This window comes from Ictidomys tridecemlineatus, chromosome 16, assembly GCF_052094955.1.
Source record: "Ictidomys tridecemlineatus isolate mIctTri1 chromosome 16, mIctTri1.hap1, whole genome shotgun sequence".
Lineage (NCBI taxonomy): Eukaryota > Metazoa > Chordata > Mammalia > Rodentia > Sciuridae > Ictidomys > Ictidomys tridecemlineatus.
In genome coordinates, this window is record NC_135492.1 from 37,484,589 (window position 1) to 37,547,088 (window position 62,500).

Consider the following 62,500-nt stretch of genomic DNA (forward strand, 5'->3'; position numbering starts at 1 on the left):
GTACTAGAGATTGACCCCAGGGTACTTAACCACCGAGCCCCATCCCCAGCCCCCCCCCTCCCTTTTTTTAAAAAATATATTTTACTTAGAGACAAGGTCTCACTGAGTTGCTTAGGCCCCCTTGCTAAGTGGCTGAGGAGGCTGGCCTCCAACTTGTGATCCTCCTGCCACGGCCTCCGGAGCTGGGGTTACAACAGACCTGCCCACCACCCGCACCAGGCTCCACTCCTTCATTTCAGAGTGGGAGAGACAGACGGTGAAGGAGCAGAGAGAGGGGACCCAGAAAACAACTGCATGATGAGAGGGGTGTCGAAGGAAGGAAAGGGGAGGGGTAGCACAGCCTCCCAGGAGGATCCAAGGAACCGCCACCGAGTCTCTGAGGCAGGGACCAGGTGGACCTGTTGGAAAAACTGGAAAGAAGAGAGTGGGGAGCGGGGCAGTGGGGTTCTGTATTGGTGGGAGTGACGAATGCAGGAGTTGGGTGGGAATCGGAGCCCTGTGTCCAACAGGTGCGGTGGGAGGCAGCCGGGGGAGGGGAGGCTGAAGGCCAGCTAGCTACTCGGTTACTTTTTTGAGTTTGGATTTCAGTGGTGCTCACAGCGAATTTGGATGGAGACGACCGGTAGGAGACGGAGGAGAGGGACAGGGTGGCCAGGGAGGATGAGCAACTTAGATTTTGCAACCTGAGGCTGTGTCGACTTACACAGTTGGCCACCTAAGCAGACTCCCATCAGGGAGGCCCTGCGGGCCAGGAAAGGCTCTCGGGCAGTGCAAGGGGGGTTTGCAGTGAGCTTCAGCGCGCTCCTGAGGACGCTGTCCAGCTGGGTGGACAGCTGTACATTCTGACTGCCGGTTCCTGGCTGTGTGACCTCAGGCAAGACACTCAGTCTCTCTGTGCCTGTTCCTTCGTACGTGCGAGTGTGAAGATGAATCAGCTCATAGTCACAAAGCCCAGTAAACGCTTCCAGACCAAGCGTCCGAATTAATCCCTTGGCCTGCGCTAACCAGACCCAGAACCTCCGCCCTCCAATGGATCAGAGCCCAGCGCGCAAAGGGACGCCCCGGCCGGAGCCCCGCCCACGGTCCAGCGGCGCCCCGCCCACAATGCCACGGTCCCGCCCCTCAAGGCAACGCGCACGGCCCCACGGCCCCGCCCCTCGGCGCCTCACCCACAGCTCCACGGCCAAGGCCCCGCCCCCCGGCGCCGCGCGCACAGCCCCCACGGAACAGGCACTCGGCGCCCCGCCCACAACACCACGGCCCCGCCCATCGGCGCGGCGCGTAAGGCCCCACGGCATCCCCACTCGGCGCCCGGCTCACAGCACCCCACTCCGCCCCCCCGGCGCCACGCGCAAGGCCCCACCACTCGGCGCCCCGCCCTCACCCCCCGGCCCCGCCCCACGACGCCGCGCGCACGTCACGACGGCCCAGCAGCCCCTGCGCGGCACGCCCCCTGCTCGCTGTGGCGCACGCGCGGCTCGGAGCTGGACTCCAGGCCGTGCTCCGCGCCGGGCCTTGGTGGCGACCTCTTCTGGCGACGGCGGCCACTCGGCGTCGCGCGCATGCCCGGGAGGGGCGGACCGCTCTTCCTGCGAGGCGGCGGCACCGACGCCGCTGCTGGGCCCAAGATGGACCTCCCAGCCCTGCTCGCCGCCCCGGCCGCGCGCGGAGGCCAACATGGCGGCGGCGGCGGCGGCGGCCCCAGCCGGCTACGCCGAGGCCCGGGGCCGCCTCTGAGCGCGGGCCCGGGCCGCCGCCGCCTGCTGCTGCTGCGGGGCCCGGAAGATGGCGGGCCCGAGCCGCGGCGTGAGGAGGCCCCGGGGCCCAGCCCGCCGCCCCCCGAGGACGGCGGCGACGCCTTCGTGGTGCTGCTGGAGGTGGCGCGCGGCGCCGCCGCCGAGGCCCCGGGAAGGCGGGAAGCCGAGCCCAGCCCGAGCGCGAGCCCCGCCGGCCGCTCCGAGCCGCCGGGCCCTGGCTCCGGCCCGGCCGCCGCCCCCGGCGCGGCCCTCGCCGGCGCCGTGGCCCTCGACCGCCGGGACCTGCTCGTGCGTCTCGATCGCGGCGTCTTCACGCTGGCGCCGCCGCCCGCGCCGGGGCCGCCCGCGCCGCGCCCGCCCGCGCCCCCGGGCCCCGCCGCCGCCGCCGGCCGCCGCGCGCCCCCGGGCTACCGCTGCCCCGAGCCGCAGTGCGCGCTGGCCTTCGCCAAGAAGCAGCAGCTGCAGGTGCACCTGCTGACGCACGGCGGGCCCCAGGCGCGCCGGCCCTTCAAGTGCCCGCTGGACGGCTGCGGCTGGGCCTTCACCACCTCCTACAAGCTCAAGCGACACCTGCAGTCGCACGACAAGCTGCGCCCGTTCGGCTGCCCCGTGGGCGGCTGCGGCAAGAAGTTCACCACCGTGTACAACCTCAAGGCGCACATGCGCGGCCACGAGCAGGAGAGCCTCTTCAAGTGCGAGGTGTGCGCCGAGCGCTTCCCCACGCACGCCAAGCTCAGCTCGCACCAGCGCAGCCACTTCGAGCCCGAGCGGCCCTACAAGTGCGACTTTCCCGGTAACCGCGGGGACCCGCCGCTGGGGGGGGGGTGGCCTTCGCTGGGGTTGCATTTGAAGGTTTTTTTCTTTGCAAAGCACCAGGGGTGCTGACCACGGACCCACACCCAGCCCTTTAGTGACAGGATCTTGCTCAGTGGTCGAGGCTGGCCTCCAACTCGCGATCCTCCGGCCCCAGCCTCCCCGCTGCTGGGATGACAGGCGTGCGCTCCCCCCCCCCCTGGGCTTGGTTCCATTGGCAATCTTAACCCTGCCCTGCTGCGGGATGGCTGCAGCCAGGTAGCGCCCCCCTGTCATCTCGGCCGTCTGGGGAGGAGGCTTCCTTTAGTGAGAGTGATGACGTGTCTTGGGGTTTCGTTATCAGTCAGAGCTTTATTTGGTTGAGGTGTGTTGTTCAGAAACGTGGACGGGTGCAGTGTTGCTCTGGAGGAACAGGTGAACAAGGCCAGGGAGAGCACTTTATTGCACCCAGGGAGTCACCCGCGGCAGGTGTCTGGCGCGTCCCATTTCTTGTGCCTTTTGGACTTTGACATTCTTTTCCCTGCACTTCAGCACTTGGTGAAGGATAAGAGGTTTCCTCCTCTTGCAGATGAGGATGCAGGTTTCTAGCACCGGGCTGGGTGATGTCCCGTGCAGGTTTTCTCCTCCACCGTGGGGGGACCTGCAGCGCTTGGAAATGCTAAGGCACCCACACGGTGACCTCTGAGCCAGCGGAGGCAGGAGAACACTCTTGGTCCAGAGGACAGGAGTGTGGGAAAGGAGTGGGCTGGAGGGAAGCAGGGTCTACCTGTGTTCAGAGCCTGGGTGGGGGGTGGTGACCGTGGCAGCTGTGGGATCACCAGGTAGTGGCCACAGGACGTTTGCCATCCCGTTCATTCAAACAAGACCTGAGCCAGTGCTTTGCGTGTGAGTCGTGAGCACAGACCCCACGGACCTAGTAACGCAGGTGGTATAAAGTGTGTTAGGACTCGAGTATCTTGAGAGTGCCACTTCGTCCCTAGGTCCTGGGGCGCCCTGTTTTGGAGACTCTTATCCCACCGGCTGGAAATCTTTTTTTATTTTTTAATATTTATTTTTAGCTGTAGCTGGACGCAGCGCCTCCATCTCCTTTATTTTTGTGGGGTGCTGAGGTTCGAACCCAGGGCCTTGCGTGTGCGAGGCGAGCGCTCTACCACTGAGCCACAGTCCAGCCCTTGAATCAGCTCTGCGAAGCTGGAAGCTGGCGGTGGCCGTGACCCTGCTGTGACAAGAGCTTCGTCCTGTGGTTCAGGGATGCAGGTCAAGGCCAGGGTTGCGCTGGCTCCTCACTGGGGCTTGGTAGACGCAGAGAGCAGTCAGCCCAGGGCCATCAGGTGTCCCAGGGCGATGGCGGGGACCCCAGGTAGCAGTGGCGAGGGAATGCGCCCCAGCACACTGGAGGGTGCGATGGAGGGGACACCGAGGCTTGGGAAGGTCCCCGCTGCCCAGGTATAGGAAGCTAGCAGGAGGTCCCCGGGCAGCCTTGCTCAGGGCGCTGCGGTGACACCTGCCCTTGCTCCCACACCTTGCGCGACTCAGGAGGGGCAACAGGTGCCTCCACGGGGCACCTGCCCAGCGTCCAGCAGCCCAGCTTGGTTGTCAGACACGGCTGGGGAGGCCAGCGATGGCCAAGGGCAGCCCCTGGGGCTGGCAAGGCCACCAGGCACTGAGGGTGGAGTGGGGACGAAGAGCACCAAGCAGGAACCTGAGGAACGGGAAGGGACACGGAGACGGGGAGGGGGGACTGTCAGAGGAACCCCAAGTGTGGGGACCAGAGTGGCGCTTGAGCCCGTGGAGGGCAGGACTCTTGCCTGCAGATCAGCGCGACAGACTGGCCTCTGGTGGCTGTGACCATAAGGCCCGTGGTCAGTTAGATGCCCCTATCCAAGTCACAGTGCAGCAAGTGGCCGCCGTCGCCATCCCTTCTGTAGCCGTCACGAGGCCACATGTCCCCGGTCACAGTCAGGACTCTAGAAATGGCTTTTGAGTCACCATCTCCCTGTCTGCTCAGCATGGCCATGTCCTGGGCTGTGGCCAGCATCCGGGCTGTGGGCAATGTCCCGAGTTGAGGCCAGCATCCACGCTGGGGGTAGTGTCCCGGGCTGAGGCCAGCGTCCAGGCTGTGGGCAGCGTCCGTGCGCTGGGTCCTGGGCCAGAGCGGGCTGTTTCTCTGTGCAGGCTGCGAGAAGACCTTCATCACCGTGAGCGCCCTGTTCTCCCACAGCCGTGCGCACTTCAGGGAGCAGGAGCTGTTCCCCTGCTCCTTCCCCGGGTGCAGCAAGCAGTACGACAAGGCCTGCCGCCTCAAGATCCACCTGAGAAGCCACACAGGTAGGAGCAGGCGCCCCACGGGTGCTGGGGCGACAGTCCCCCTCGGAGAGCCTTTGGATGCATCACCTTGCTTTGCAATTTTTTTTTTTTTCTTTGACAAGGTGAAAGACCATTTATATGTGACTCGGACAGTTGCGGCTGGACCTTCACCAGTATGTCCAAACTCCTGAGGCATAAAAGGTAGGCCGGCTGACTGGGGGGCTGGCAGCTCTGAAAGCGGATGAGCTGTTTTAAAAAATTTTAAAAAAAACTATGTAGGAGCCGGGCCCGGTAGCGCATGCGTGCGATTCCAGCGGCTCAGGAGGCTGAGGCAGGAGGATCGTGAGTCGGAGGCCAGCCTCAGCAACAGCAGTGTGCTCAGCAGCTCAGGGAGAGACCCTGTCTCGAAATAGAATACAGAATATGGCTGGGGACTTAGGGGCTCAGTGGCCGAGAGTCCCTGAGTTCAATCCCTGAAACCAAAACCAAACCAAGTTTTTTGAAACTTGGAAAACTGTGAAGAAAATTGTTCAGAGTCTCACCTCCTGGAGACGGGTCTCCTAAGTGTTCTTTATCGTTATCCTTTATATACAATGACTTTTCTTGTGTTTTTGGACACCGAAGGATAAGTTTGACACCCATAGGGCCTGTGTCCCAGGCATGCTCGTCACTTCACACGGGTGTCACATTCCATTTTCATGACAGCGCTGTCCCTGATGTCATGCCTGGGCGTGCACAGCTGGGCCCTGGGATTTGATGGAAGAGCCATCCTTCCTTAGGAAGGGACACGGGACCCTCCAGCTTGCAGCCTGAGCCCCGTGCCCACCTCTGCTGTCTCTCTGGCTTGGTGACAGGGATTTCTAAGCAGTGGGATTCTGCTGCTCCTAGAAGCGACACTAACTGTCCTGTCTGGGACTCGGGGGCAGCCAGGCAGCAAGCCACACGTGGTCAGAGATGACCGAGGTTTTCTGAGCTCTACTGACCCTTTTTTCCAAGTGAAGAGAGCTCATAGTTTGATGTCATTTTGCAGAATTTAAGCAGGGAATTGCCTCTGGGGTCACAGCTGCTGCTTCTCTTTCTGTCCCTGCAGGAAACACGACGATGACCGGAGGTTCACCTGCCCCGTGGAAGGCTGTGGCAAGTCCTTCACCCGCGCAGAGCACCTGAAAGGGCACAGCATCACCCACCTGGGCACCAAGCCCTTCGAGTGCCCCGTGGAAGGTAGCGTGTCACACTCCTCCCCGCTCTAATGAAGCGCCAGGCCACCTCGGGCACTAGATCCCGTGGGTGAGCTGAGCCTCAGGTAGGGGAAGGCCAGGTGAGTGCAGGTGGCAGTCTGGGGTTTCCCTAGCCCGTCTGGGGAGCAGCGTCAGAAGGAGGCCCAGACCAGGGTTCCCGTCTGTTCGCCTCCAGCCCTGCCACCCGCTCACTCGGTGGCTCTGAATGGTAACTCACTATCTTGGAGCAGTTGGAAGGTGGCCAAGCTCAGCTCAGGTTTATTTATTATTTTGGTCCTAGGAATTGAACCCAGGGCCCTGTCCCCAGCCCTATTTATATTTTATTTAGAGGCAGGGTCTCCCTGAGCTGCTTAGGGCCTTGCTTTTGCTGAGGCTGGCCTCCAACTCACGATCCTCCTGCCTCAGCCTCCCAAGTTCCTGGGATGACAGGTGTGCACCACTGTGCCTACCTAAACTCACTTTTTGTTGTTGTTTTTTTTAGGTACCAAAAATTAAACCCAGGGGAGTTTAACCACTGAGCCATGTCCCCAGTGCACTCCCGCACCCCCCCGCCCTTTTATTTTGAGACAGGGTCTTGCTAAGTTGCTGAGGCTGGCCTCCAACTTGCAGTCCTCCTGTCTCGGCCTCCCAAGTTGCTGGGATGACAGGCGTGCACCACTGTGCCTGGCCCAGGCTGACTTTTTTAAAGGGCTGTTAGTAAGCCGAGTGCAGTGACCACACCTGTGATCTCAGTGACTCAGGAGGCTGAGGCAGGAGGATCACAAGTTCAAGGCCAGCCTCTGCAACTTAGCATAGACCCTGTCTCAAAGGCGTGTGGCCACTTGAGCCACATCCCCAGCCCCATGGGTTTCTTTAAGGTGCTGGGGGCAGGGTTCACCTGACAGAAACCTGTCGTGTGGCCCGCCGAGCTGGCCCACTCTGGGGCCGCAGAGGCACTAGGGAGCAGCAGACCAGGGCAGACCTGGAAGTCCCCAAGTGGGTGGCCTCAGCTGCTTGTCTGGGCTTTCCTTCTCAGACTGGAGAAGGGGAAAGAGAGGGCAGAGACCAGCTCTTCGAATGTGGTGGACACAGTACAAGTGGAGTGGCCAGGCTGCGTGGGCTCAAGGGGCCTTGTCATGCTGCTGGGGTGGCAGGGAGCAGGCGAGGGCCTCCGGTCAGCCTGAGGCGGAAGGTGCCAGCCGGGCACGGGGAAGGTGTGCGAGGCGGGAGAAGCAGCGGGTGGACCCCCCCAGTCAGGAAAGGGCAGCAGCCAAGAGCTCACGGTTCAAAGACGAGGCCCACGTTCAAGGTGCAGCCCAGTCGGGTCTGAGGACGAGAGGGGAGGCGAGGGGCTGCAGCCCTCCTGGGCAGGTGCCTGTGCCCGGCAGGGAGCTGGCAGCCAGAGAGAGGGCGGCCCACAGCTGGGCTGGACGGGGGCCGGGGCAGAGGACACAGCTGCATTGTCAGCTGAAGCGGGGCTGGTTGGGGAGAAGGGGAGGCGGTCAAGGGCAGTGATGAGAAATCTGAATTCTGAGCTGGCCGTGGTGTGCGTCTGTCATCCCAGCAGCTCGGGAGGCTGAGGCAGGAGGATCGCAAGTGGGAGGCCAGCCTCAGCCCCTCAGCAAGGCACTAAGCAACTCAGTGAGCCCCTGTCTCTGAATCAAATGCAAAACAGGGCTGGGGACAAGGCTCACAGGTCGAGGGCCCCGAGTTCAACCCCTGGCACCCCCAAAAAATATACAACTTCTGGAGTCCAGTCTGCGTGAATCCAAGTCCCGACTCTGCCCCGTAAGTCGCTGTGCGATCTGGGATAGGCAGCTTTAACTCTGTCAAGTGACACCAAGGTGACCAGACTCCACCTTCTTAGCAACCCTGGGAGGGACGGAAGGGCGCAGGGCCAGCTCGGGCAGGCCAGAGACGCGGCTGGGGCAGGGCTTTGGGGTTCCTGGTCTCTCTGATCTCCTCCGAGCACCTTGCTCCATTGTTTCGGGTTGTTTTGGTCCCAGGGATTGAACCCAGGGACCTTTAACCCCTGAGCCCTGTCCCAGCTGTATCTGGTATTTTATTTAGAGACGGGGTCTCACCGAGTGGCTTAGGGCCTCCCTGAGTAGTTGAGGCTGGCCTCCAACTTGGGATCCTCCCGTCTCAGCCTCCCGAGCTGCTGGGGTGACGGGTGTGGGGTGACGGGCGTGGGCCACTGTGCCTGGCAAGCAGCTTGTGGTGGATCTTCCTTCCTGTGGTGCTGTCCCTGGGGATACTCCGCGTGCGTCCCTTCGAGGCACCGGTGCTTAAAAGCTGGGCCTCGTGGCCCTGCCCTGACGGGTGTGCTGGTTCCTCATCATCTTCAGGTGTCACTCTTCCCCTCCTCTGTTCCAGGGTGCTGTGCCAGGTTCTCCGCCCGCAGCAGTCTCTACATTCACTCCAAGAAGCACCTCCAGGACGTGGGTGCTCCCAAAAGCCGCTGCCCGGTGTCCAGCTGCAACAGACTCTTCACCTCCAAGCACAGCATGAAGGCGCACGTGGTGCGGCAGCACAGCCAGCGCCCAGGTCTGCACCTCCCCGTCCCTCAGGGCGCCACCGAGATGTGTGCCTGACCCCAGGGGACAGAGCCAGGCTGCTCGTGGCTAGGTCGTGAAGTCAGAAGCCGTGGACCCCAGGGATTGACCCCAGGGGCCCTCGACCCCTGAGCCCCGTCCCCAGCCCTATTTTGCAGTTTATTGAAAGACGGGGTCTCCCTGAGTTGCTCAAGCCTCACTAAGTGGCTGAGGCTGGCCTCCAACTTGCGATCCTCCTGCCTCAGCCTCCTGAGCTGCTAGGATGACAGGTGTGGGCCACTACGCAGAGGGGACCTTGACAGCGCCTGGTGGGGAGGTCCTGACTCGCCACAGTTTGCCTCTGCTCCTGGCCCGTGGAGGCTGGGCCGTGTGTTACTAGCCAGTGCCCCAGCACCACTGTCCTGGGTGGCAGGCAGCACCCTCCCGGACACAGCTCCCGCTGTGGGCAGAGCCTCTTGGGAACTGCTGCGGAGGGGCCCTTTGCCACCTGCGTCTGTCACTTACTCAAGGACGAAGTCTGCGTAGCTCTCGTGGTGATGTGTTGTCAGAGTCTAGTGCAGGATTTGCCTGCAGCTGGGCTGAGGAAGTGTCCGTCTGTCCTCTGGCTCTGTCAGCCTGTGTTCAGGTGGCTGTGTGTCCCCGCCCCAGACACCTCCACCTTTGGTGGTCATCCCCGTGGCCTTTCCAGGCCCTTGCGTAAAGAGGTGTCCTTTCTGGTTCTGGGGTGTCTTCAGGACGGGGTTGCTGGCTCCCCGCGGGATTAGGCCATGTCCCAGCCACTCAGGAGGCCGAGGCAGGAGGCCTGCAGGTTCGAGGCCGGCCTCAGCAGCGGGGCGCCACTGTGCATCAGAGTAGAACAGAGACGGGCTGGGCTGGGGCTCGGTGGCAGGGACCCGAAGTGGAGGCCTTAGGCAGGAGGGTCCACGAGTGTCATTTCTGTGTGAGTGTTAGGTGACAGGGACCAGGGAGCTGGGTGCTGGGTGCTGGGTGCAGGAGATAGGAGCAGAGTCGCGCCCCAGGTTAGGGTTGGAAGTGGGACGGGCAGGCAGGGAGGGAGATGGGGCCAGCCGAGTCCCAGACAGAGGGACAGGTCTCAGGGGTGGGGCTGCCACTTGGATCCTGGAGCCAGGCCTGGCCCCACCTTTACTCCCCACGTTGACCTCCAGGTGGCCCCCGCTGACTTGGGGGTGACGTGGTAGAAGGCGACACACTTGGACAAGACATGAGCTGACGTAACCTGACTCCAAAAGTGTCCCCAGAGCCAGAGCCTCTCTCCTGACTGACTTCTGAAGACTCTGCCAGGGGGAGGCTCACGGTCCACTCAGGGCCCCCCCCCCCCCCCGGGGTACAGGAGAAAGGGCGGTTTTCTGGAACCTTCCCTTGGCCTTGTTATTTCAGGACTGGGGGAAATCATACATACAACGTCCTGTCATGTTCTAGAGAAATCCTTTTTAAGCGCCAGGCAACAGGGTGCATACCTGGAGGCTGAGGCAGGAGGATCGAAAGTTGGAGGCCAGCCTCAGCAACAGTGAGGCCCTAAGCAACTCAGGGAGACGCTGTGTCTAAATAGAAGACCAAATAGGGCCGGGGACGGGGCCAGTGGTCAAGGGACCCTGGGTTCAGTCCCTGATTTGTGTGTGTGTGAGAAGGGCCCGACATGTCCAAGCCACCCCCTCCCTTGGTGTCCCCTCTGTGTCCTGGCGACAGTGGGCCCTTGTTGGCCATCACCAGGCCGCAGCTCCAGAGGGTAGCAGATGTGGCCGTCAGTTTCAGCCTGACCAAGATCCTGTCTCCCGAGATCCCACGTAACAGGGGTGTCCGTCCCCTGGCCCTGCGTGACGGCTGTCCCTTCCTCTTGCAGACCTGGTCCCTCCCCTGGAGGCGCCAAGTTCGCTCACCCCCAGCAGTGAGCTGAGTGGCCCCGGGCAGAGCGAGCTCAGCAGCTTGGACCTGGCCGCCCTGTTCTCAGAGCCACCCGCCAGCGGAGGTGCCGCAGCCGCGGGGTCAGAGGAGGCGCTGAGTTCTGGGATCCTCACCATCGACGTCACTTCCGTGAGCTCGTCCCTGGGAGGGACCCTGCCAGCCAACAGCAGCTCCTTGGGGCCCATGGATCCCCTGGTCCTGGTGGCCCACAGTGACCTTCCTCCAAGTCTGGAGAGCCCCCTCATCCTGGGGACAGCGGCCACAGTGCTCCCGCCGGGCAGCTTCAGCGTGGAGGACGTGCACGCGGTGACCACGGGACCCGTGGGCTGCCTGGTGGCCCTGCCCGTGGGCCAGGACCCAGGGGCTTTGACGTCCAGTGGCAACTTAGCAGCACACGCCACCACCCCGGCCTGCAGCAGCGTCCCCGAGCTGCCAGCCCCCGTCAAGGTGGAGAGGGACCCGCCTGTGGCCTCACAGCAGGCAAGCCACGCGCCACCCCCGCCCGCGTCCTGCAGCCCCCCAGAGCAGCACAGTGCCCGGGGCACAGAGCCCGCTGCCGGCCCCGGTGGCCTCTACCTGGTATGAAGCACACGTGGCTGTCCCTCACCTGGGTGGCGAGGACATCCTGGACCGGTCCCTTCTATGCAGACGTCTCTTACTGGTTGGCAGAAGGACACAGCCCTTGGGGACAGACTGAATGTCAGCCCCTTGACTTGAGTCTGGAACTGCGAGCCCTGGCAGCCCTGTGCCGATCCCTTGCCCTCTCTGAGCCTTAAGTCTTGGTGGTTCCTCAATCCGGGGATGCGGCTGGCTGTCCCTAGGCCTCTGACTGCGGGGATCCTGTCACCTGTGTTTGTGTTTCTTGAAAAAACCCGGGGGCTGCTCCCTGCGTTGGGATGTGTGGCCTTTGTGCTTTTCACGTAGTGACAGATGGGCAGGGGCACAGCGGGGTGTGGGGTGAAAGGTCGTGGGAGTTTTAAAAGAGGCCCAGATATTTTTTCCTAAGTGGATTGAAGAAGTGCGGGGGGACAGCGTGCGGGGCCAGGTTCCAGTGGCCCAGGCGGAGGCTGGACGGTCGAGTCTGATTATATTTATATCCCTGTCCACTTCATCTAACTTAAAGTAACTTAATTAAAGGTTCTTGGGAGAATCTGCTTTCCTCAGTGTCCACTGTGGCCACCGCAGATTTTTCTGGAAGGCACAGGTGGAATTGCACGGTGACATTCCTGCTATTCCAAATGTCCACTTGACCCCAATTTAAAACGCCGCCCCCTCTGAAGAAGGCGCAGGGCCCCAGACGTCCCCCTGGAGCCCACTTTGTCTCTGGTGTCCTGCTCTTGGGTGGCCCAGGCACTGCCACAGCGGTCGCAGAGCAACTGGTGACAGTGGGCTGGGGGAGGTGGCTCCACAGCAGAGCCACGGTGGGGTGAGGCGGAGGAGCGCCAGACCCGGTCCTAACCCTTGTTCATTCTCTCGCTAGCTGTGTGACGTTGGGCTCCCTCGTGTCCCTGAGTACAAATGGTGTGTGGTGACTGGGCCCCAGGTATGATCTTTGCGGCAGAGGGCCCGCCTTCCCCTCTGTCGTCGCGAGAGTGGGGGTCCCAGGTGACAGCCGTCTTGTGTCGGGACAGAGCAGGGTCCAGAGTGAGGAGGGGACAGCGCTGCCCCAGGCCCGCTGTGCCCCCTTGGGACCCACCAAGGCACAGGGAAGACAGGCCACCTCAGAGCCACCTGGAAACCATCTCCAGTGTGTTCTCCGCTCCAAGGCCACCCTGTTGGCTTCCCTGGGTGACAGGCTTGTGTCTCCGCCTCAGCTGGACATTGGAAGTGACTGCTGGGCTCTAGGGAGTCCCAGAGTCAGCCTCAGGGTGTTTCTGGTCCCTTGCCCACCCTCCTGCGCTGCGGAGAGCCAGTGACTGATACCCTTTTCTTTGGTCCCAGGAAAGTGGGGGCTCAGCGAGAACTGATTCCCGGGCCGTGCAGCTAGCCCAGAAAAAAAAGGAAGGAGCGGCCCGCCGTGCAGGTGAGGCCAGGGCGCTGGCGCTGGGCGGGCGGGTCCCCGTCGCAGCCCAGGGCACGCAGAACCGCGCTCTGTGCAGAACACCCTTGGCCGACTCCTCGCCTTTACGCGTGCAGACTCCAGGGGACAGGGCAGCAGCAGCAGCCTCGGGCCCCAGCAGGTGGACGCGCCCTGTACTCACCTGGTTACAACGTAGGGGTCCCCACCGTGTCCGTTCCCCGGGCAGCTGCAGAGTGGCCAGGTGTCACAAGAGCACCAAGCCGCCTCACGTCCCCAATCTGGGCAGGGTGACAACCCTAGGGCTGGGCTGCAGTGGTGCAGTGTCCTCTCGTCCTATTTATAGTCACATTGTAGCTTAGTAAGAGTAACTTGTGGGTGCGCTGGTGCCGTCTGTCAGCCCAGCAGCTCGGGAGGCTGAGGCGGGAGGATGGCAAGGTGGAGGCCAGCCTCAGCAACAGCAAAGCTCTAAACAACTCAGGGAGACCTTGTCTCTAAATAAAATGCAAAACAGGGCTGGGGACGGGGCTCAGGGGTCGAAGGCCCCTGGGTTCAATCCCTGGTCCCCAAACGAACAAACGAATGCTAGTTTTTGTTCAAGGGCTTTTTAAAGCAGATGTCCCGTGTCGTGAGTGTCACACAGTCACCGCTCACCGGGCTTTGGGAAGGGAAACCATCACGGGTCATGGAGTGCCGTGGACAGCGCATGGAGAACAGGCAAGGAAGGGGGGGTCTGTAGAAGGGACCCCCAGGCGCCAGGCAGAGCTCATGTCGGAAACCAGCGCCTTCGTGGACCCGGTCAGTGACCGTGAACTTGAGGGAAAGAGACTGCAGACAGGCGGGTGGATGGTGGCCAGTCCCTTAGGTGACCTTAGAATGGTGCTCATGAACGTTCCCGTCATCCTTAAGAAATAAGGACATGGGCAGAATCACAGTCACACGTTGTCACACAGTAGGTCTTCAGTGTCGAGTCCCGCAAGGATCCAGACTAGACTTGTCACTGATGTCGTGGTTCTGAGACGGGTCACGTCAGAACCCACATGACGCCCTGGGCTCCTTTGGGGGGTCGCGACTGTCCCAGCTGCAGGTTCTGCATCTCCCTCCTCCCGAGCAGGTGGCCTGGGGACTGTCCCTGAGCTGCTGTGGCTTCTGCTGAGGGCGTCACCCAGGTGCCGCTGGGCGGGTTTCCTGTTACCTGGGGACCTCTTCGGTGGGTTCTGTGTGTGGACAGCGTTGGGGAAACTTCACGGGGTGGCCCTCATGGCCCTGCTGGGTCGGGAGCAGCCCATGTGACATCAGGCGGCCCCCTGCACTCTGGGGATGCCGAGATGTGCTGTCAGCTCTTCACTGACAGCTGGGCGATGTCTGTGAAGAGCAGCGTCCCTGTCCCCACCCTTGAGGTGCGCTCACAGGAACGGGACATGTGGGTCGTGTTTGGTTTTCCTATAAGACCCGCCTCCTGGTGTGTCCTGTTTGGGTTTTGTTTTGTGGTGCTGGGCACCGATCCCGGGGACTCTACCACCCGGACCCCTTTGATCGTCTGTTTGGAGACAGGGTCTCCCTAAGCTGCTGAGGGGCCTCACTAAGTGGCTGAGGCTGGCCTCGAACGTGCGATCCTCCTGCCTCAGGCTCCCGGTCACTGGGATGACAGGCGTGTCCCACCACATCTTACCATTTGCTATAATTTCAAGAAAACTTGATGCCTTGGTGGCACTCCTCTGTGTCCCCACGTCGTGCACTGTGTCCTCAGTCCTAGTGCGTCTGTCAGGGTGCTCTCTTGCCACAGTCCCGAGAGTTGACAACAGACATTACCGCCCATCCCCCTACCCCAGTATCCTTGCTCTCCCAAGCATACTGTGCTGGTGGGGACAATTGCAGGCTTTCCCACCCATGACCACACAGACGCTCTGCCGGCCAGGGGCAGCTGGGCCTGCGGATTCTGCTGGGTCTCATCGTGTGGACGGGCTGACCTTCATGTCCAGTCACTCCAAAGGCTGATCTGGTGCTGCGTGACCTGAGGCTTCCGCTGTTTGTCACACTGTCAGCCTAAGCCACCCGCCTGGGTACAGAGGTGCTCTCACCAGGCCGACACCCCCAAGGACACGCACGTCACCTCCCAGGACCGACTCGCTCCTTTAGTGAGTTTCTTCTGTTCCTTCCACCGCGGTCAGTGTTGGGTTAGGGTCACCCTTAGCATCGTGGTGTGCCTGGGCGTCCCATCCCTGGGTGGACGTACCCACCTGGCCTTTGTCCCCAGTGCTTCCTCACCGTCCGGCACCCTCAGGTCATGGCGTTACCTAGCCCCAGCCAGTGCTTTGATCCTCTTGAGCACAGCAGTCACCTAAGTAGGATCACAGCCCAGGGGACACAGCCCTGTGTGAGTGGAGGCCAGGTCTGGCCTCCCCATTGGGCATTGGCACAAGGTGGGGAGCTGGGGTTGGAACCCTTGGCTTTGGGGATCGTGGGGGCGGCTCGGGAATCCGGAGGAAGCCCAGGAACAGGGCAGTCGCCACGTCATGGGACTGTAAAGCTGGTCACACGTAGTCACTCCTGAGCAGGTGACTTCTCTCTAAGATAAAGCACCTGCTGAGGTTCCAGTTGAGATTAAATGAGATAATACCCGCAAAGTCCACATAAAGCACTCAGAATGTGAGCTGCCCGTCGCGGGGCGTGTGTTCCTGCGCGTGAAAGAGGACGTGGCAGGAGCTGGGCTCACGCCTGTGCCACAGGTAACTTCCTGTGAAGTCACAAACTTCAGTGGAGTCGGCCTCTATTTCAAGAGGAAATAAGGGACCGTCCTAAGAGGAGTCAGATCCCGATTTTGATGCTTTTCTGTGACTCACCAAATTCCGATTTGAAAGAACTTTCATTTGGGGCCAGAACAAATCTAGTGGATGCACCTCCAGTCTGAGCAGATTGAGCAAGGATAACAGGAAGCCCGAGGAAATGGCCCAGTCAGTAGGGAACAGAAATCAACGTCTCTCGTAAGCTAAATGGTGGTCACTGAGAATACTTACCACAAAGAGATCATTGGCCAGGAAAACAGCAGTCACCATCATTCAGAAATGAGAATGAGCCTGGCCAGGTGGCCCACGCCTGGCATCCCAGCCAGGGAGGCTGAGGCAGGAGGATCTCAAGGTGGAGGCCGGCCTCAGTAAGAGCAAGGCCCTGAGCCACTCAGGGAGACCCTGTCTCTAAATAAAATGCCAAATAGGGCTGGGGACGGGGCTCAGGGGTTGCAGGTCCTTGGGTTCAAGAATGTCAACAGGAAGCTAGTGTATGAGCCACACACTGCCACACAGCAGGATCCGCCCCTGTATGTGGCATGTGCAGCGCGAGCTGTCCCCGAGCTCTGAGATGGATGCTTCCCAGGACAAGCCGGACGAGATGGCCCTCCAAAAGAGCCGCAGACTGGTGGCCTATGGGATGGGCTCAGAAACACCCGAGACCCAGGAACACAGGTGACCTGTCTCACCCCCGGGGGCGAAGGGGACGTTAGGCAGTGCTAGCCAGCCCTGCGGTCAGGGGTCTGGGGACTTGGTGATTTTCCTAACAGATCTGTGTTTGATTTTAAAAATGGACAGCATCAGCGGTGGCAGTGACAATGCATAATGAAGATAGCCCAAGCCCACAGCCTGCCTCGTGCTTCACGGTGACAGCAACGCCCTCGCTCCACGCACAGGAATCCTCGGGTGGCCATTGTCCCCTGGCATTGCGCGGCCTCCCGGGGCTGCTGACCACTGAAGGAAACCAGGACCAGTCACCAAAGGCCAGGCGAACCTAATGGTTCCTGTGACAAGATCGATGGCGAAGGAGGGGACAGGAAAGGCCATACCTGCAGGCGTGGAGGAGGGGCAGCGCCCTTGGCCAGGGAACAAGCAGTCCAGGAAGGACCTGAGGCTGGGACATTGTCGTAGAGTGGAGGAGGCTGGGTTGCTCGGGCCTCGTAGGCCATTGTCACGACTCTGGCTTTCCAGTGGGAATTGGAGGAGAAAACATCAGAGGGTGTAAGTAGAAAAAGGGCCTCAGCCAGGGACGGTGGCCCACGCCTGTCATCCCCGCAGCTCGGGAGGCTGAGGCAGGAGGATCGCCAGTTCAAACCCAGCCTCAGCCACAGCGAGGCTCTAAGCAACTCAGGGAGACCCTGTCCCTAAATAAAATACAGAATAGGGCTGGGGACAGGGCTCAGGGGTCGAGGGCCCCTGGGTTCAATCCCCAGTAACCCCCTGCCCCCCCCATAAAAGTACATCCTGCCTTTTAAAGGTCGTTGTAGCAACACGTGGAGATTCACAGATGGGACAGGAGGGCATCCAGCCAAAACAGGAGTGGCCGAGATCCCAGGGGTGACTGAACACGGGGATTCTGACCCATGTGGGGTGTGGGGGACTCATCACAATGCTGGCAGCCCTCCATGGCATTGTACCAGAGTCCCGCTGGAAAACTCAGGACTTCAGGACCACGTGAGCAAGGATGGCCAGGGAGTGGCACTGTGGTCCTCTAGACTGTCACAAGGCCACAGCAGCTCCAAATGGGAAGCGAGAAACACCCAGGACCAGGGCCATGACAGATACAGCCCAGCCTTGGGGGAAAACAAGTGAGTCCCCTACAGATAGAAGATGAGGCCGGGTGGGGTGCCCACCTGTCATCCCAGCGGCTCGGGAGGCTGAGGCAGGAGGATCGCAAGTTGGAGGCCAGCCTCAGCAACAGTGAGGCCCTGAGCAACTCAGTGGGACCCTGTCTCTAAATAAAATAAAGTCTGGGGACAGGGCTCAGGGGTTAGCACCCCAGGTTCAATCCCCAGTACCCAAGGGGGGAAAGAAAGGAATAAATGGGAATGAGACAGAAGCCCAGGGCCAGCCCAGGACAGGAAGCTTCCTCGCAGACTCGGCTGGACATTTCTGGAGCGTCCTTCTATGTCTCCACAAGCAAAAGATAAAACGAGTCACGCTGACGTTGCCTCCTCCAGTTGCACCTTTGCATCCCGTGGTGGAACCTTCCAGGGCTCTGTGTGGAGGTACCTGAGCCCATGGCCACTCTGCGGAGCTGCTGGTGAAGGGACATTGCCAAGTCAGATGGGCAGGAAGCCATGCACCTGCTCCTGTTCGGGGTGAACCCACGTTCCACGCACACGCTGGGTGTGTCCCAGGGATTAAACCCAGGGGCCCTCCACCCCTGAGCCCCGTCCCCAGCCCTAGTTTGTACTTTATTCAGAGACAGGGTCTCCCTGAGTGGCTCAGGGCCTCGATCAGTTGCTGAGGCTGGCCTCCACCTTGCGATCCTCCTGCCTCAGCCTCCCCAACCGCTGGGATTCTAGGCATGGCCCCTGCACCCGGCAGCGATGTGAGTTTTATGATTATTGTTTTCACTTTCACACAAAATCCTCTGGGCATCGTGGTGACAAGGTTTCTGCCTCCTCTTCCATTGCTGCTACCGAGAAGGCAGAAGGGCCACTGGGAGGGGTGGTGGGAGGGCAGGGCCTGAGCTGGTGTCACTCCTCCTAGAAGAGTCCCTGGTCCCTGCGTAGCTGTCTCCACGTGGGGATGGAGTCGGGGCGAAGCGTCTTGGTGGTCAGGGGTCCGTTAGCCCTGGGTGGGCCCCACGCACACCCCCCCAAGGGCAGGCTGGGCCTTGGGCCCTGTCTGTCTCAGCCACAGGGCGCCTCTGCTCCAGCCGTCCAGAGAGGCTGGACAGTCCCCGCAGAGCAGGACGCAGTCAGCCCAGCTCCTCCTTGTCCCCCTCTGACTCCAGCCTCCCAGGGTCCCAGGCGCCAGGCCCCATGGGTGGCAAGAGCGTTGGCAGGAGGTGAGGCGCAGGTGGCCGCAGCCTTGCTGGGTTCTGTTTGGCGACAGTGATGATGACAACGTCTCTTGCAGTAGTTTTCTACACCCTGTCCCTCTTCTGGACCTTGGTGACATCCAGCCCTCCCTCCTCTTTAGCCCTGGCCTGGGAGCTGGCTTTCTGCTCTGCTGAGTGTTTGCTGCCCGAGAATGCGGTCACCTCTCTGCCCAGTGGTCACCTCTCTGGGACGCCCAGAGAGATCCTGAGGGAGTCCCCAGCTAGAATCGGCCACTTCAGGGTAGTGACTGTGACATTCAGTGCCTCAGGGTTACCAGTACTACTTCATGGTCCCCTCGTCACTGAGTGGATGGCACATTTGTGTGTTGTCGGAGCACGAGCCAGCCCCCGAGCGCCACGCGGTGAGGGCCACCGTCACAGCAGGTCGGCCCCAGGACTTGTTGAGCGAGTGACAGAACATGCTCAGACCACTTGAAGGTTCTAAGTAGGAACTGCTAAAGTCAAGCGCAAAGCCAGACCTTCCAGGGAGATGGCAAATAGCCAAGGCGGTGACTCTGAGCCCTTTGTGTCAGTCACCCCCTAGCCGGGCACCGTGGCCCACGCCTGTCATCCCAGCAGCTCAGGAGGCTGAGGCAGGAGGATCGCCAGGTGGAGGCCAGCCTCAGCAACAGCGAGGCCCTGAGCAACTCAGTGAGACCCTGTGTCTAAATAAAATGCAAAAAGCGGCTGAAGACGGGGCTCAGGGGTTAAGCACCCCTGGGTTCAATCCCCAGCCCCCTAAAAATGTTCGTTTATGACAGATGATGGACTATTTCTGGCCATCGTCCATCGTCTTTCCTATGACAATTTTTAACGCCTTTACTTCCTGTTACCAAATCAGGACCCCGGTCTGGCAGGATTAACGGGGTGATCTCTGGTTCTGTGCACGCGGGTCTGGATTCTCCAGTAGATTGACCCCCTGGGTGACAGGCACACATTTAGCCAGGAAGACGCCACTTCTGTGAGACGACATAGAGTGTGGCCCCCATGTTGGGCATAATGTAAAAGGCACTTTGTAGTTTCACGAAGCCTTCCTCGATTCCACAGTGGTCTCTCTAATACGCCTTGAACCACGGTTCAGTCTATTTATTTGAATTAAAAAATCATCAGAAGATGAACCTGCCTTGCTCTTCGGAGGCTGGCTGGCTACTTGAGATTCCTGGCACACATTGTCCCTAAACTGAGACGCTCCATCTGCAGAGGTGTCATGACGTTATTATTAAACCACTTGAGAATTTGACTTACAAAATATTTTAATGGACACCAACATACGCAGACCAGGTCTTGTTGGAGCAATATTAAAACACAGAAAGGTACATGGACTCACAGGGGATCCAAGTCCTTCCCACTATTGATGTGTTGATCTTTTTTTTTTTCCTAACCAGGGATTGAACCCAAGGGTGCTGAACCACTGAGCCTCATCCCCAGCTCTTTATTTTATTTTTTTTTTCCATTTCGAGTCAGCTTCTCGCTAAATGACCCAGGGCCTCACTAAGTTTAGCTGAGGCTGGCCTCTAAATTGTGATCCTCCGACCTCAGCCTCCTGAGCCATGGGGATTCTACGCGTGGGCCACCGTACTTGCTGTCTCATGTTTTCAGTACAGCTTTGCTTTTGGTATTCTAACTGTTGGTGTTTCTAATATATTTTGTTTGGCATTATTAGTAATGACACTGTTAACTTTAACTTCTAGACTAGAAATTCTCATAAACGTTCTACTGTGTCCCTTACCGTTCTTACAAGAAAACATGCTTGGGTGATCGAGAGATTTTAAAGCCTAAAGTGTGGCCCTGAAGAGTTCTAAAAGCCAGATGGAATAGTATAGAGACTCAAAGTCCCAGGAGCTGAGGTGACAGTTCTTGCTAATAAAGAGGCCCTGCGTAGCCATCTTGCCGTGGCTCGGCCCTGTTCTGCCGTCTGAAAGTGGAAAAAGCAATTAGAAAAGAGAAGCTAGACGCAGAGCAGTGGTTAGAAACCACACCCCTGTCATCTCAGCCACTCGGGAGGCTGAGGCAGGAGGATCGCCAGGTGGAGGCCAGCCTCAGCCAAAGCGAGCCCTGAGCCACTCAGGGAGACCCTGCCTCTAAATAAAACACAAAATAGGGCTGGGGACGGGGCTCAGGGGTCGAGGGCCCCTGGTTCAATCCCTGGTACCCCACGCTCCCCCCCAAACACCCCAGCAGATGTAATGGGCTGACATCTCCCTGCGAAGGGCCCTGCCCATCGTCGCCCTGGTACTCTTTGCCCTTCAAAGAGACGGGCCTCAGAGGCTGAGGAGGAAAGCGGTGGCCAGTGCCTGGGTAAGACAGTGGCATGTGGCACTGCACCTGTGACCCGAGTCCTTGGCCCTGGCCGGCCTACCTGGGGCTAATCCTGTTGGGGATTTCAGGTCCCTCGGGCACTGCAGACTGTCCATGGAAAGACTGTCCCCAGTGCCACCTCCGTGGGGCCAAGAGCCACCGATGGATGGCCGGTTGGATCTGCTGGGTCCCATCTCTCATTTCAGAAGCCCCCGAATCCACTCAGAGGAAACTCAGAGATGGCCAACATGGGCCTCCCTGCCTCCAGGGAGGCCAAAGCAGCTGTCCACGTGGGAGCCTCCCCGGGCCCCTCGGAGGTCCACCAGGGTCCGCTCTGACAGCCGGGCTCCAGTGCGTCCAGGTTCCGGTCCTGCAGGTAGGACAGGCGCCACTAAGCCCCGTGGAACGTGCTGGTCTGGGGACAGGCTGGGCGGGGGGCCGGCACCGCGTCTGCACCCTGACCACTGTGGCCACCACCGCCCGCCCCTGATAGTCGGCCCAGGCCCGTCTCACATCCCAGTCCCCGGTAACCCCCCTTCTCTCTCCCCAGCCCGTCTCCCTGCACCTCTGCAAGCTCTTACCTTGGTCAGGACTGGCGCACCAGGTTTGTGGCCCTGCGTCCCCTGCGTCCAGTTGCCCTGACGGTCTGTGCCCAGTTGGGTGGCCGTCTCCCTGCCCTGCTGAGGGGGGCAGTGTTGGAGGCTTCCCCGGGCTGGCCATGGGGTGCCTGTGGCTGCCGGCCCTCCCCCCATGTGCCATTGTACCTGCAGGGCTGAGGGGTCCTTGGACCACACCAGCCCCCACCCTAGGACGCCTCCTCACTCCAGCAGGTGACGCCTTTTGTCTTCCCCCTTTGTGGGGAGACGGGGCTGGGGACTGAACCAGGAGCCCTCGACCTCTGAGCCCCGTCCCCAACCCTTTTTTATTTTATTGAGAGACAGGGTCTCGCTGAGCTGCTTAGGGCCTCGCTAAGTGGCTGAGGCTGGCCTCCACCTGGCGATCCTCCTGCCTCAGCCTCCTGAGCTGCTGGGATGACAGGCGTGGGCTGTGTTTCCCATTTTTTTTTTTTCCTACCCTACTTGAACCCCTGCAGGACAGGCCCAGCCACCCCTCGGGAGCCTAGCAGGGACTTCCAAATGACACCCACCCCTGTGCACCCACGTCACTTCAGCAGGTCTTTGAACACCTGCCCTTCCCGACTCATGTCTGAGGGCTGGGAAAGGAGGAAGAGAGGCTGCGGAGCTGCGGCCCCTGGCTGTGGCCTGGCCTGTCCCATGCAGAGGAGCTGGGGGCGGCAGCCAGGGTGGGACCTGAGGAGCAGGCCCTGAGCAGGGCTCCCTGTGGGCAGGAGGGCAGAGCAACCTAGAGCCCGTGAGATGACGACTCCCCAAGACAGGGCCGGTGAAGGGACAGAGAGCCGTCCAAGAGGACACAGCCACAGCCACCAGGTTGAAAATGAAGAAGGTGGCCCGGCGCAGGGCACACACCTGCCATCCCAGCTGCTCAGGAGGCTGAGGCAGGAGGATCGCCAGGTGGAGGCCAGCCTCAGCCACTTAGCAAGGCCCTCAGCAACTGAGCGAGACCCTGTCTCTAAATAATACAGAACTGGGCTGGGGACGGGGCTCAGGGGTTTAGGCCCCCTGGGTTCAGTCTCCAGGGAAAGATCAGGTGGCAAAGGCAGAGGCCGGGCCTCTAAAATCGGGAGGGCCCTGCTGTGGGCTACGAGGGGGGAAGCTGGGAGGACCTTTTTGCTTTGTTTCCTTAGTTTTTAAAGGATGCTCCATCAAAGCCCTGAGCCTTGAGGCCAGAAAGACCTGGTTCTGGACCTTCCCTGTCTTTTGTCACCTAGTATAGTCCCAGACCAGTCCCCGAAGCACATAGGCCCCGTTTTGTTGCCTGTACACTGTGAATCAGCGCTCGGTGACACGCGGGAGGTCCCCGAGGCAGTGGGACATGGGGGTGGAGCAGGACAGAAGGCCAGTGTGGGGACCGTGGCCGGCCACAGGCTGGGTATGCACACAAGACAGGTGAAGGGCACAGTGTCCCCTTCCTGAATGGGACCAGAGTGACCAGGCAGGAGATTCCAGGGTCAGCTTCCTCTGCTGCGCCTTGAGCTAGGACCCGGCTGGGACAGTGAGGGCCAGGAGTCACCGCTGGGTCCCTGGGTCTCCTTGGGGCGGGCGGGCAGGCTCTCCTGGGCCTCACAGTGAGGGCCTGTGGGAGCTGCCAGACAGACAGCTGACAGGCCTTGCTGGCCGTTGCCTCCCCAGGGTGATCCCTCGGGTGAAGGAGTCCTGCCTCTGGCCCTCAGTCCCCAGCCCTCAGCCTTCCACCCCTGCTTCACCCTGGATTTGCCTGTCTACGTCCTCCAGGTTGGAGTCCTTATTTATTATTTATTATTAATTATTATTATTATTATTATTATTATTATTGGGGGGTGGGGGTACCGGGAACTGACCCCCAATTCAACCCCTGAGCCCCATCCCCAGCCCTTTTTATATTTTATTTAGAGACAGGGTCTCCCTGAGTTGCTTAGGGCCTCGCTTTGGCTGAGGCTGGCCTCCAACTTGCGATCCTCCTGCCTCAGCCTCCTGCGCCTGGCTATTATTATTCTCTTATTAATTAACACTGTCCCCCAGCTTTGAACCCGCAGGAGCGGGCTCATGGCACGCAGGAGCTGCTGAGCTGGGCCTGCCATTGAGACTGCCGGTGAGGCAGTGACAGGGCGACCCGGAAGCCCAGAGCTGCTGCTCCTTGTCACTCTCCTTACAGACAAGGTGACATTTAATGTACCTGGGAACTATTTTATATTAAACTCCAGTTACTTGCTCCTGAGAGAAGCAAGCCGGCCACTGTTTAACCCCGACCCATTCACTAGTCATTTGGGCGAGTGGCTGGGCTCAGGAGCTATGGGCGACTCGGATCTGGATGGGACACAGTGGAAGACTGTAGCTGGTCAAGTTCCCGACAATCTGGGTTCAATCACTAAAGTACTTGCAGGAGCCTACAAAGACAGGTGGAGGGGCCACTTCAGGGCACAGCTTGGCAGCATGTCAGAAAACCTCAAAAGTGTCTATCCTAGCTGGGCACAGTGGCCCACACCTGTCATCCCAGTGGCTGGGGAGGCTGAGGCAGGAGGATCACAAGTTGGAGGCCAGCCTCAGCAACTTAGTGAAGCCCTAAGCAACTCAGTGAGACCCTGTCTCTAAATAAAATGCAAATTAGGTCGGGGGACAGGGCTCAGGGGTTAAGAGCCCCAGGGTTCAATTCCTGGTACCAAAAAATAATTCAAATAATGTCTCTCCTGTTCACGAAGCCTATTAGACCAATCTTGAGGAAGTTAGGTAGCAAGCTGATGATGAGCCCCAGGTATTCCCCGCACCCCCTGTTGGTGACACAGTCAAGACGTTTCCTATACAGAGGAGGTGACTTGGATGGGGGCTGGTGCAGCGGGGCCTGCTGTCCTGTTCAGCCACTGCTGACTTGGACATCTTATACCTTGGGAGGACGTGTCCCACGGGCGAAGTGGGAAGCGGGTTCCACCGCTAACCCAAGGTGATCTGGTCTTTGTAAGAAGGAGCACAGAGCTCAGATATTAAAGAAGCGGGTTAGTTGGGCAGAGGGGCGCGCACCAGTAATCCCAGCAGCTTGGGAGGCTCAGGCTAGAGGACTGTGAGTTGGAGGCCAGCCTCAGCAACTTAGTGAGAACCTCTCAAGATAAAAGGGGCTGGTCTCGGGCAGAGCCCCGGGTGTGTTTGTGAAGCCTGGGTTTGGAGCAAGGAGAGAGCATGTTGTCCTTGAAGGAGGGTTGGGTGCCTTACTGCCTCTGGCTCTCTGGGGGCCTGTACCTTGCTGTGACAGGTGGCTGGGATCTCCCTTCCCTTGCCTTGGCAGGAGGCCCCTACAGACCCCGGAGGCACTGCCCGGCCAGTGGCTGCACAGGCCCCAGGAAGCACCATCAACCTCAGGGACCTGCAGTGACACCCGCCCTGTGGAGCAAGTGCAGGCTGCGCTTCCCCAGGTGACACCGATGACGTGGGAACGGGGGCTCAGAGGCCCCGCTTGGTGTCCACCCAGAAGCCTCGCCTGGTTCTTCAGAGACTTTGAGTCCATTTATCAAAAACTTTTATTTCCATTAGGAACCATCTGGGCCGAACTTTTTGACACTGTCCTGACGGGGAGGCGCCTGGTGTGTGTGGCGGCCTGTCCCAGGTCCCAGTGGATCTCAGTTTGTAATCGTCGCATCAAAAGGAAAAAAAAAAAAAAAAAAAGACCTGTATAGGAAGTAGGGCAGAGTCAGGCCCTGTCCCCAGAGCTGTCCCACCCCCAGCGTTTTATTTAACATCGTGTGCGCCCAGGAAAGATCTAGAAAGCCATCTTCTGTGACAGGCCACTTCTCAGTGCTTGGGATGGCGGTCACAGTGGGCCCGTCTTGCCAACCTTAGCCCCAGGGTGAAGCCAGACCCCAGTCTGTGTTCCAGCAAGACAGACAGACAGCGAGTTTGGGAGGAAGGTGACCAGGGACGCCCTGGGACCTGGGTCCAGCCAACAGGGAGCTGCGCATTTGGATGCCAAGAGTTAAAAAAGGAAAAAATCCTTTTCAGATGCGTCTCTAAGCTCCACGTTTGGCTATTGTTAAATACTAAGTGACCACGGTGCCCAACGCCATCTCCTGAGTGCTGGGACTAATGGGAGGGACCATGACAGTGGCACACAGATGGCTCTTACAGTGGAGGTGGCCGGTGTACCCACACTGCGCCCACTGCTGTCCCCTGGGAGCAGACGCCCATCACCTGGCACATACCAGCTGGTCAGTGCCTGGACACAGGTTCCCCAGAATGCGTCCCTTTCCCCTGGTGCCTTTGAAGTTGACCCCGATGGGGCTGCGGGTCCCACCTAGGCGCCCCGCCACTCTGCGCTCCCTCTGTTCCTGTGTTTCTCTAATTTGGGGACTTTGGCCTCGGGACTGAGGCCATTTGGGAGCTGCTCCTCTCCTCAGGTCCCTGTGCTGCCCACAGGTAGCATTCCGGGGTCATCTGTGCCCACCTGTCCTCCAGGGGCCTCCCGTAATGGGGAGCCCCTCTCGGGTGAGCCCTTGCGTCTCCCACGGGGTGTCACCACCCGAGGGTTAAAACTGGCTGGCGGAGCGCTGGGCACTGAGGCTGCCTGCCTGGCCACGGCCACCTCGGAGCGCAAGTGAATAAAGGTTTTGTATTGTCGTGCACCCAAGGTCTGTCCCCGGCTGGATTCGGGTCCCCCTTCACCCTCTGGGGGCCTCGTCCCCCTGCGCCACCCGGTGGCAGGGCTCCAAGGAGTTGCCAGACTGAGAACCGGGCGGAGTCCCCGATGGCGCGCGCTGGGGTCAGGGACAGGGACAGGCCATCAACACCCACAGAAAAACAATACGTGGCTTTATTGGTGCGACCAGGAAGCCGCAGAGTCCGGCCCGCGGACCCCGCGCCCGGCCCCCAAGTGGCCGCGACCTCCCGCTCCACTAGGTGAAGAAGAAGAGCAGCTCCTCCTTCTCCTTGTCCACCACCGGGTGCTCGGGCTCCTCCTCCACCCTGGGGACCGGGGGCCGCGACCGGCACACCAGCTTGCGGCCCCGCTGCAAGGGGGAGCTCCGTGAGCGCGCCTCTGCCCGGCCGGTCCCGGGGCGCCCCTGACCCGCCTACCGGCCCTGGGCACCTGAGGCCCCCTGCTCCAGCCCGCCCCGCCCTGAGCAGGGAGGCCCCGCCCACCCACATCGGTCCCGCCCACCCCGTCCCATCGCATTGGGCATCGGAGGCCCCGCCCACCCACATCTGCCCCGCCTTGGGCACGGGAGGCCCCGCCTACTCCCGTCCGCTCTGCCCACCCGTTGGTCCCGCCCACCCCGTCCTCACCCTGGGCACCAGAGGCCCCGCCCACCCATGTGCGCCCCGCCCACCCACGTCTGCCCCGCCTTGGGCACGGGAGGCCCCGCCCCTGCCCACTGCTGGGCCAGGCGGGTGGCTGCCCTGGGAGCTCTGTGGGGTGCGCTTGCGCGGGACGGGAGGCAGGGGCTGCGGGCCAGTCTGCACCCAGGAGTGTGTGTGCAAGAAGCAGCCCCCACAGGGACCTCAGAAGGGCAGCCCGGGGAGGGGGCAGCCCCGGAGGTGACGCCTGGCTGCAGAGGCTCCGTCCCGCCTGCCTGGCGGCCACCAGCACCAACCCGCCCTCCGAGGCCCCAGCGGCCGGCACGGCCCTGGCGGGCGAGGCGCAGGCTCCCTGGGCTCGCCCCGGCCCGCCCGCCCGCCTACCTTCCTCTTGACCGCCGCCTGGGCCCGGGCCCGAGCCCGCTGCAGACGCTCCTCCTGCAGCATCCTCTGCATCATGGCCTTCTCCTCCCGGAGCCTGCGAACGGGCGACGGCAGGGCCAGCGGTGGCCGGAGGCCCCAGCTCCGCAGCGCCCCTCCGCCCGGCCTCGGGCCAGGCCACGCCCACCCAGATCGCCCCGCGCCGGGTGGGCGTGGCCGGGGCGGTCAGAGCTGCACAGCGGACACCTGCCTGTGGCCCTGGAGCCACATCCGCGGGCCCGTGGGGCAGTGCTGGTTGCTGTCACCAAACCTTTGCCCGCCACCCCCTCTAAGCTGGGCGCTGGGGACCGGGAGGGGAAGTCCCCTGGCTTGTGAGAGGCAGGTGGGCGCTGAAGGAGGACCGTCTTGGGGGGGCCGGCATGAGGTGGACCATGACCCGGGCAGTGCACGGGCCAGATGGCTCTGGTGGCTTCTCATCTCAGCTGGTCCCCAGGGCGCGTGTCACGCGCTCTGACCCGTCTGGCCCCGCCCACCCTGCAGCCCGGCCTGAACTGGGTCCCCAGGTGCCCAGAATCTGCGCACCCACCTGCCGCCCCCTCCAGCACCCCCCTCCCCGAAAGAGTCCAGCCAAATCCTGCCTTCCGCGTCTGTCCCTGCCTGACACCCTTCCCTGACCCCCTGTGTCCCCGAGGGCCACACCCTCCACCTTCCCCTGTTCTCGGCCAGTCCTTCCCGCAGGCAGTCCCCTGAGCCCTGGCGCTCCTCCCCGCCCGCCCTCCGGATGGCCGCAGTCCCCTGACCCCTGTCGCTCCTCTCACCTCCGGTGGCGCTCCTTCTCCTGGGCCTTCTCGATCTGCTCCACCCAGGAGGCGGGCACGCGCTCCAGGCTCTCCAGCAGCTCCTCCAGCTGGTGCTCGATGGTGGTGAGCATCTGCACGGTGCCCAGGTTCGCCTCCTGCGGGCCGCCCACGCAGCGCCTGTACACGTCCAGCACCTTGTGGTCCAGGCTCTCCAGCAGCTTGTCCTGCGGGAGGGGACGCTGCCAGGGCCTGCGGCCGCCGGGCTCCCAGTGGCCTCGCCGGGGGACCAGCGGCCACCGTGGGTGTCCAAGAAACAGGTGGCACAATTTGGAAGACTGGCCTTTCACAGCCACAGCAGCCCAATCCCCCCTGGTCCCCTTTAGGGCAGCCACGGGGGCCCACCCTGCATCTCAGCCCTTCCCCCAGCTGCCTAGGCCAGGCCCCAAAGCCTGGTGGCCCGTCAAGGGACCCCTGCGCTAAGCCCAGCTCGTCCCAGAAACAGGAACAGGAAGGCTCAGGCCAGTTCCCAGTGACACCTGCTGGGGCAGGGGGCTGCCATCCTGCTCACAGCGGCTTCCTGTGCGCCTGGCCCTGGGCCCGGTGCCCCTGGGCAGCCTTTCTAGCAACTTTGGTCCCTGGTGTCGCATCACTCTGGGAATGAGCTGAGCCCTGCGGACCCCAGTTCCTGCGGCTCAGAGCATCAGTGGCCTCTTGTCAGATTTCTCCCCTCACAGCCCAGCTGGAGGACACGCCCCTGGCCACGCCCCGGCCACAACCCACCCACGCCCCGGCCACGCCCTCATCCACGCCCCCGGCCACGCCCCCGTCCACCGGTGGATCCACTTAAGCAGACAGATGCGTGTGATGCGATAGGAGGGCCCTTGGGGACATAGGGAACCTAGCCTGGGGGCCTGGGGACCTGGCCAGGGGACCTGGGGGGCCTGGACCTGGGGACCTGGGGGGCCTGGACCTGGGGACCTGGGGGGTCTGGACCCTGGGGCGGCCATCTGCAGGATCATTCCCGGGTGAGGCCCAGGAGCCAGAAGGCTGAGTCTGGACCTTGCTCTGGGGACCGAGGCCACCGAGCTGCCCACCTGCTGGTCGCCCATGTATTCCCCGAAGTGGAAGACGCGGGCTTTGAGCTCCAGCTCAGAAGCCATCTCTTCTTCCTTGGCAATGGACATGGTCATGGTGGTCACCCACTGCTTCAGCTGCTGGACCTCCCTGTCCCTGCATGGGGGAGGGGACACGGCCTCTAAGCCAATCGACCCTCTGCTTCAGGACAGGGAGTCCCAAAGGCTAGAGGGAGGGATGCAGAAGGTGAGGCTCCAAAAAACCAAAAAAAAATCTTTTTTTGGGGGGGGGGTGTGCACCAGGGGTTGATCCAGAGGCGGTTACCCACTGACCCCTGTCCCCAGCCCTTTTACTTTTTTTATTTAGAGACAGGGTCTGGCTGAGTGGCTTAGGGCCTTGCTTATTGCTAAGGCCGGCCTCCAACTGGTGATCCTCCTGCCTCAGCCTCCCCAGCTGCTGAGATGACAGGCCTGGACCACTGTGCCCGGCTCCCTCAAGGTCTTTCGGGGCCTCCTGGTCGTGACCGATGAGCCCACTACCTCACTCCTCCAAGAAGCCCTTGCTGGCCCCCAGCCATCCTGCCTGGCCCCGGCCTGGGGGACACTGCAGTAGCTCATGGCTGCGTCTGCTCCTGCCCCTGCTGAGCAGCTGGCTCTCGGCAACAGCAGGAGGACACCCTGCACAGGGACCCAAGGGTGAGCTGTGGGCAGCCGGGCCTCCCTCTGCGGCCCCCAGCCCCGGGGCCCCGCCCACCGTCCCTGCAGCCAAGAGGGGAGGGGGAGGGGGACGCACATGCGCACATGCGTGCTCTTCAGGGTGAGGTTCAGCTCCTCCAGCGTCTCCTCCATCTCCTGGGTGTTCTGGATCAGAGACAGGTTCTGCTCCTCCAGGTCCGTGAAGATGTCCAGCAGCTGCTGCGGCTCCGTGAAGAACAGCACCTGTTCCTGCAAGGATGACGTCCCGGCAGGGGCCGCAGGGGACCCTGGGCCCACGGGGGGAGGGGGAGGGGGGTGCAGGGCTGAGGGAGGGGAAGGCAGAGCCAGGCCACCGACCTCCTCATCGCTGTCCGAGTCCTCCGGCATGGGGTCAGAGCTGGGCCTGCCAAGAGGTGCTGGGGTCGGTCAGGGCTCAGAGGGGGACCAGCCTGGGTGGCCCCGTGGGTGGAGCATCCTGCCCACTTTATGGCCCTGCAGCCGGGGGGACACTTTCAAAATCCCATCAGCAACTCACTCTCCAGGTAGCATGAACCTCTCTCCAAGTTCACGGCTGCTTCACTGCCCTGTCCACGCCTACCTCAGGGCCTTTGCACCTGCGTCTCCCCTTTGCCATTCATTTCCTGAGGACCCCTCCCCCCAGCTCACTCTGCACCCAGGACATAGAAAGCACTAACGGAGCCCCGTAAGAAAAAGGGTATATCAAGGGACAGAAGTCGGCCGGCCAGCGGTGGCGCACGCCGGTCATCCCAGCGACTCGGGAGGCTGAGGCAGGAGGATCACAGGCAAGCTGGAGGCCAGCCTCAGCAGTAGCGAGACCCTGTCTCTCTCGAATGAGAGAAAGCGTTTCTCAGCGGCTCCTGTCCTCTGGGCCCTGCCACAGCTGCAGGGGAGTGCGCAGGTCCCCTGCAAGGCCCCCTCGTCCCCCGTCCTGACCCCCTCACCTCCCAGGGTCCGGCTGATTGGGCGGCAAGGGCTGGAGGCTGCTGCTGCTACTAGACAGGGCCTGTCCACCCCGTGGGGCCTGCAGAAGCTTCAGGGGCTTCTTCACAATGTGAGGCTCTGGGGGACAGAGGGTCACCTGAGTGCCCTGGTCTCAGGACCCGGAGCCCCTCCCGCTCGGGGTGACCGCGGACGTACCTCTGCCCAACAAAGAGGCCATCTTGCTCTTGACCCCGGGTCCTTAGGGAACAAAGAAAGAGAGCCCAGATGGCAGGGGCCGAGCCAAGCTTCCGGTGAGTGGGCAGCTGTGAGTGTCCAGGACCCACTGGGTCACCCACCCCCGCCCCACCCCCCTGCCAGCCTGTGACCGGAGGTCCCTGGTGGAGGACAGCCCCTGTTGGTTGGTTGGTTCCTTTATTTCGGTGCCGGGGACTGACCCCAGGAGAGAGCTCGCCCGTGGGACCACACCCCTGCCCCCTCTAATATTTTATTCAGAGGCAGGGTCTCACTGAGTGGCTGAGGCCGGCGGCCTCCAACTCACGGTCCTCCTGCCTCAGCCTCCCCAGCTGCCGGGAGTACAGATGTGCACGGCTGAAGGCCCCTGTTTTCCGAGTGGAGAGTCGCGACCCTCGGGTGCAGGTGTGGGGCTGGGCCACACGCGGGGGGCTCAGGGGGTGTGAGCCCAGCTGGGGACGTGAAGGTCGCGAGGAGCCAGCAGCCTGAGGCCTGAGGGCTGACAAGGGCCTGTCCCCTGGGCATAGGGCCCGGGCCGCCAGCAGAGCTCCCCCTGGGACCCACATTCTCTGTTCCACTACCTTTGTCCCCTGGTGCGGGGATCCCAGCGCCCTTGGTGGGGGCCTGGGCCATGTCCTTGGCCTTCCTGAGGGCCAGCCGCCGTCTCTCCTGTCCCTCCAGCCACTCCTTGGGTGACACCTTGTACAGGAAGTCCTTGTACATCTTGTACTGCTGCAGGGTGTCCTCGAACTTGGCGATCTCGCTAGGCGGGGGAAGGGAGGTCAGTCCCCCCGGCCCTGTCCCGGTCCCTGTCCCTTCGGAGACCCTCCGGTGGGGACGCGCTGGCCCCTGTCCACCCTGGGAGCTGTTGCTCTCTACAGCGGGGACCCGAGGCGCCTGCGGGCATAGAGGGCCGGTGCGCAAGGAAAGGCCGGGCCTCCACCTCAGCCTCCCGCGGGGCTCCGAGTCACTCCCTGAAGCTGGGCCCAGGTGACCAAGGGGGACGGGCCGTCCACGGGCCAGCGCAGCCTCTGGCCTCACCTCTTGACGTGCATGATCTGGATGGTGAGCTCCCGGATCTCCGCGATCTTATCCATCTTGGCTTTGGTCTCCTTCTCAGCCCTGGGAGAGGCAGGGAGGCCAGGAGGCCGGTCACAGATTGAGGCTAAAGGAGGAGTCAGCACCCTGAGCTTAGAGTCCAGGGCCAGGGTGGCCCTAGGGACTGGCCAGGGGCCAGGGGGAGGACTCAGGGTGGTCAGGGTCCTAGCTTGGCAAGAGGGGAGGCTGGGGGTGTCCAGCTGAGGTTGGACTGGGCCTGGGTGGAGGCCCTGGGTGGAGACGTAGGAGGGAGGACGTGGGGACGGGACTCACAGTCTCATGGCCTGGACGGAGTTGGCGTCATTGTCCCTCAGAAACTCGTCAAAGAGGATCGAGTCCATCTCCAGGGACTTCTGGGCCTCCTTCAGCCGGGCCTCCTCCTTGGAGGCCAGGGCCTCCAGCCTCCTGATCTCACCCCGCTTCATCTCCACGGCGTACTGGGGACCGGCAGGGCAAGGTCACGGCGCCCACCTGGGCCCTGGCCCCAAGTTGGTCGTGGCCTCCCGGGCAAGGTGCGGGAGGGGACCCACCTGGATCAGGAACATCTTCCGCTTCTGGTCGATGTAGCTGCTCAGGGTGTCGGGCTCCATTTTCTTCTCTGGAACGACAAGGCCCCAGCCAGCGCTGGGGACAGGCGCTCAGGACCTTAGGGGCCGTGACCGCCCGCGGTGACTATTCAGACATCCAAATGTCAGGAAAAAAAAAAAAAAACCAGAAAAATCACTGCAAACGCAAATTGGCCACCTCCAGGTGACTTAAGCAGGAAGAGGTGCACAGGTGACGTGCCACCTTGTGGAAGGGACTCGAGCACCAGTAGGTTTAGGTATCTGTTGTGACTGGGATGAGAGGTGTCCCCCAGAGGCTCCATCATCACCCTGAGCCACACACAGGGACGCCCGCCTGTCATCCCCGCGGCTCCGGAGGCTGAGGCAGGAGGATCGCAAGTGGGAGGCCAGCCTCAGCCACTTGGCCCTAAGTAAATTAGTGAGACCCTGTCTGTCGTGCTGTGGCTGTGAGTGTCCCCAGAGCCCCCTCTGGGAGGTGACACAGGAAGGTCCAGAGGAGGAGTGAGGGGTGTGAGGCCTGAACCCCAGCAGGGAATGGCTCCCTGGGGGTCCCCTGGTGGCCCCTGGTGGCAGGTGGGGTGTGGGGAGGAGGTGGCCCTGGGGTCTCTATTGGTCCCTGGAGAGTGGAGTCCCTGCTCCCTGGTCCCCATGGGAGCTGCTCCCTCCCCACACTCTTCCTCCATGATGTCCTGCCTCCCCTCGGCCCAGGAGTGGGGCCGTATCTGTGGACTTTGACCTCTGACCCTGAACCCCCAAAGCTGACTACAAGTAGGTTGTTTGGTTATCCAAGGGGGCCCGGAACCCCCCCCCACCTCAAAGCAGACACAAAGGGAGGCCTGGGTTCCATTCTCCAGGGTTGGGGTGGGCCAGGCGGAAGTCATGCCTGTGTCTAACTTGGGTCTCTCTTGCTGTGGTGCTAGGAAAGGACCCTCCCCCAAACCGTCCCCTCAGGCCTTGTCCCTCAGACCCTGTCCCTTCCACAGGGGTGTGACTGATACAGCAGGCAGGGCACAGGACCCAGGGGCGCTTAACCACCGAGCCACATCCCAGCCCCCGTTTTAATATGTGATTTTGAGACGGAGGCTGAGGCAGGAGGATCGCCAGTGGGAGGCCAGCCTCCGCCATTTAGAGAAGAGGCCCTGAGCAACTCAGGGAGACCCTGTTCTCAAAATAAAATATTTTTAAAAAAGGGGACGTGGCTCAGTGGTAAATCACCCCCAGGTTCCATCCCTGGTGCCAATAAATATAAATAATTTTTTTTTTAGACTGGGAGGGCGGAGACGGAGTCTCAGACAAAGCGGCCTCTCAAAGCCCTGGAAAGCGCACCCACGGTGCCTGGGGACCAGCCTGGGGAGCGGGCCCTACAGAGAATGGGGCTTCCCCAGGGGGCAGGTGGCACCTCTGGTCATGGCCAGTTTCCAGGCCGTTTCTTGCTGGAAGGCCTGCATCTGCTCCTCCTCCGCCTGTAGCTCCCTGTCCTCCGCCTCCTCCTCCAGCTGCAGCTCGCGACGCAGGTGGCTGTGCTTGGTGGACACCTTGGAGGACACGGTCGTCTTCTGGTGGAGCTGCATGGCCTTCCTCTGCTCCCGCTCCTGGGGAACGCGGGTGGTGTCAGTCACATTTAACTGAGGGCCTCGTGTTTGGAGGTGCTGAGTATCGCAGTCGCATTTAACGGAGGGCCTCGTGTTTGGAGGTGCTGAGTATCACAGTTACATTTAACTGAGGGCCTCGTGTTTGGAGGTGCTGAGTATCACAGTCGCATTTAACTGAGGGCCTCGTGTTTGGAGGTGCTGAGTATCACAGTTACATTTAACGGAGGGCCTCGTGTTTGGAGGTGCTGAGTATCACAGTCACATTTAACTGAGGGCCTCGTGTTTGGAGGTGCTGAGTATCACAGTCGCATTTAACGAAGGGCCTCGTGTTTGGAGGTGCTGAGTATCACAGTCGCATTTAACTGAGGGCCTCATGTTTGGAGGTGCTGAGTATCACGGTCTCACTTAACTGAGGGCCTCATGTTTGGAGGTGCTCAATATGACCGACAGGCCCGGGGAATTTAGAACCTTCTGGGTTTCCAAAAGAACCTCGGAACCCAGAGTGGGATGGGCAGGGTATTGTTGGTTGGCTGGAAGGTCACTGGGTGGTCTGTTGTCCCTACACCCTCGGTGTCCCCCACCCACCCACAGGATGCCACCCCGACCCAACCCTCCCTCCAGGGAGACTCCAGGACGGGAGGCAGGGAAAGCAGCCCATCTCTGGCCAAGGTCACCGCTGACTCTTGCTGTCCTTGTCCTGCGGGTCTCCTGCACAGACCCTGCCAGGTCCTCACCCACCCGCCTGCACCTTCCACCGAAGTCATTTGGACACTCTGTGTGTGTGGGGGGGTGGCTTGACGTCCTGCGGGGACCTGGCAGCTGCCACTGTCTAAGAATCCTGCATGGGCTCAGGCCCCAAGGAAGCCGTGAGCCATCGACTGTTCTAGAGCACCTGAGCTGAGGAGGAAAGGGGCGCCCGCTGCTCATCTGAGACAAGGAAGCCCCTTGGGGTGGGGTGGGGGGGGAGGGAGGTCACCAAGGGGCTGTCCCCTGGCCAGGGTACTCACCAGAATAGCCTTATTGAGCTCCTGGTCCCTGAACAGGAAGAAGTCCACGTCCCCAGACATGTGGAAAGGATTGGCCGAGAGATGGGGACCTTTGCCAGGCTCTGGGAAGGGGGGGGACGCCTTGTTGGACAGAGGAGCCAGCTCTGTCTGGCAGTGGCTGGGGTCCCCGGGGTGGGTGGGTGTGTCCCCGCAGCCCGGCAGGCAAGAGAAAACAGGAGTGAGCGGATGTCACCACCTTTGTCCTTCTTGGTCGGCTTCTCGGGATGGTCCTCGATGATGGAAGTCAGACTCTTGTTCATGGTCTGCAGGCTCTTCCCTGGGGACACACAAGAGTGACAGCCACGGCACTGAGTGACTCTCAGCCCTGAGCGAGGAGGGGAAAGACACCGTCTGTGCAGGGGGCCTCTCTGAGCCTTGGTTTCTTTTTCTTTCCTTTTTGGAGACCGGGGACTGAACTCAGGGGTTCTCCACCCCTGAGCCCCGTCCCCAGCCTTTTTTTGTATTTTATTTAGGGACAGGGTTCTCTCTGAGTTGCTTAAGGCCTCACTAAATTGTCGAGGCTGGCCTCCAACTTGGGATCCTCCTGCCTCAGCCTCCCAAGCCACGGGGATCATAGGCGTGGGCCACCCCAGCTGCCCAGCTGCTGCTGTCCAGATGTGCCGCACACACCCTTCGCCGTCCACACCTCGGGCTCTTGCGCCTCCAACCCTCCAGAACCGGGTCAGCTGTGGTCCCCAGTCACAGGCCCAGTAAGAAACGGGTCCACGAGGTTCGCGGTCAGGGACTTGGCGAGTCTGGGATTCCTGCCCCGTGGCTGGGTGTAGAGTCCCCTCCTCCACCCTGGACCCCAGGCTCCCAGGGGGCACCCGGCCCAGCCCAGGACTTACTATTGTGGGCCAGGTTGTTGAAGACCAGGGAAGACAGCATCTTCGACATCCCAGGCGCGGACTAACCGGACAATGCGCAGGCTGACCTTGGCCGACAACGATTCTCACCTGGGGAAGGGAAACAGCGCATGCGTCAGGTGCCCCGGTGGTGCCAAAGCCCCCCTACCCCCGCTTCTGGGACGGGGGGCTGGCGCAACAACGGCTTGTCCTTCACCAGGGTCATAGAGAGACTCCCTGTGTGGATTTAGTGGCCTTGATCTTTCTGTTCTTTGACCAGATTAACTCTGTCTGCCCCAGGACCTTTGCACAGGAAAAAAAAAAAAAAGAAATCCATCCTCGCTGGGACTAGGGAGGGCTCCTCTCCCTTCAAAACCAGCTCAAGCGCCACCCTTCAGAGACATCTTCCCTGAAGGACATCCTCTTAGATCCGAATTTTGTTTTCTTCTCTGCAATTCCCACTACAAGGTGATTGTTGGGGAAAAAAAAAAAAAAGTTGACTGCTAGCTGGTGGCACCCACATGTCATCGCAGCAGCTTGGGAGGCTGAGGCAGGAGGATCGCCAGGTGGAGGCCAGCCTCAGCCACTTGGTGAGGCCCTGAGCCACTCAGGGAGACCCTGTCTCTAAATAAAAAATAAAAAGGGCTGGGGACGGGGGCTCAGGGGTCAAGCGCCCTTGGGTTCAATCCCCAGTGAGAAAGAGAGAGAGAGAGAGAGAGAGAGGGGGGGGGGGTTTATTAGCAGGTACAGCAATGCACACCTGTAATCCCAAGCAGTTTGGGAGGCTGAGGCAGGAGGATTGCAAGGTGAGGCCAGCCTGGGCAACTTGGCAAGACCCCCATCCCCAACTTTGCAGGAGGACTTTGCAGGGGGACCTTGCAAGGGGGGGACCTCGCAGGAGGACCTTACAGGAGACCTTGCAGGGGGACCTCGCAGGGGGACCTTGCAGAGGAACCTCACCCCCACCGGCGCGCGCTGGCTCCGAAGCCCGAAGCCGCCGTTCTCCTTCGCCCGGTTGCAGCCGGCGCTCGGCGTTCCCCGTCGCCATGGCGACCATTCTCCCCGCCCACTGTGACGTCACAGAGGGCGGAGCGGGTGGGCGGGGGGAGCGCCGAGTCTGCAGCCTGAGCTCCCAGGCTCCCTGCGCTGAGGCTGAGGCTGAGGCCGGGCTGGGACCGGGCGAGGGTGACGCGAGCGTCCTCCTTGTCACCCCTCCCTTTTTTTTCTTTCTCCTGGAGCAAAAATAGACCTGGTCCCCTCCCGCCGGAGGCGGCTGCCCTTTCTAGAAGGGCCTTTGGCAAACGGCAACTGGTGGGCAGCGTCCGATGGAGCGCGCCTGCCCTCCCAGTGGCTCTGGAGGCTGAGGCAGGAGGATGGCAGGGTGGAGGCCAGCCTCGGCAACTGAACGAGGCCCTAAGCAACTCAGCGAGACCCTGTCTCTAAATGAAATGCAAAACAGGGCTGGGGACCGGGCTCCGTGGCTGAGTGCCCCTGGTTTGTGTGCCCTGGTGCCCAGAGGAAAGAAAGAAAACTGTCTAGAAAATGTGGCCTCGTTTGGAAATTCCATTCTGAGCCTCAGATCACTTACGGATTGAAGCCTTATTTTTATTGGCACCAGGAATTGAACCCAGGGCCCTGAACCACTGAGTCCCAGCCCTTTTCATATTTTATTTAGAGACAAGAGTTTTGCTAAATTGCTGAGGCTGGCCTCTAACTTGGGATCCTCCTGCCTCAGCCTCCAGAATCACTGAGATAACAGGTGTGAACCACTGTACCTGGCTAAAAGCCTGGTTTTTAAAAAAAAAAAAAAATAAGATGGATTGATGGAGACATGCAGGGACAGATGTCGGAGAAGGCAGGAATGAGATGGGGCAAGAACACCAGCCGGGTGACCACAGAGCGCATGCCCAAGGCATGTGGGTTCCCTACAAAATTCTTTGCTCTCTTTGGACGCTTGAAGTTCGAAAATTTTTCATAATAAAATGCTTTGGGAAAAATTTAACAATTATTCTAAAGGGTGTGCTGGTCTGTGTAGGGGTTCTGTTTGGGATTGGGGTCATCAGAGACAGGTCTGGCTGTGAGTGTCCCCAGAGCCCCTCTGGGAGGTGACACAGGAAGGTCCAGAGGAGGAGTGAGGGGTGTGAGGCCTGAACCCCAGCAGGGAATGGCTCCCTGGGGGTCCCCTGGTGGCCCCTGGAGGCAGGTGGGGTGTGGAGGAGGAGGTGGCCCTGGGGCTGTGGCTTGGGGTCTCTATTTGACCCTGGAGAGTGGAGTCCCTGCTCCCTGGTCCCCATGGGAGCTGCTCCCTCCCCCACACTCTTCCTCCATGATGTCCTGCCTCCCCTCGGCCCAGGAGTGGAGCCGCCGTCTGTGGACACCCTGAGCCCCAACGTCCACTGTCAGCAGCAAAAACTAGCCCCAGCCCATTTTTATTTTATTTTTTGGCACCAGGATTGTGGTGGATGGATGGATGGTTGGTGCTGTGGACAGGTGCTGCAGCGTGTCCAGTATGGTGTAGGAGTAGGTAAAAGGCTGGTGCTGCGGGTGGTGGCCCACGGCTGTCCTCCCAGAGGCTCGGGAGGCTGAGGCAGGAGGATCACCAGTTAGAGGCCAGCCTCAACCACTTAGCAAGGCTCTAAGCCACTCAGCAAGACCCTGTCTTTAAATAAAATATAAAAAGGGCTGGGGCTGGGGCTCCGTGGTGAAGCACCCCTGGGTTCCATCCCTGGTACCCCAACACCCCCCCCAAAAAAAACCCAGGACACTCAGCGGAGTGGGTACCCGGGGTGTGCAATACCTAAACTGGCCACGGGGCGGCGCCCTGCACCAGCTCCTCGCGGGGCCCTGGTGGCGCCGCCGGTTCTCCCAGGACTTGCAAAAGAGGAACCTTTTGTCCCCTCCGCGGTGAAAGGTTCCCGGTGACGCAGATTGTAAACAAGTTGAAAGACGCTCCGCGCGGATCCACGCAAGCAGCGCCGTGGCGACCTTGGCTTTGCCTGCCCGGGGCCGCTGTCCCCGCAGTCCCCAGCTCTGGGGTCCCTGGGGCGGGTGCGCAGAGCAAGTGGCGGCTGCCTTCCTGAGGTCCCTGTCTGAAGGGCTGCTCTGGGGACAGCAGCGACCCCCAGAGTGCCTTCCCGGATGCTGAAGGCATTTGCAGAGAGAGATGCGGGAGGGTCCCACAGCTGGGGGGGTCCCTCAGCCCAAATTCCGACACTCTCGTCCTTGCACCCCGGCACCCGATGGCAAACCTCCCCCGACCTTAAGCCAGCTCAGGACATCAACAGTTAGGAGGCCGAGGCCGGAGGATCGCAAGTTGGAGGCCAGCCTCAGCAAAAACTGAACCCTAAGCAACTCAGTGACCCTGTCTTTTAAGTAAAATAAATAAAATATAAACTAGGGCTGGGGACGGAGCTCAGGGGTCAAATGCCCCTGAGTTCAAACCCCCCCCCATCCGTATTTATTTTCCATGAAAGGGAAATAAAAACTTTCCAAGATAAACAGAAATTTCAAAAAATTACTAAGCTGGCGCTTCATAACTTATTAAAGAAATGCTGCACCCAGAAGAAATGTTTTAAAATCCCACAGCTCCCAAATGCACACATCTCATCTGAAGAGTAGCTTAAGCAAATGAGAGTCAGGATCCAAGTAAGCATTAGAAATAAATTAAAATGTCAGGAATTAATAATCATCGCACTCTGGTAACATTGAACATAAATGATCTCAACCCTCCAACGAAAAGACATGAGTTAGCGGAACTAAAACTCAAGACCCAGATCCACATGGTGGGCAAGACACCGCCACAGGCAAAGGACACGGAATGACGGACATTGATACACCATGGGAACGGAGCCCCCAAACAAGCCGGGGCAGCTGATCTCCTGTGCCTCGAAGCTGACCTCAGGGCAGAATTCATCAGAAGAGACGGAACCGCCATCCAACAAGAAGATACCGCAATATTCATGGCACCAATGTGAGAGCGACTGATTCCATAAAACAGACACTACTCAAAGCCTTGGAGAGACTTTGAATGAAGAGCAGGAGATTGAAAAAAATCAGGAGAGAAATAATTTTTTAAAAATCCTTAGAATCCCAATGAGAATAGTGATACAACTTCTCAGAACCTCTGGGAGTGGGACACTGAAGGCTGTTCTAAGAGGAAGGTTCATAGCTATGAGTGGTTGTCTGAGAAAATCAGAAAGACCCCCAAAAATACCTAATAATGAGAAAAATGAGACATCACCACAGACATTACAGAGAGAAAAACGAGACATCACCACAGACATTACAGAGAGAAAAACGAGACATCACCACAGACATTACAGCAACACAGAGGACCATCGGGGAGTGGTTTTTTTAAAACGTCTCCAATAAATTAGAAAATCTACAAGAAAATGGATATATTTCTAGACACACATGACCTGCCAACATTGGACCAAGAAGATATAGAAAAACCTAAACAAACCAATTACAGCAATTGAGACAGAGAGAGTGATTAAAAAGCCACTTAACAGCCAGATGCAGGGCACAGGCCTATCATCCCGGCGGCACAGGAGGCTGAGGCAGGAGGATGGCAAGTGGGAGGCCAGCCTCAGCAATTTGGTGAGGCTCTAAGCAACTCAGCGAGACTCTGTCTCTAAATAAAATATAAAAAGGGCTGGGGACGGAGCTCAGGGTTCAATCCTGAGCCCAATAGGGTTCAATAGGGTTAGGGTTAGGGTTTGGATTATTGCTAGGGTTCAATCCCTGGTACCAACCAACCAACAAACAACAAACCAAAGTTATTAAACAAAGAAAAGCCTAGGACCAGGCAGATTCTCAGCTGAATTGTACCAAACCTTTAAAGAAAGATCTAATGCTAATGCTCCTCAAATTTATTCCATAAAATACAAAGGGATGAAACCCATCCAAATCCATTGTCTGAGGTCAACGTCACACTCATACCAAAACCAGAGAAGGACACATCTTGAGGCAAGAAAACTACAGACCAATATCCCTGGTGAACCGAGATGCAAAAATACTTAATAAAATATCCGCCAATCCCATTTAACAACCGACTCAGGAGACTGACCGTCATGGCCGCATTGGCTTTATACCAGGAATGCAAGGACGGTTTGACTTCCCCGAGTCGATTGCTGTAACCCATCACAGAAGTAGAATTAATGACAAATGTCACGCGGGCATCTCGGTGGATGTGGTGAAGGCCGTTGACCGAACCTGGTGCCCCACTTGGGATAAAACACTGAGGAAACCCTCCTTGAGATATTGTAGCCAGGGCTATTGGGAAAGAGACGGAAATAAAGTGGGAAATAAAAATAGGAAAGAAAGAACTCAAATCCTCGCGCCATTTGCCGGTGGAAGAGGGAGACCAGACCCTTCTCTCTCACCCTGCACAAAAGCCAACTTGAAATGGATCCAAGCCCTCGGGATTAGGCCAGGAACCAGACCTAGAAGGAAATATGGAGTCAACACTCCAGCACCGAGCCACAGACAATGACATTCTCAACAGGACTCCCTAAGTCCCAGGAAATGACTGCCAAGGTTATTAGTAAATGGAGTGGCATCAAATCGAAACGCTTCTGCGCAGCAAAGGGAACGATGTGAAGAGAAAGCCTGCAGGATGGGAGGAAATCCTTGCTACCTGGCCTCATCCACAGAATACACAAAGGGTTCACAAAACTGTTCCCCAAAACTCAAATACCCCCAGTTCCCAAATGGGCCAAACCATTAGACTGACACTTATGAAAAGAAGAACTACAAATGGCCAATATGGAAATCTGTGAAAAATGTTCCATGTCATTAGCCATTAGGGAAATGCAAATCAAAACCACAGTGAGGCTCCCGGCACAGTGGTGCACACGCCTGTCATCCCAGCAGCTCGGGAGGCTGAGGCAGGAGGATCGCAAGGTGGAGGCCAGCCTCAGCCACTTAGTGAGGCCCTGAGCCACTCAGCGAGACCCTGTCTCTAAATAAAATACAAAAAGGGCTGGGGACGGGGCTCAGGGGTGAAGCACCCCTGGGGTCAATCCCTGGTTCTTCCCCTCCAAAAAAGTAAGTATCCATTGGCCTCGTCCTCCCTGTCCCCCACCCTGAACTGCCTGTCAAAGGAGGGTTGCTATCTACACCAGAGCCAGCAAGTGCCCACCACAGGGTCCGGGGGCGCCCATTGCCCCCGCAGAAATGACAGCCAGCAGGGGGCGCTGGTGAGCCGAGCATGCGCAGTGTGGACCTGCTCCTGTGCCCACATCTCCATGCAGTGGTCCCCCTGGGTGGCCGGAGGGAGGGACACAGGGCCCCGGGACGGTGTGGGTCAATTGCTCTGCAGCTGGAACTTAGTGGACTTCTTTGGAGTGGACACCCATCAGTGTCCTGTTTTTTTTTCTCAGTGTGACATCCCGTTAGTGGGACCAGAGCTGAGCATCTCTGTCGTCCCTAGATGCAGATCCAGGGCTGGGGAGCTCAGCCTGCAGGCGAGGTCACCTGCTGGACACGAATCAGCTGGACTTCCTTCCAGCCACCGAAAACCTTCAGACATCTTTGGAAATTGCATTTAAAAAAAAAAAAGGAGTGGGGTGTCTTGTTCCCATGCTGTTCCTGTGGTCAGTGCAAGACCTGGTCACTTGTGTGTCATCTCTACCCAGCCAGGGACCGCTATGTGCCCTGCTGTGTTTTTCAAATGACCCCGAATTCCTCCCTTAATCTGGCTGTGGCCAGCATCCGGCTGGGGGTGGTGGCATTTCTCGGACCTCCGAGTCCCCCTGAACAGTGGCCACCCCCAGCCCACCCTCTGTTCCTGGATTGCTGCTTAGAGTCGAGTGACAGCCGGTGACCCCCGGGGTCTGCTGGCCTTACCGGACAGGGACGGCCACCCTGGGGGAAGGGGAATGGGAACTTGTGTCCCGAGGTCGTCCCCAAAACATGTGTTCAACCTGGAGGACTTTAGCCGGGCACTGGTGACTCATTAACTCCCTGTCCCCCCCCCCCCCGGTCCCCCCCGGGGGACGTGAGCTGAACCCGTCCTTACTTCTTCTGGCTATAAATTCAGTTCCCTCCCAGAGGACATTGAAACCTTGACTGGAATTTTTCTCCCATAATTTCCATCTGTTGTGGTTATTTTATTTTATTTTATTTTATTTTTTTGGTTCCGAGGCATGACCGTTGTGCTATTTGATATTTTGGTGGAATTTGCACAAATTCCATCAAGAATTACACAGCTGGGGGGTAGAGGGGGGGGCGTGGTGGCACACGCCTGTGATCCCAGCGACTCAGGAGGCTGGGGCAGGAGGATCATAAGTTGGAGGCCAGCCTCAGCAGTTTAGCAAGACCTCAAGCAACTCAGTGAGACCCTGTCTCTAAATAAAACACAAAACAGGGCTGGGGATGGGGCTCTGTGGCTAAGTGAACCTGGGTTCAATCCCTGGTACCAAAAGGAATGACATTGCTCAGAGTTCTGCCGGGGGTAGTGGTGACCGTAGCCTTACGGAGCCATCACGGCCTTGGCAATGGGAATAGTTCCTACCTCTCAGGAAGGTGAAGGCTTAGGTGAGATGGAATTTGTGAAGCACTCGTCAGAGTATACAGCAGTCACTCATAAGTGTTAACTCTGAGTTCCGAGAAAGGGGGACTGGATACCTGACAACTTGGGATGGGGAGAGACATCTGCAAATACATGAATAATGACCAGTGTTTGGAAATCCGCTCCCACAGAGGCGGACTGGCTGTAAAGGAGGTTTGGGAGTGAAATTTGAGATCCGAGTCAAAGAAGGAGCTGTGTTGACCGGAGTGAGTGTTCCCAATAGAGGGAGCAGTGAGTGCAAAGACCCTGTGGTCAGCTGGTGCAAAGGCCCTGTGGTCAGAGGAAGCCACGTCCTTTCAGGACACTTAAGGCATTCTGGTCCCTGCGAGGATTGGAAGACATCTTCCACGCACAGGGTGGATGACAGGTGGATGTTCCTGCTGTGGGCTGGGAACTGGCAGCCTCCCTCCCTCCGGGGTGTCTGAAAGGAGTGAGTTCATGTGACAGAGGGACAGTGCTCCGTGGCCCTTGTTCAGCAGGTGGCTCTGGGTGAGGAGCTCTGGGGTACTGTGGACCTGAGATCGCTGGCCACGCATCATGGACTTCATGGTGACACGGTCACACACAAGGGTGGGGGGAGACCCCAGGGGGACACAGGGGTCATACCATCTGGAGGTAAAGAGAGAGGCCTTGGGGGAGTTAACCCAAGACCCCTTGATAGTGGACTCCTGGCTTCCGGAACAGTAAGTTGTGCGAATCCCACTCTGGTATCTGTTACGCGGCTGTAGCTGACTCATACACCCCCACAGCACAGAGGGCCGCTGCACGGGGCCAGCTCTGCACACCACTGCAACATCTGTGAGGGGAGGCATCTGGAAGATTCCAGGGCAGAGCTTGACATGCTGTGCGAGCTGGGGATGTGCATCCAACCCGTCATTCCGGTTTAAGTCTTTCTGAAAATTTATTCATTCAACTATTGGGTGCCTACGGTATGCTTCATGCTGGAGATACGAAGGGCTCGAAATCGCCGCCGGCCGGGATGGAGCTTCCATTCTGTTTTGGAGGAGACAAAGGATAAATAATAGAAAATGGAAAATACATAATAAAGAAGGCAAAGCCAGGCACAGCGTCTCATGACTATCATCCCAGCGACTCAGGAGGCTGGGGCTAGAGGATTGCAAGTTGGAGGCCAGCCTCAAAAAAATTACTGAAACCCTGTCTCAAAACAAAAAAATAAAAAGGGCTGAGGGTTCAATCCCCAAAATTGTGGTGGGGGTGGGGGGGTGGGGAATGTTAAAAAGGTAATAATTGCCAAGAAAAAGAAAAAAAAAAGCTAAAATGGGATAGGAAAATTAAAACAGCCGAGAAGGACATGATGTGACTCAGATTTCAACAGAGTCATCCTGACTGTTTTGGGGTTTGCGGACCCTCAGGGCCCCTAGCGCTAATGCTGCTGAGGACGCACCTTGGTTTCCAGCATCTTCTGACCCTTTGCTGCAATTGTCCAATACACACCCTACGCGGGACCTCGACCCCACTCACTGGCTCCAGAGCATGCTCCCCCGCCTCCAGGGAGAAGGAGTCAGCTTCCTAGAAGGAGCGCTGTCCACGTGCCCGAGGGGTGGCCGTGCATTAGATGCCCCGTGGTGCAGCCGGACCAGCTCGCCTGGCCCCTCTCCTTCCTGCGGCGCCCTCTTGAGTGGGTTCTTGGTCTGGGAAACGCTTGGCTGGGGATCCGGCTGGAATGTGGGTCAAAGGGCGCCGCAGGGGACTGGCACTCGTGGCTCACGTGCCTCTCTCGCGCTGACCGCTGACTGCCCAGAGCTCTCTCTCTCTCTCTCTCTCTCGCAGCAGCTGGGCGCCAATGCATCCGGAGGAAATCGCTTCGGACTGGAGCAGCCCCGAGATCCGCGCTCCATAGACCAGCAGCACTGAAGGTGTCCCCGGAGAGCCGCTGTCATCGGCCTCCAGGGGAGGTCAGCAAACCCCCTGGGCAATCGGAGGCCAGCCAGGCTGGCAGCGCTGGTGGCTTGCCCAGAGGGACGACCAGACACCGTATTTCTCCAACAACAGTCCCCAGGCAAGTCCCCTAATTCACCCGGCAGCACCGGGAGAGCGGATCGCGCGGGGTGGACACGGGGTGGCGCAACTGACCCCGCCAGCCATACCCCCGGTGGGTGGACAGCTCGGGGGCACCCTTTCAGCGCCCTTCGTAGGCAGGCCCCAGGGCTCGCCTCACGTCCTCACCTGGGGAAGCGGACCCTCGTGGACGCGGAGGCAGCGGGTGGACGGCTGGAGGCCGGATCGGGCGCCAGATCTAGCTGCGCGCAGCTCCAGCAGCTCCAGCAGCTCCCGGGCTCTGAGCCCAGCGCTGCGCTGGGGCCTGGAGTGTCGGGGGCGTGTCTGGGGGCGTGGTCGGGGCGTGGCCTGGGCGGGGCGGGGCGCGTGACGCGCGGCGCTGGCCAATGGGAAGCGCGCCCGGGGCCGAGCCTCCTGCGAGCCTTCGCGGCGCCCGCGGCGTCACGTGAGCGGCCGGGAGGGAGCGCAGAGCGCGGCCGGCGGGCGAGACTCCGCCGCAGCGGGCAGCGGGCGAGCGAGCGCAGGGACCCGCGGCCCGGCCCGCGGCCGCCCAGACCCCGACCGGGCGGCCGCCCCCAGCTCAGCCCGGGCGGACAGCAGGACGCCGGGGCCTGGCCGCTGGCCAGGCGCGCGCCAAGTTCAGGTGGGAGAGGCGCCGAGGGGACGGGGCCGCGTGGACACGGCCGCGGTGACCGGGGCTGCCGGGCGCGGGCTGCCCTTGGAGAGCTCGCGGCCCGGGGCTCCGCGGGCGCCCGGGGGAGCCCCGCGCTGCGGGAGGCGGGAGGTCGCCAGGCCCCCGGGGGACGGTGACCCCGCGCGCCCACCAGCGTCCACACGCTGCAGGCCCCAGCGGCCGCCCCGGCGCCGGTTCCGAGGGCCCGCGGTCGCCTTCCGGGACAGCCCTCCCATATGGTGGGGCGCGGCGGGGCCTGGCCCCGGGGAGGGAGCGGGCAGGGGCGCTGGCCGCCCGCGGTTGGGGGTGGGGAGGGGGGGCGGAGGGGCCAGTGGCCGAGGGGTTACTATCGGTCACCGGCAGCGGGGCAGCGCGGGGAGGGGGTGGCACAGGCCGAGGGCATGGTGCCCAGCGGGCAGCGCTCCCGGGCTCCGCGGAGGGGTCCCGGCCGACTCCCTGCGCCTCGCGTCCCCACGCGCCGTCCCCCGCGCGAGTGGACACCCACGCTGACCCCATGCGCGCGCGCCCGCGCGGACACCCGCGCCGCCACCTCGGCTGCCGCGCACAGCGCTGCCCCGCACACGCAGTCACACGACACACACCCACACCCCCTTTGCGCAAGGCCACGCGGCTTAGTCCCCCACCTGCACCCCCACCACGGAGTCCCCTGGGGTGGGGGTGGGGGGCCTTCCAACATTACCAGAGAGGTGGCTGAGGTGGCAGCCGAGGGGACAGAGGAAATGCCATCCCTACCCAACACAGCCGTCCCGTTCCCTCTTCCCTCCCCACTGTGGTGTGACCCAGGGACTCCACCCCCCCCCCACCTCCACCTCCAAGAAGTGTTTTCTTTCCTGGTTGGTCCCAAGAAATGTCCCCAAAGTCTTCCCTCCCCAAGAACCCGGTGGCCCTCACCATCTACAGGTGCTTAAAACAGCGGGACAAGGCGACTTGAGGGCCTGTGGGCAGCGCAGGGAGCAGAGACTCTTATTTTGAAAGGCGGCCCCCACCCGCCACCCCCGTGATTTGCTCGCTGACCCAATGGCGAGCCCTTGGCGGGCGCTGGGCTTGTTATCAATTACATGTTGTTCCTGCAGCCGCTGTGTCCCCGGGAGGATAAACAGCAGGCCTGGCCGGCGAGGGAGGGGGCGGAGTCCAGCGGCCAGCCAGGGACTGTGCCCGGAACAGCGCGTCCCCTCCCCCTGCATGCAGCCTGCGCCACGTGCTGGTGTTTTTTAGGGACCAGAGCGGGCCCCAGCCCGAATACTCCCTTTTTTTTTAAATGCCTGCACCTCAGGAAGCCCCAGAGCCCCTTCTGGGCTCCCCAGATCCTGCCCTGTCCTGCCGCAGGGACACTCAGCCTGGTCTTCAGACCCTGCCATCTACCTGGCTTCCCCACTCAGCCTCATCCAGCCAACCCTGGGGCATGGCCCTGCCTGGCCGTCCAAAGAGCTTATATTCTGGTGGGGAGGTCCACAGGAAAGGACTCCACATACACACCACCAAGACCATTCACCACTGTGGCACCTGCTAGGGACAGTATAAAACGGGGTGATGTGACCCAGTGGCTTCTGAGCTCAGGGCGCTTAACCCCAGCCCTATTTGGTATTTTATGGAGAGACGGGGTCTCCCTGAGTTGCTCAGGGCCTCCCTTTGGCTGAGGCTGGCTTTGAACTTGCAATCCTCCTGCCTCAGCCTCCGGAGCCGCTGGGATGACAGGTGTGGGCCACCGCGCCCAGCAGCAGCAGTCATTGTTTAATATCATGGAACCTCTGGTTGGTGGTCACATTTCAGGGGAGGTTTGAAGCAGCCTGTTCTGGGTCCCAGGGAGGCTGGAGTCCCCAGATTCCTTAGCATCCCAGCAGAGGGCGGGTGTGTGGGGGGGGGACTCCCAGGTGCTCATTCCTTTGAGGGCCACCTTCATGGCTGCTTGTGGCCCTGATTGTGCCCCTGCCCCTAAGTGTTGGGTTCCTGGACTGCTCAAGCATTGCTGGCCCAGGTCAAGAGACAGACTCAGAGAAGTCGTGCTACCTGCCTGAGGTAGCCCAGCGGAGACTAGCTGATCCAAGGAGTGTGGATCCTGCCTGGAGGGTGGTGACACAGGCGGGGACTCTCGGGTGGCACGTGGGCTCTTCCCACAGCCTCGCATTGCTCTTGGAATCATCCGGCCCCTTCATTCCTCCCGGCACCTGATTTGGTGACTCGAGTGTATTCAACACAGCCCTGGGTGTGTTTTCTAAAACACTCCCAATAAAAAAAACCTGTGTCCGAGGACTGAAACCCTAAATGCCACCCATCCTCCTGGTCCACGTGCTCAGGGCTCAGAGCAGGCTGTTGCTTCCTTGGAGCTACGTGGCGCGCGCCTGCCATCCCAGGGGCTCGGGAGGCCGAGGCAGGAGGATCGCGAGTCCAAAGCCAGCCTCAGCCAAAGCGAGGCCCTGAGCAACTCAGGGAGGCCCTGACTCTCCATAAAATACCAAATAGGGCTGGGGACGGGGCTCAGGGGTCGAGGGCACCCACCCCCCCCCAAAAAAAAAGAAGAAGGAGGGGTGGGCACAGAGGTGACACCAGGTTCCAGAGACGCCCTGGCTCCCAATGCCAAACACTGTCCCTTTCCCCAACCTGGATAAATACCCAGCCCGCTGTGGTCACTGGGCGGGGACAAAGGTCCAGAAAGGTGGCCCTATTGCAGGCAGACCCACTGTTGACTCTCCTGGAACACGGGACTGACATGGCCTTTGGCTTCAGAGAACACACTGTCCTCCCCTCCTCTCCACGAACATCTTCTGAGCCCCTCCTGGGCGCCGGGTGTCACACTGGGGACTGGGGACACATGGAGCGCCCTGTCTAGTGGGAAGACAGGGGGCATTAGCCGAGCGTCGCCAAGGTGGTGAGTGCCCCAGGTGGGGACTGAAGGGGCCGTGGGGGGTGTACGGCAGGAGAGCGCGTCCCAATTGGCCAACGGGGTCCCGACGTGTGACCCTCGGGATGGTTGGGGGATTGAGGCGGCCACACGCATTGGGTGCTGTGGGATCTTGGGTGAGCTCGTCCCTGCCCAAGAGGTGGGACCTCGTCCACCATGGTGGCTGAGTCTCAGGAGTCCTGGGGAGGGTCTTGTTCAAGCTTGTCCCCAGGGTGTGTGTGTGGGGGAAAGGTGACAATCAGATGGGGAAACTGAGTCCTCTGAGGACAGGTACTTACTGTCCTTGAACTTTTCTGCCTCCAAACCACAGTTTTCCCAGTTAAAAATAGACCCCACCCGGGGGGGACGGTGGCCCACGCCTGTCATCCCAGCAGCTGGGGAGGCTGGGGCAGGAGGATCGCAAGTGGGAGGCCAGCCTCAGCCACTCAGCGAGGCCCTGAGCCACTCAGGGAGACCCTGTCTCTAAATAAAATAGAAAAAAAGAGCTGGGGACAGTCCCTGGTACCAAAAAATAAAATAAACTAAATATCAGCTCGAGTCATATTTAAAAACAACTTATATAAAGTAGATGATTTAAAAAAAAAAATCTGAAGTGGACGCCTGATGGGCACCTTGCGTTTTTATTCGCTGGATCTGGCAATCCACGGAAGGCCAGAGAAGGCTTGGGGTCAGAGAGCAAGTGGCCCCCGTCCCATCCCCCCTCCTGTGACCCAACAGAGGTGACACTGAGGTTCAGGTCCTACGATGGGCAGTGGCCCTCCGAGTCCTGGCCAGTTCTGGGGACCCAGAGCCCCTGATGGCGTCCCCTCCAACGTGGTTCCTCCCGCACCGATGCACACGTGGACTCTTTTCCAGGATCTTTCTGGAAAATTCCGTCTGGAACCAGAGCGGCCCGGGTTGTGCAACGGGGCTCCGAGGGCTCTTTTGCAAACTTGGTGGCAGCGTTTCAGAGGACGCTCTTGCAGGCCCCTGTCCCTGGGGGTGAGGCAGGAGCCTGGCATTTGGCAGCTGGGAGCCGGGCAGGCGACCCAGGGTGGGGACAAGCCCCACCAGGGGCCGCCAGCCACCGTCCTGACTCTCTTTCCTCCTTCACAGCGGCCACCAGCGCGGCCCGGCCAGCATGGTGGACCACCTGCTGCCGGTGGACGAGACCTTCTCGTCGCCCAAGTGCCCCGTGGGGTACCTGGGGGACAGGCTGGCCAGCCGGCGGCCCTACCACATGCTGCCGTCGCCCCTTTCCGAGGACGACAGTGACGTGTCCAGCCCCTGCTCCTGCGCCAGCCCCGACTCCCAGTCCCTCTGCTCCTGCTACGGCGGTGGCCCCGGTGCCGAGGGACAGGACAGCATCTTGGATTTCTTGCTCTCCCAGGCCACCCTGGGCGGCGGCGGCGGTGGTGGTGGCGGCGGTGGCAGCGCGAGCCTGGGGGACAGCAGTGGCCCTGTGACCTGGGGGACGTGGCGGAGGGCCCCGGTGCCCGTGAAGGGGGAGCACGTTTGCTTCCCAGAGTTCGCGCTGGGCGACCCCGAGGAGGTGGCCAGGCCCTTCCAACCCACCCTGGAGGAGATCCAGGAGTTTCTGGAGGAGAACATGGAGCCAGAGGCCAAGGGGGCCCCCCAGGGCAGCGGCCAGGACTCGGAGGCCTGTGGCCAGCTCCCCACGGGGCCCCTCAGGAGCCATGCGCACGCGGGCCCTGGCGGGAGAGAGCGCGGTGCCCCTGCGCCCGGGAGCGCAAGCGCGCAAGGCGCCGCTGAGGGCGCAGTGCCGGTCCTGCTGCAGATCCAGCCGGTGCCCGTGAAGCAGGAGCCGGGCGCGGGGCCGGCCTCCCCTGGCCAAGCCCCCGACAACGTCAAGGTGGCTCAGCTGCTGGTCAACATCCAGGGCCAGACCTTCGCCCTGGTGCCCCAGGTGCTGCCCTCCTCCAGCCTGAGCCTGCCCTCCAAGTTCGTGCGCATCGCCCCCGTGCCCATCGCCGCCAAGCCCGCGGGGTCGGGGGCGCTGGGGCCCGGGCCCGGCCTGCTGGGGGGACAGAAGTTCCCCAAGAGCCCGGCGGCCGACCTCCTCAAGATGCACAAGTGCACCTTCCCCGGGTGTCACAAGATGTACACCAAGAGCAGCCACCTCAAGGCCCACCTGCGCCGGCACACCGGGGAGAAGCCCTTCGCCTGCACCTGGCCCGGCTGCGGCTGGAGGTCAGTATGCAGGGGACAGGCCACGGGGCTCACAGGCCCATTAGGAAGGGGACGAGGGGCGGGAAGGGGCGGGGCCAGAACGACACAGCCACCCGGAGACTCGCTGGTCCCACGACTAAAGCCGAGAGTGTCCCGTTCATAATGACCAGGTAAGGCAGGCAGGGACCCCCGCTGGGTCCCCGATCTGGTGGTAAGAGGGTGACGTGGCAGGGGCTAGGACACAGCAGAAGGGCACTTGGGCTAATCAGGACCCTTGAATGGGTTGGATGGAGGCTGGGGCTTGGCGTAAGGACCACCTTGACCCCTGGCTGACATCTGAGCGGGGGGTTGGGCGAGTCAGGGACCCCGGCCTGCGCGATCGGAACCCAGGGGACTGATTGAGGGAAGCCGCATCTCAGCCAGGTGCCAGGGTGCCCAGCAGCTCGGGAGGCTGAGGCAGGAGGATCGCGTGTTGGAGGCCAGCCTCAGCCACGGAGTGAGTCCCTAAGCCACTCAGGGAGCCCCTGTCTCTAAATAAAATATGAAAAGGGCTGAGGACGGGGCTCAGGGGTCAAGGGACCTGAGGTTCAATCCCTGGGACCAAAAGAGAGAGAGGGGGGGGGGAGAGGGGACAGAGAGGGAGAGGAGTCCCACTCAGTGCTCCCACTCAGCCTGGGGACCAGCTTCCTCACAGCATAGTTGAGAAGCCACCCAGGGTGGGGGACAGGCCTGGCCAATGCTGGGCTCCAGGTGGCCAGTCCCCCCAGGCTCTGCCCTGCGTGGCGTCGGGGGAAACCAGCCCCCCAAGGTCGGGCCGTGCTCAGGAGGCTGCGGTGCCAGAGGCAGAGGGGACCCCGCGGGTCCCCCTCCCCCTTTTGGGGAGGTCCACCTGGAGCTTGGTCCCCAGGGGTGCCGGGCAGGGTCCTCCACAGTGTAGGACACTCCTCACCCGGGGACAGCGCATGAGCCTCCGACACCCCCGTCACCCGCACGTGCGCGGAGTGCCCCAGAGCCAGACCTGGCAGATGGCCGCGTGGCTGTGCGTGGGCGGGTCCCGCGATAGGTGTCTCTGTGTCCCTCTGCCATGTGACCTGCTGTGTGGTGCCTGGTGGCTCTGTGGCTTTGGTCCTCTTGGCCGGATACCGGTCCTGAGAGCTGGTGGGGCCTTAGCCACCGCGAGTGTCCCCGGAGGCTGATGGTCACCCTTGCAAGTGAGGAGGTCCTCAGTCCCCAAGGCAGCAGGTGGGCAAGGGTGGAGGTTGAGCCGGGCCTCGGGAGGCTGAGGCAGGAGGATGCCAGGTAGAGGCCAGCCTCAGCCACTTAGGCCAGCCCGGGTGGACTGGGGGGATTATCTCCAATACCTTGTGACCCCGGAGCTGACCCCTAGCCCAGGACCCCTCCACAGGGAAGGACACTGGCCTGGGGACACCAGCAGGGACAGACTGCCAGGACCCCCTCCTGGGCCTCTGTGACTTCTCCACGGAGCAGGTCCGTCCTCTGTGGTGTCCCAACGTGGCAAAGGCTGTCCCACGGGAAGCTGAGGGTCCCCAGCCCTGGGGAGGGACACTTCTGTGACCCTCCGGGAGACCCAGGCTGACTGCAGGGGTCCTGGCCTCCTGGGCCGACCCCAAGAGGCTTGAGTCTCTTCAGTGTGGTGACCGTCTCCAAAAGGGAGGCCTATAGCTCTCAGATGGGAACGGACCCAGCTTTGGGGACAGCCCAGCGTGGACAGGACCTGTCATATTTATGGACCAGGGGCTGCTGCTGAGAATCAGGGTCCCCTCCACCCTGTCCCTCGCCAGCCCCACCCCTCCACAGGGGACCCGTCACCTCCTGTAGAGCGTGGTGCCAACCCATTTGCCACAGAGGGTGGCGCTGAGCACGGGCACTGTGTCACACGGCCCCAGGGTGTGGCTCACGGGGCACACGCCAGGCGGGCACACCTCGGCCCACGCTGGTTCTCGGGGGACCCCGCTTGGCATCACGGGGATGCGTCTGCGCCCCTACCCAGGGTGCTGCTTCCCGGGGGAAAATAGCTCATTGGTTGTCAAAATGAGCAGACGGGCACGGAGGCTGAGACAGGAGGATCTCAAGTTAGAGGCCAGCCTCAGCCACTGAGCAGACCCTGACCCGCTCAGGGAGACCCTGTCTCTAAATAAGGCGCAAAACAGGGCTGGGGACGGGACTCAGGGGTCGAGGGACCCTGGATTCAATCCCTGGTCTCCCCCACACACACACACACACAAAAAAAAGGTTGGGGTCAGTGATCCCATTTGTCAGAGGAAATGGAGGCACAGAGTGGTCAGTTCACTTCTCCACCGTCCCCCAGCTAACAAGGGGCTGACCCAGAGCTCCACCAGAGCTGGCTGTCCCCTGCCCACCTTAGACTTGGGGCCGCTCTCCAGCCCTCTGCTCACCTCCTCCCGGGGCGCTGCTTGGCTTCCGGGTCCCCTGGCGAGGGGACAGATTTCCTCTTCCTGGCTGGCTCCTGCTCCGGCCCCTCTGCTGCCCCACACCGTAACTGTCTGTCCCCACCAAGTGGCCGTCTTGCCCAGGTGCTCAGCCTGGCTGCCTCCTGCCCTGTCCGTCCCCGGGTCTCTGTCTGTCCCCGGGTCTCTGTCTGTCCCCGGGTCTCTCTCTGTCCCCTCTGTGGGGCAGGACGTCACACCCACACTGCCTGGGACACCAGCAGCTGTCCCCTTCGCGTCTCAGCCTCTGGGAAGTGTGGCTGCCTTCCTAGAAGTTTCCTTGCCTCACCCTCAAACACAGGCGCCTTTGTTCCCTGCAGCGGAACATCCTGTTCCAGAGTGGCCCGCGGATCCTTCCAGAAAGAAACCCCTTCTGTCGCGCGAGGGTGGAGATTTAAAGCAGGTCGCGGCCACGAGAGAGCGGTGGCCTGGTGTCATTCATAATGGGCGCTGCAGGCCTGAGGCCACAGAGCCAGGAGGTGGGAGGGACAGGATTCGGGCTCCCAGGCTGCTCTCTGGACCCCTGTGTCCTTGCTGATCCCATCCTCATGGTGGGTCCCATGTACAGATGGGAAGGTTGCTCACTGCACAACTAAATGGGGGAGGGGGTGCCATTTCCATGGTGGTCCCTGAGATGACTTTGTGATGGCTTTTTTTTGGAGGGGGGTGGGGGAGTACCAGAAATCGTACTGGGAGTTCAGGGTCTCGCTGAGTTGCTTAGGGTCTTGCTTTTGCTGAGACTGGCCTCCAACTCACGATCCTCCTGCCTCAGCCTCCTCAGCCGTGGGGAGGGCTTTTTGTGTATCTCCCCGGCTGCCCCTCACTCCTCAGGATGGGTGTGCCGTGCACCCTGCCCCGGGTGGGGAGACAGAGGCCCGGGGTTGTGCCAGCTCAGGACCCCGCAGGGTGCGTGCTGGGGGGATGACAGCCAGGTTAGGGCAGGGGACCCACCGTCCAGGGTGCTGTGTGACTCGGGTGCAGGGTCCTGCCCGGCCGAGGACCGACCTTGGCCCGGGGGCCGAAGTTCCTGGGAGGGGCTCCGAGCTCTGGCTCCTGGCATCTGCTCAGAAGCTGTGCCCCTCCCCCTGGGGACAGGTGGCCCTGGCCCGGGGACACGGGTCCCCCATGACATATGCCACCCAGCCTGCAGTCATTGCCCTCCATGTAAATGCACTGACTGAGCCTCGCCCTGCAGCAGGCCGGGCTGGGGCTCAGGGACAGAGCTGCGCCCCTGGGTTCAGTCCCTGGCCCCAAAGAGGAAAAGGCTGAGACTAGGTTGAAGTCACAGCGGTGGCAAGAGTGAGGAAAGGCAGGCAGGTAGTGTCCCCGAGCCCAGAATGGCCATCCTGGAGGCTCTCCTGGTGAGTGGCAGGGACCTGGGCTGAACTCTGAGGGATAGTACAAGAGGGCAGCGGGAGAGCGGGCAAGAGCCTTCTAAATAGAGGAAAGTAGGTGCAAATGTCCTGTGGTGAGAGGGACCACGGACAGATCGATAGAGACGGAGCGAAGGAGGCAAGAACACGTGGATGGGGTCGTGAGATGTGACAGGTCCGTCTGCCACCAGGATCAGGTAGGGAGAGCCTCAGAGCCCTGAAGTCAGTGACAGGAAGTCAGGGCTCTTTATCCCAACTTTGGTCCTTGCGTGGGAAGTACTTGCTCCCAGGACCTCAGAGGTCAAGACAGAGATGTCATGAGAGCCACCTGAACTCTTATGTTGTAGCAGCGGGGACGAGGATTGAGCTCAGGGGCGCTTGGCCCACGTCCCCAGCTCTATCTTATATTTTGTTTAGAGACAGGGTCTCACTGGAGTTGCTTGGCGCCTCACTTTGGCTGAGGCTGGCCTCCAACTTGTGGTCCTCCTGCCTCAGCCTCCCGAGCCTGGGATGACGTCTGGGTGCGCCACGGTGCTGGCCGTCCTGAACTCTTAAGAACACCTGGCAGGGGTGCATTGTTGTTTGGGGTCTCAGAGGTCCCCACTTACAGGCCACCATGGTCCAGGAGTAGGGTGACTCATACCCAAGGACACCTCTTGGGTCTGTCCTGGAAGTAAGATGGAAGAGCTGGGGACGCCTTTGTAGTCCTGGGGACCCTGTATCCTCCCCTGGACCTCCGTTTCCCCTCTGGACAGGCTTCCTGGACCCTCACCAATGGCCCTGTGACCTTGTGGTCCAGGGCACCATGAGCACACGCCCCCTTCCTGAAGGAGGCCGTGGGGAGGGGGTTGCCCTGCTGTCTGGGTGTGCCTTAGCCTGAGGTCGCTTCCTGTGGGGAGTATTCAGCAGCTGCTCTGGAGGCCCTGAGGCAGGAGGCTGGACCTTGCTGCCCCAGCTCTTGCGATTTGCAGGCGTTTCCATCTTGGAGAGGCTGCAGAGGCCTGGGGCCCAGGAGGGTCCAGGCGCAGGAGATCCGGACGCATGACTGTCGGGGTACAGGACGGTTTGCGCCCCAGGGGCCCTGGGGCGCAGGATGGCCGGGGTGCAGGAAGGTCCAGGCGCAGGGGACCTGGGGCACAGGAGGGTCCAGGCGCAGGAGATCGGGACGTATGACTGTCGGGGTACAAGACGGTCGGACCCCCAGGGATGGCCGGGGTGCAGGAAGGTCCAGGCGCAGGGGACCTGGGGCACAGGAGGGTCTAGGCGGAGGAGGTCGGGTCGCATTATGGTCGGGGCACAGGGGACCTGGGATGCAGGAGGGTCAGGGCGCAGTGGTGGCAAGAGTGAGGAACCACCTGAACTCTTATGTTGTGGCAGGGGAGACCTGGGGCGCAGGGGGCCTGGGGCGCAGGAGGGTTGGAGCGCAGGACGGTGGAGGCACAGAAGGGTCAGGACGCAGGACGGTCAGGGCGCAGGAGGGCCGGGGCGCAGGACGGTCAGGGCGTAAGAAGGTCCGGGCACAGGGGATCTGGGGCGCAGGAGAGTCCGGGCACAGGAGGTTCCAGGCGCAGGAAGTCGGGACGCATTATGGTCGGGGCGCAGAAGGGTCAGGGCGCAGGAGGCCGGAGCACAGGGCACCTGGGATGCAGGAGAGTCAGGGCACAGTGGTGGCAAGAGTAAAGAGCCACCTGAACACTTATGTTGTGGCAAGGGGATGTTGTGGCAGGGGGGACCCGGGGCGCAGGAGGCCAGGGCGCAGGAGGGTCTGTTCTGGACCGGCCTCTGCCTCCTAGCAGGAGTCACTTGCTCTTTTAAGAACCAGCAAAGCCTTGCTGACCCTGCCCTGGTCCTGGGGAGGCTGCTGGCTCCGGAACCAGGCGGCCAGGCAGGTGCCACGCGTCCCCCGTGCGCTCCTGGCTGACCGCGCTGCCGTGTCCCGCAGGTTCTCACGCTCCGACGAGCTGTCGCGACACAGGCGGTCCCACTCGGGCGTGAAGCCTTACCAGTGCCCCGTGTGCGACAAGAAGTTCGCGCGGAGTGACCACCTCTCCAAGCACGTCAAGGTGCACCGCTTCCCGCGGACCAGCCGCGCCGTGCGCGCCGCCCACTGAGCGCCCGTCCCCCGGGGCCCCGTTCCCTCCGGGTCCTTGTCCTTTTTTTTTTTTTTTTTTTTTTTAAGCAATAATTTATTGGCCTCCTGCTGAGGGTCGCCACGGTGTCCCAGCCCAGCGCTAGGAGGCGCCACCCTGGACGTCACCCTGAGCCCGCCACCTGCTGCCTTCCCCCAGGGGAGACTTAGACTCTGTCCACCCAAGTCCCTGGGGGCTGGGACCCCAGCGCTGGGCCCCGACGACGACGCCCGGCCTTAGTGCCTTTATCCCTTTGTGCCTTCCCACGGTGGCCTCTGCGGCAAGCCACCAGCTGGAAGCAGGGTTTTTTTTTGGGGGGGGGGGCGGGGGTGCCTGGCTCTTCTCCCACTGGGCTCCCTGCTTGGGCCAAAGCCAAGCCTCCACAGCTGGGGAAGAAATGTGCAGTTCCCAGAGGGAGTCATGCCGGGGAAGAAGGAAGTAGGCCAAAAGTCCAGGGCTGCACTGTGGTGTCAGAGCAGTTTTGCCCAAGTTGCTTGTTCAGCACGATTGGCAGAGGGTACGCAGGGCCATGGAGAGGCAGGATCTGGCCAGTTGGGGCCCCTCCATGTGGGAGAGAGGTGAAAAGTGTCCCCTCTTGGTGGGGGTGGGGTGGGGCTGGCAGTGAGTGCATGTGTTAGGAATTCAATGTGCAAGACAGACAGACCGACCGACCGACGGTCTTCTGTGCCCAGTGTGAACCCCTCCTTTCCTCCTGATCGCCAGACAAATCCAGACACCAGCCTCTAGGGCCACCATCTGGAGGACAGGGGGAAAAGGCCACACTCGGAGTCCAAGAACTAGATAGAACGTCCCAGCCCGGATTTAGCAATGCATTCCTCTCTAGCAATTAATATCAAACCAACTAGCTTGTTTTGACAGGTTTATTTCACATCCTATGAATGTATGTAAATAAACTGTACATAGGGACATCGACGTAAAATATCTTTTAATAACATGTCGACATTTGTGTAAATTTGAAATTAAAAAAAAGAAATCTACAAAGCTGGTGTACATATGTGACAATTATGTATATTTTCTTTGTTGCTTCATAAAAAAAATATATATTTACTTTGCCAATAAAAAGAAAAAAAGAACTCGATCACTTTGGGGTGTACTTGTACTGTTTTCCGTGGCTCCTGGGAGGTGGGAAGATTCGGGGCTGTTAGAGAGAGGGTACCCTCTCCCTGAGTTGCTTAGCACCTCGATTCTGGTGAGGCTGGCCTCCAAATTGCAATCCTCCTGCCTCAGCCTCCCGGATCACCTGTGGAAAGCCTGGGAGACACACATGCAGCTCTTCCTACCACTATTGAGTGATTCAAGCACTTATTGTGCACCTTCTGTATATGTGGTTGGTACTGAGGGCAGATCTCTAGAAATGTGGCTGAGCCGTGGGTTGTTTTTTGGTTGGTTGGTTGGTTGGTGGGTGGGTTGGTTGGCTTGTTTGTTTCAGTGCTGTGGATCGACCCGGGGCCTCACGCAAGCGCTCCACCATTGAGCCACATCCCCAGCCACGTCCCCTGGCCTGCCTGAGCCTCTGGGCTAGTGTGAGACTCGTGGTGAGAGGCCTCCCTTGGTTCACCCACAGGAAGCAGGAGGTGTCAGTCTCCTAGAAGACTTTCCTTGTGCGCTCTGCTCTTTAAAAGAGCTGGTGGCACTAGGCATACTGCTGCACTCCTGTCATCCTAGTGACTGGGGAGGCTGAGGCAGGAGGATCACAAATCGGAGGCCAGCCTCAGCCACTTAGCGAGGCCCTAAGCAACTCAGCGAGACCCTGTCTCAAAATAGAATATAAAAAGGGCTGGGGACGGGGCTCCGTGGTTAAGCAGCCCTGGCTTCAATCCCTGGTGGCTTAGGAACCGATGGCTGTTGTGCTGACATTGACTTTTTGCCTGTGCCCAGCACCCAACTCTGCTGATTGGAGGACGGATATCTCCTCCTGATGGTCCTGTCCTGGGGACAGAACTGGGCCTTGTGACCTTTGCCCTTTGCCCCTGGCCAGATATACCCTGGGGGGGGGAGGCAAACATGCCCTGGAGAAGCGCAGGATCGATTTCCAGCGCTAACATAATCTTTCATCCATAAACGATCAATCGCAACCGCAGATAAGGGGGACCCGGGAAAGGCTGGATCCCATCCTTCAACTCCTCCAGCTGACCTGTCCAGCCCAGGCCAGGCTGACCAGGTGATCTAAATTGTCCCCTTCCATTGGGGACCCCCGGTTTCTCACCTGAAGTGTGCATTGTCACAGGTCGGGTGCCTCTGCCCTGCGGTGAACCAGCTGTGCGTCGTGAGCAGGGCCCTGATGTCTCTGTTTAATTTATTTTTTTAATTTTTTTTTTATTTTTAAGTGCCAAGGATTGAACTCAGGGCTGCTTCACCACGGAGCCCCCGTCCCCAGCCCCTTTTTTTGTATTTTATTTAGAGACAGGGTCTCGCTGAGATGCTTAGGGCCTCACTAAGCTGCTGAGGCTGGCCTCCACCTTACGATCCTCCTGCCTTGGCCTCCCAAGCACCCAGGAGGAAGCACCCTTTCTTGATCACTATACCAGGCAACATATGGGTCAGCAAAGAAATCTCTGAATTCAGGTGGAAGTTTGGCCTGGCGCCGTGGCACCAGCCGGATTCGGAGGCTGTGGTTGAACGCCCCTGGGTGCCATCCCTAGCACCAAAAAAAAAAAAGAAAAAAGAAAAAAAAAGATGTAAGTTTATTTTCCTCTGTTAAAACAGTCTGAAAATAAGCTGGAAGGGTTAATATGGTGACTCTAGGCTTCTTCTCCTCTGATGCTCCTCCTCTGCGCCCTGGGGTGTCCATTCAAGAGGACTTGGGCCAGCAGGTGAAGGCCGGTGGCCCCGCCCTGCCTGACAGGCGAGATTTGCATAATCTGGTCTACTCGTCTCCCATTGGCCATCATGGAGTCACATGGTCTCATGCACTGCAAGGGAAGCTGGGAAATGTAGTCTTTCGCTGGGAGGCTCTTGCCTAGCTGGGGTATGTAAGCTCTCTTGCAAGAGAAAAAGGGGACAGTACAAATCAGGGGCAGCCAGCAGTTTGTGCCGCCAACCCAGCGTGCTCTGGCCTCCCAGGAGGCTACACAGCACGGGCACCAAGGGGCACCCGTGGGCTCATCCTCCGGGCCTCTCTTCTCCACCTTGGCCGAAGGGCACCCCAGGAGGGTTTGCAGGGACAGGGCAGTGTCGCGAAGGGAAACCCACGAGGAGCCAGGAGGTCCCCATGCAGAAGTTCAGAGTGCACGTGACAGAATCCCAACTCCCTGTGGACAAACCAAACCTTCACCAGGTCACCGTGGTCTGCTCCTGAACTGGGGGCAGAGTCTGTCAATCCAAGAGAAGGGGACAGAGTCACAGAGCCCCGCCATCGGGGCTTGCAGGGGAAATGGCAGCTTCTCTTAGCTGCATTGGTGCGGAGTGTGCAAGGCACGGGCCGAGGAGGCCTCTGGAAGTGGGCACATGCACCTGCAGGGACAGGAATTGGAACCTACCCAAGGGGACAGCGAATAGGGGCCAGACGGATCTAGTATGTGACAAAGACCAGGTCCCAACAGGCCCTGCTTTACTTGAGGATGGACACAGTCGCTCTGGGGCCTATTTAAAGCTTCAGAATAAGGCAGAGAGAAGCTCAGAAATAACAGTGTCCACCTGGACGGTCCCCTGCCTTTCCTAGCTCCCAGCAGGTCCTGGGGAGACCCAGGCTGCAATATCAGAGTATGAGCTGAGGGTAAAACGGGGTGGAAGGGAAATGGGAGATTGGGATGAGCGGGGCTCACACCTGTGATCCCAGTGGCTCTGGAGGCTGAGGCAGGAGGATTCCAAGTTCGAGGCCACAGCCTCAGCTACTTGGCCCTAAATGACTTAATGAGACCCTGTCTATTATGGTCTGGCTGTGAGGTGTCCCCAAAAGCTCACGTGGGAGACAATGCAGGAGGAGTTGGAGGAGAAAGAATTGGGTTACAGCCTTCACCCAACCACTGGGTTTATCCCTGGGGGTCCCCTGGTGGCCCCTGGAGGCAGGTGGGGTGTGATGGAGGAGGTGGCCCTGGGGGCGTGGCTTGGGGGTCTCTATTTGTCCCTGGAGAGTGGAGTCGCTGCTCCCTGGTCCCCATGGGAGCTGCTCCCTCCCCACACTCTTCCTCTTATTTAAAGAAAGGGTCTCACTGAGTTGCTTAGAGCCTCCCTAAGTGGCTGAGGCTGGCCTCCAACTTTTGATCCTTCTGCCTCAGCCTCCTGAAGGCTGGGACCACAGGCGTCCACCACGGTGCCCTGAAGGATTTGCTTTTTGCGTCTGATTCTCCTGCCTCAGGCTCCTCTGTCTTCTTCTTAAAACCTCAAATTCCCTGCCTCTTTAAATCCACAGAACACAGGGCAACTCCCTAAAAGGGATGATGATTATAGTTCCTTCTTCTTAGGGTCACAGTGCAGACAAAAATGAGTGCAAATTATGAAATGCACCTAGAATAGCATCTGGGAAATAGCAAAGGCTGTTGTTATTTGTGGTTCAATAGTTCAAATTGTTTTTAAAGTGCTGGGGACAGAACCCAGGGCCCAACACATGCTAGGCAAGAGCTGAATCCCCAGCCCTGTTGTGCTATTTTTTTTTTTTTTTTTGGTACCAGGGATTGAACTCAGGGGCCCTCGACCACCGAGCCCCGTCCCCAGCCCTATTTTGTATTTTATTTAGAGACAGGGTCTCCCTGAGTTGCTTAGGGCCTCACTGTTGCTGAGGCTGGCTTTGAACTTGTGATCCTCCTGCCTCAGCCTCCTGAGCTGCTGGGATTTCAGGTGTGCGTCACCACAACCGGCCAGATTAAGTTCTTTTTTTTTTTTAGTTATTGATAGAATATTATTTATTTATATATGGCGCTGAGAATTGAGCCCAATGCCGGGCAAGTGCTCTACCATGGAGTCACAATCCCCGCCCCCAGGTTAGGTCTTAAAACCGGGGTTGAATCTCAACACACGGAGGACACACTCAAACCCACCTCGAAACCATAGCATCTTGCCAAAGCAATACGACAAGAAAAAAAAAAACAAAAAAAAAAGATCAGAGGCACGGTTGTGAGACCCTGGGGATGTGGCTCAGTGTTAAGTACCCTTGGGTTCAGTCCCCAGCACAAAAACCAACAAATCAATCAATCAATCACACTGTCTGTGAACTTGACCTCCCAGACACCCCCAGGACACTCCACCCAGACACAGCAGACCCTCACTCTCCTGTTTTGCACCACCAGAATCTGGGGCCACGGGAAAA

The 62,500-nt window shown here is 60.2% G+C and overlaps 3 protein-coding genes and 2 long non-coding RNA genes across 28 annotated transcripts; 4 read left to right on the top strand and 1 right to left on the bottom strand.

Moving 5' to 3' along the window:
* The first annotated feature begins 1,472 nt into the window (after nt 1-1,472).
* Nucleotides 1,473-25,946, top strand: Zxdc (ZXD family zinc finger C). 19 transcript variants are annotated; one of them, XM_078033355.1, is made up of 12 exons: nt 1,475-2,550; nt 4,746-4,898; nt 5,000-5,078; nt 5,968-6,098; nt 8,471-8,641; nt 10,511-11,151; nt 12,053-12,115; nt 12,514-12,595; nt 20,929-21,098; nt 21,273-21,326; nt 22,993-23,094; nt 24,617-25,946. In XM_078033355.1, the coding sequence occupies exons 1-12, from the start codon at nt 1,563-1,565 to the stop codon at nt 24,701-24,703; spliced, it is 2,721 nt and encodes a 906-aa protein (XP_077889481.1). In that variant the 5' UTR covers nt 1,475-1,562; the 3' UTR covers nt 24,704-25,946. The 19 variants fall into 19 exon arrangements, 15 of the variants coding, with proteins under 15 accessions (XP_077889479.1, XP_077889482.1, XP_077889485.1 ...); XM_078033357.1 differs by having other exon boundaries at nt 24,862-25,946; XR_013431251.1 differs by lacking the exons at nt 20,929-21,098; nt 21,273-21,326; nt 22,993-23,094; nt 24,617-25,946 and adding exons at nt 13,191-14,727; nt 15,895-16,050; nt 16,174-16,309.
* Cfap100 (cilia and flagella associated protein 100) lies at nt 24,831-36,989 on the bottom strand. 4 transcript variants are annotated; one of them, XM_078033369.1, is made up of 18 exons: nt 36,820-36,922; nt 36,671-36,695; nt 35,914-36,021; nt 35,262-35,342; nt 35,027-35,127; nt 33,827-34,019; nt 32,392-32,459; nt 32,135-32,298; nt 31,805-31,885; nt 31,345-31,526; nt 30,728-30,769; nt 30,532-30,649; nt 29,927-29,972; nt 29,667-29,818; nt 28,895-29,030; nt 27,819-27,977; nt 27,004-27,097; nt 24,831-26,330 (listed from the first exon to the last, which is right to left on the bottom strand). In XM_078033369.1, the coding sequence occupies exons 3-18, from the start codon at nt 35,960-35,962 to the stop codon at nt 25,837-25,839; spliced, it is 2,160 nt and encodes a 719-aa protein (XP_077889495.1). In that variant the 5' UTR covers nt 35,963-36,021; nt 36,671-36,695; nt 36,820-36,922; the 3' UTR covers nt 24,831-25,836. The 4 variants fall into 4 exon arrangements, with proteins under 4 accessions (XP_077889495.1, XP_077889494.1, XP_040147090.2 ...); XM_078033368.1 differs by lacking the exon at nt 36,671-36,695 and having other exon boundaries at nt 35,914-36,016; nt 36,866-36,989; XM_078033370.1 differs by lacking the exon at nt 36,671-36,695 and having other exon boundaries at nt 26,117-26,330; nt 27,819-28,024; nt 35,914-36,016; nt 36,866-36,989.
* Nucleotides 28,992-29,865, top strand: LOC144371151 (uncharacterized). The gene is made up of 3 exons (XR_013431254.1): nt 28,992-29,120; nt 29,319-29,569; nt 29,765-29,865. It is a non-coding gene; the product is annotated as an uncharacterized LOC144371151 (long non-coding RNA).
* LOC144371152 (uncharacterized) lies at nt 29,918-32,858 on the top strand. The gene is made up of 2 exons (XR_013431255.1): nt 29,918-31,828; nt 32,176-32,858. It is a non-coding gene; the product is annotated as an uncharacterized LOC144371152 (long non-coding RNA).
* Nucleotides 36,990-45,062: 8,073 nt separating the features above from the next.
* Klf15 (KLF transcription factor 15) lies at nt 45,063-58,333 on the top strand. Of its 3 annotated transcripts, none has more exons than XM_078033373.1 (3): nt 45,063-45,503; nt 50,191-51,285; nt 57,048-58,333. In XM_078033373.1, exons 2-3 carry the CDS (start codon nt 50,216-50,218, stop codon nt 57,214-57,216), a joined length of 1,239 nt encoding a protein of 412 aa, XP_077889499.1. In that variant the 5' UTR covers nt 45,063-45,503; nt 50,191-50,215; the 3' UTR covers nt 57,217-58,333. The 3 variants fall into 3 exon arrangements, with proteins under 3 accessions (XP_077889499.1, XP_077889497.1, XP_077889498.1); XM_078033371.1 differs by lacking the exon at nt 45,063-45,503 and adding an exon at nt 46,020-46,145; XM_078033372.1 differs by lacking the exon at nt 45,063-45,503 and adding an exon at nt 48,673-49,062.
* Nucleotides 58,334-62,500: the final 4,167 nt, after the last annotated feature.

Excerpts from the sequence above, each read along its gene's own strand:
- Klf15 (XM_078033373.1), top strand. The coding sequence starts at position 50,216 with ATGGTGGACCACCTGCTGCCGGTGGACGAGACCTTCTCGTCGCCCAAG. Across the intron at positions 51,286-57,047 it reads TGGCCCGGCTGCGGCTGGAG|GTTCTCACGCTCCGACGAGC; the intron begins GTCAGTATGCAG and ends CGTGTCCCGCAG.
- Cfap100 (XM_078033368.1), bottom strand. The coding sequence starts at position 35,962 with ATGTCGAAGATGCTGTCTTCCCTGGTCTTCAACAACCTGGCCCACAAT. Across the intron at positions 35,128-35,261 it reads GCCGACCAAGAAGGACAAAG|AGCCTGGCAAAGGTCCCCAT; the intron begins GTGGTGACATCC and ends CCCCCTTCCCAG. Across the intron at positions 32,460-33,826 it reads GAAACTGGCCATGACCAGAG|AGAAGAAAATGGAGCCCGAC; the intron begins GTGCCACCTGCC and ends TTGTCGTTCCAG.
- Zxdc (XM_078033353.1), top strand. The coding sequence starts at position 1,563 with ATGCCCGGGAGGGGCGGACCGCTCTTCCTGCGAGGCGGCGGCACCGAC. Across the intron at positions 5,079-5,967 it reads AAACTCCTGAGGCATAAAAG|GAAACACGACGATGACCGGA; the intron begins GTAGGCCGGCTG and ends CTGTCCCTGCAG. Across the intron at positions 12,116-12,513 it reads GTGTGGTGACTGGGCCCCAG|GAAAGTGGGGGCTCAGCGAG; the intron begins GTATGATCTTTG and ends CTTTGGTCCCAG.